The sequence below is a fragment of the Danio rerio genome, chromosome 16, assembly GCF_052040795.2.
Source record: "Danio rerio strain M-AB ecotype USA chromosome 16, GRCz13ab, whole genome shotgun sequence".
Lineage (NCBI taxonomy): Eukaryota > Metazoa > Chordata > Actinopteri > Cypriniformes > Danionidae > Danio > Danio rerio.
Window position 1 is genome coordinate 30,090,711 of NC_141036.1, and position 69,420 is coordinate 30,160,130.

Genomic DNA, 69,420 nt, shown 5'->3' on the forward strand with positions numbered 1-69,420 from the left:
TACCCAGGGGTCCACATCTCTCCTTGGACTTGCAGTGGAGGCCCCTGGGTGCCCCCTGGCCCTTTACCTAGGGGCCTCTGACCCCAGCAAGCTACCCGGGGGTCCAGCTCTCTCCCTGGACTTGCAATAGAGGCCCCAGGGTGCCCCCTTGCCCTCCACCCAGGGGCTACTGACCCCAGCAAGCTACCCAGGGCTCCACCTCCTTCCCTGGACTTGTAGTAGAGGCCCTAGGCTGCCCTCTGGCCCTCCACCTAGGGGCCTCTGACCCCAGCAAGCTATCCAGGGCTCCACCTCTCTCCCTGGACTTGCAGTATAGGCCCCAGGGTGCCCTCTGGCCCTCCACCTAGGGGCCTCTGACCCTAGCAAACAACCCAGGGGTCCACCTCTCTCCCTGGACTTGCTGTAGAGGCTCCTGGGTGCCCCGTGGCCCTCCAACTAGGGGCCTCTGAGTCCAGCAAGCTACCCAGGAGTCCACATCTCTCCCTGGAATTGCAGTAGAGGCCCCAGGGTACCCCGTGACCCTCCACCTAGGGGCCTCTGAACCCAACAAGCTACCCAGGGGTCCAGCTCTCTCCCTGGACTTGCAATAGAGGCCCCAGGGTGCCCCCTTGCTCTCCACCCAAGGGCTACTGACCCCAGCAAGCTACCCAGGGCTCCACCTCTCTCCCTGGACTTGCAGTATAGGCCCCAGGGTGCCCCCTGGCACTCCACCTAGGGGCATCTGACCCCAGCAAGCTACCCAGGGGTCCACCTCTCTCCCTGGACTTGCAGTATAGGACCCAGGGTGCCCCCTGGCCCTCCTCCTAGGGGCATCTGACACCAGCAAGCTACCCAGGGGTCCACCTCTCTCCCTGGACTTGCAGTATAGGCCCCAGGGTGCCCTCTGGCCCTCCACCTAGGGGCCTCTGACCCTAGCAAACTACCCAGGGCTCCACCTCACTCCCTGGACTTTCTGTAGAGGCCCCAGGGTGCCCCGTGGCCCTCCACCTAGGGGCCTCTGACCCTAGCAAACTACCCAGGGCTCCACCTCACTCCCTGGACTTTCTGTAGAGGCCGCAGGGTGCCCCGTGGCCCTCCTCCTAGGGGCCTCTGACCCAAGCAAGCTACCGAGGGGTCCACCTCTCTCCCTGGACTTGCAGTAGACGCCCCAGGGTGCCCCCTGGCCCTCCACCTAGGGGCATCTGACCCCAGCAAGCTACCCAGGGGTCCACCTCTCTCCCTGGACTTGCAGTATAGGCCCCAGGGTGCCCCCTGGCCCTCCAACTAGGGGCCTCTGACCCCAGCAAGCTACCCAGGGGTCCACCTCTCTACTTGGACTTGCAGTATAGGCCCCAGGGTGCCCCCTGGCCCTCCACCTAGGGGCATCTGACCCCAGCAATCTACCCAGGGGTCCACCTCTCTCCCTGGACTTGCAGTATAGGACCCAAGGTGCCCCCTTGCCCTCCACCTAGGGGCCTCTAACCCCAGCAAGCTACCCAGGGGTCCACAACTCTCCCTGGACTTGCAGTAGACGCCACTGGGTGCCCCCTGGCCCTCCACTTAGGGGCCTCTGACCCCAGCAAGCTACCCAGGGGTCCACCTCTCTCCCTGGACTTATAGTAGAGGCCCTACGGTGCCCCCTGGCCCTCCCCCTAGGGGCCTCTGACACAAGCAAGCTTCCCAGTGATTCACTTCTCTCCCTGGACTTGCAGTAGAGGCCCCAGGTTGACCCTTGGCCCTCCACCTAAGGGCCTCTGACCCCAGGAAGCTGCCTAGGGGCCTGCCTATCTCCCTGGACTTGCAGTAGAGTCCCCAGGGTGCCCCATGGCCCTCCACCTAGGGCCCTTTGACCCCAGCAAGCTACCCAGGGGTCCACCTCTCTCCCTGGACTTGCAGAATAGGCCACAGGGTACCTCCTTGCCCTCCACCTAGGGGCCTCTGACCCCAGCAAGCTACGCAGGGCTCCACCTCTCTCCCTGGACTTGCAGTAGAGGCCCCAGGGTGCCCCCTTGCCCTCCACCCAGGGGCTACTGACCCCAGCAAGCTACCCAGGGCTCCACCTCTCACCCTGGATTTGCAGTAGAGGCCCCAGGGTACCCCGTGGCCCTCCACCCAGGGGCCTCTGACCCCAGCAAGCTACCCAGGGGTCCACATCTCTCCCTGGACATGCAGTAGAGGCCCGAGGGTACCCCGTGGCCATAAACCTAGGGGCTTCTGAACCCAGCAAGCTACCCAGGGGTCCAGCTCTCTCCCTGGACTTGCAATAGAGGCCCCAGGGTGCCCCCTTGCCCTCCACCCAGGGGTTACTGACCCCAGCGAGCTACCCAAGGCTCCACTTCTCTCCCTAAACTTATAGTAGAGGACCTAGGCTGCCCTCTGGCTCTCCACCTAGGGGCCTCTGACCCCAGCAAGCTACCCAGGGCTCCACCTCTCTCCCTGGACTTGCAGTAGAGGCCCCAGGGTGCCCATTGGCCCTCCACCTAGCGGTCTCTGAACCCAGTAAGCTACCGAGGGGTCCACCTCTCTCCCTGGACTTGCAATAGAGGCCCCAGGGTGCCCCCTTGCCCTCCACCCAAGGGCTACTGACCCCAGCAAGCTACCCAGGGGTCCACCTCTCTCCCTGGACTTGCAGAATAGGCCACAGGGTGCCTCCTTGCCCTCCACCTAGGGGCCTCTGACCCCAGCAAGCTACCCAGGGCTCCACCTCTCTACCTGGACTTGCAGTAGAGGCCCCAGGGTGCCCCCTTGCCCTCCACCCAGGGGCTACTGACCCCAGCAAGCTACCCAGGGCTCCACCTCTCACCCTGGACTTGCAGTAGAGACCCCAGGGTACCCCGTGGCCCTCCACCTTGGGGCCTCTGACCCCAGCAAGCTACCCAGGGGTCCACATCTCTCCCTGCACTTGCAGTAGAGGCCCCAGGGTACCCCGTGGCCATCCACCTAGGGGCCTCTGAGTCCAGCAAGCTACCCAGGGGTCAACCTCTCTCCCTGGACTTGCAATAGAGGCCCCAGGGTGCCCCCTTGCCCTCCACCCAGGGGCTACTGACCCCAGCAAGCTACCCAGGGCTCCACTTCTCTCCCTGGACTTGTAGTAGAGGCCCTAGGCTGCCCTCTGGCCCTCCACCTAGGGGCCTCTGACCCCAGCAAGCTACCCAGGGCTCCACCTCTCTCCCTGGACTTGCAGTAGAGGCCCCAGGGTGCCCGTTGGCCCTCCTCCTAGGGGTCTCTGACCCCAGCAAGCTACCGAGGGGTCCACCTCTCTCCCTGGACTTGCAATAGAGGCCCCAGGGTGCCCTGTGACCCTCCACCTAGGGGCCTCTGACCACAGCAAGCTACCCAGGGGTCCACATCTCTCCCTGGACTTGCAGTTGACGCCGCTGGGTGCCCCCTGGCCCTCCACCTAGGGGCCTCTGACCCCAGCAAGCTACCCAGGGGTCTACCTCTCTCCCTGGACTTTTAGTAGAGGCCCCAGGGTGCCCCCTGGCCCTCCTTCTACGGGCCTCTGGCCCCAGCAAACTACCCAGGGGTCAACCTCACTCCCTGGACTTTCTGTAGAGGCCCCAGGGTGCCCCGTGGCCCTCCACCTAAGGGCCTCTGACCCCAGCAAGCTACCGAGGGGTCCAAATCTCTCCCGGGACTTGCAGTAGAGGCCCCCTTGCCCTGTGGCCCTCCACCTTGGGGCCTCTGACCCCAGCAAGCTACCCAGGGGTCCACATCTTTCCTTGGACTTACAGTGGAGGCCCCTAGGTGCCCCTCGGCCCTCCACCTAGGGGCCTCTAACCCCAGCAAGCTACCCAGGGGTAAACAACTCTCCCTGGGCTTGCAGTAGAGGCCCTACAGTGCCCCCTGGCCCTCCCCCTAGGGGCCTCTGACACCAGCAAGCTTCCCAGTGACTCACCTCTCTCCCTGGACTTGCAGTAGAGGCCCCAGGTTGACCCTTAGCCCTCCACCTAAGGGCCTCTGACCCCAGCAAGCTGCCTAGGGGCCTGCCTATCTCCCTGGACTTTTAGTAGAGGCCCCAGGGTGCCCCATGGCCCTCCACCTAGGGCCCTTTGACCCCAGCAAGCTACCCAGGGGTCCACCTCTCTCCCTGGACTTGCAGAATAGGCCACAGGGTGCCTCCTTGCCCTCCACCTAGGGGCCTCTGACCCCAGCAAGCTACGCAGGGCTCCACCTCTCTCCCTGGACTTGCAGTAGAGGCCCCAGGGTGCCCCCTTTCCCTCCACCCAGGGGCTACTGACCCCAGCAAGCTACCCAGGGCTCCACCTCTCACCCTGGATTTGCAGTAGAGGCCCCAGGGTACCCCGTGGCCCTCCACCCAGCGGCCTCTGACCCCAGCAAGCTACCCAGGGGTCCACATCTCTCCCTGGACATGCAGTAGAGGCCCGAGGGTACCCCGTGGCCATCCACCTAGGGGCTTCTGAACCCAGCAAGCTACCCAGGGGTCCAGCTCTCTCCCTGGACTTGCAATAGAGGCCCCTGGGTGCCCCCTTGCCCTCCACCCAGGGGCTACTGACCCCAGCAAGCTACCCAAGGCTCCAATTCTCTCCCTAAACTTGTAGTAGAGGCCCTAGGCTGCCCTCTGGCCCTCCACCTAGGGGCCTCTGACCCCAGCAAGCTACCCAGGGCTCCACCTCTCTCCCTGGACTTGCAGTAGAGGCCCCAGGGTGCCCATTGGCCCTCCTTCTACGGGCCTCTGACCCCAGCAAACTACCCAGGGGTCAACCTCACTCCCTGGACTTTCTGTAGAGGCCCCAGGGTGCCCCGTGGCCCTCCACCTAAGGGCCTCTGACCCCAGCAAGCTACCGAGGGGTCCAAATCTCTCCCGGGACTTGCAGTAGAGGCCCCCTTGCCCTGTGGCCCTCCACCTTGGGGCCTCTGACCCCAGCAAGCTACCCAGGGGTCCACATCTTTCCTTGGACTTACAGTGGAGGCCCCTAGGTGCCCCTCGGCCCTCCACCTAGGGGCCTCTAACCCCAGCAAGCTACCCAGGGGTAAACAACTCTCCCTGGGCTTGCAGTAGAGGCCCTACAGTGCCCCCTGGCCCTCCCCCTAGGGGCCTCTGACACCAGCAAGCTTCCCAGTGACTCACCTCTCTCCCTGGACTTGCAGTAGAGGCCCCAGGTTGACCCTTAGCCCTCCACCTAAGGGCCTCTGACCCCAGCAAGCTGCCTAGGGGCCTGCCTATCTCCCTGGACTTTTAGTAGAGGCCCCAGGGTGCCCCATGGCCCTCCACCTAGGGCCCTTTGACCCCAGCAAGCTACCCAGGGGTCCACCTCTCTCCCTGGACTTGCAGAATAGGCCACAGGGTGCCTCCTTGCCCTCCACCTAGGGGCCTCTGACCCCAGCAAGCTACGCAGGGCTCCACCTCTCTCCCTGGACTTGCAGTAGAGGCCCCAGGGTGCCCCCTTTCCCTCCACCCAGGGGCTACTGACCCCAGCAAGCTACCCAGGGCTCCACCTCTCACCCTGGATTTGCAGTAGAGGCCCCAGGGTACCCCGTGGCCCTCCACCCAGCGGCCTCTGACCCCAGCAAGCTACCCAGGGGTCCACATCTCTCCCTGGACATGCAGTAGAGGCCCGAGGGTACCCCGTGGCCATCCACCTAGGGGCTTCTGAACCCAGCAAGCTACCCAGGGGTCCAGCTCTCTCCCTGGACTTGCAATAGAGGCCCCTGGGTGCCCCCTTGCCCTCCACCCAGGGGCTACTGACCCCAGCAAGCTACCCAAGGCTCCAATTCTCTCCCTAAACTTGTAGTAGAGGCCCTAGGCTGCCCTCTGGCCCTCCACCTAGGGGCCTCTGACCCCAGCAAGCTACCCAGGGCTCCACCTCTCTCCCTGGACTTGCAGTAGAGGCCCCAGGGTGCCCATTGGCCCTCCTTCTACGGGCCTCTGACCCCAGCAAACTACCCAGGGGTCAACCTCACTCCCTGGACTTTCTGTAGAGGCCCCAGGGTGCCCCGTGGCCCTCCACCTAAGGGCCTCTGACCCCAGCAAGCTACCGAGGGGTCCAAATCTCTCCCGGGACTTGCAGTAGAGGCCCCCTTGCCCTGTGGCCCTCCACCTTGGGGCCTCTGACCCCAGCAAGCTACCCAGGGGTCCACATCTTTCCTTGGACTTACAGTGGAGGCCCCTAGGTGCCCCTCGGCCCTCCACCTAGGGGCCTCTAACCCCAGCAAGCTACCCAGGGGTAAACAACTCTCCCTGGGCTTGCAGTAGAGGCCCTACAGTGCCCCCTGGCCCTCCCCCTAGGGGCCTCTGACACCAGCAAGCTTCCCAGTGACTCACCTCTCTCCCTGGACTTGCAGTAGAGGCCCCAGGTTGACCCTTAGCCCTCCACCTAAGGGCCTCTGACCCCAGCAAGCTGCCTAGGGGCCTGCCTATCTCCCTGGACTTTTAGTAGAGGCCCCAGGGTGCCCCATGGCCCTCCACCTAGGGCCCTTTGACCCCAGCAAGCTACCCAGGGGTCCACCTCTCTCCCTGGACTTGCAGAATAGGCCACAGGGTGCCTCCTTGCCCTCCACCTAGGGGCCTCTGACCCCAGCAAGCTACGCAGGGCTCCACCTCTCTCCCTGGACTTGCAGTAGAGGCCCCAGGGTGCCCCCTTTCCCTCCACCCAGGGGCTACTGACCCCAGCAAGCTACCCAGGGCTCCACCTCTCACCCTGGATTTGCAGTAGAGGCCCCAGGGTACCCCGTGGCCCTCCACCCAGCGGCCTCTGACCCCAGCAAGCTACCCAGGGGTCCACATCTCTCCCTGGACATGCAGTAGAGGCCCGAGGGTACCCCGTGGCCATCCACCTAGGGGCTTCTGAACCCAGCAAGCTACCCAGGGGTCCAGCTCTCTCCCTGGACTTGCAATAGAGGCCCCTGGGTGCCCCCTTGCCCTCCACCCAGGGGCTACTGACCCCAGCAAGCTACCCAAGGCTCCAATTCTCTCCCTAAACTTGTAGTAGAGGCCCTAGGCTGCCCTCTGGCCCTCCACCTAGGGGCCTCTGACCCCAGCAAGCTACCCAGGGCTCCACCTCTCTCCCTGGACTTGCAGTAGAGGCCCCAGGGTGCCCATTGGCCCTCCACCTAGCGGTCGCTGACCCTAGCAAGCTACCGAGGGGTCCACCTCTCTCCCTGGACTTGCAATAGAGGCCCCAGGGTGCCCCGTGATCCTCCACCTAGGGGCCTCTGACCCCAGCAAGCTACCCAGGGGTCCACATCTCTCCCTGGACTTGCAGTAGATGCAGCTGGGTGCCCCCTGGCGCTCCACCTAGGGGCCTCTGACCCCAGAAAGCTACTCAGGGGTCCAGCTCTCTCCCTGGACTTTTAGTAGAGGCCCCAGGGTGCCCCCTGGCCCTCCACCTAGGGGCCTCTGACCCCAGCAAGCTACCCAGGGGTCCACCTCTCTCCCTGGACTTATAGTAGAGGCCCTACGGTGCCCCCTGGCCCTCCCCCTAGGGGCCTCTGACACAAGCAAGCTTCCCAGTGATTCACTTCTCTCCCTGGACTTGCAGTAGAGGCCCCAGGTTGACCCTTGGCCCTCCACCTAAGGGCCTCTGACCCCAGCAAGCTGCCTAGGGGCCTGCCTATCTCCCTGGACTTGCAGTAGAGTCCCCAGGGTGCCCCATGGCCCTCCACCTAGGGCCCTTTGACCCCAGCAAGCTACCCAGGGGTCCACCTCTCTCCCTGGACTTGCAGAATAGGCCACAGGGTACCTCCTTGCCCTCCACCTAGGGGCCTCTGACCCCAGCAAGCTACGCAGGGCTCCACCTCTCTCCCTGGACTTGCAGTAGAGGCCCCAGGGTGCCCCCTTGCCCTCCACCCAAGGGCTACTGACCCCAGCAAGCTACCCAGGGCTCCACCTCTCACCCTGGATTTGCAGTAGAGGCCCCAGGGTACCCCGTGGCCCTCCACCCAGGGGCCTCTGACCCCAGCAAGCTAACCAGGGGTCCACATCTCTCCCTGGACATGCAGTAGAGGCCCGAGGGTACCCCGTGGCCATAAACCTAGGGGCTTCTGAACCCAGCAAGCTACCCAGGGGTCCAGCTCTCTCCCTGGACTTGCAATAGAGGCCCCAGGGTGCCCCCTTGCCCTCCACCCAGGGGTTACTGACCCCAGCGAGCTACCCAAGGCTCCACTTCTCTCCCTAAACTTGTAGTAGAGGACCTAGGCTGCCCTCTGGCTCTCCACCTAGGGGCCTCTGACCCCAGCAAGCTACCCAGGGCTCCACCTCTCTCCCTGGACTTGCAGTAGAGGCCCCAGGGTGCCCATTGGCCCTCCACCTAGCGGTCTCTGAACCCAGTAAGCTACCGAGGGGTCCACCTCTCTCCCTGGACTTGCAATAGAGGCCCCAGGGTGCCCCCTTGCCCTCCACCCAAGGGCTACTGACCCCAGCAAGCTACCCAGGGGTCCACCTCTCTCCCTGGACTTGCAGAATAGGCCACAGGGTGCCTCCTTGCCCTCCACCTAGGGGCCTCTGACCCCAGCAAGCTACCCAGGGCTCCACCTCTCTCCCTGGACTTGCAGTAGAGGCCCCAGGGTGCCCCCTTGCCCTCCACCCAGGGGCCTCTGAGTCCAGCAAGCTACCCAGGGGTCAACCTCTCTCCCTGGACTTGCAATAGAGGCCCCAGGGTGCCCCCTTGCCCTCCACCCAGGGGCTACTGACCCCAGCAAGCTACCCAGGGCTCCACTTCTCTCCCTGGACTTGTAGTAGAGGCCCTAGGCTGCCCTCTGGCCCTCCACCTAGGGGCCTCTGACCCCAGCAAGCTACCCAGGGCTCCACCTCTCTCCCTGGACTTGCAGTAGAGGCCCCAGGGTGCCCGTTGGCCCTCCTCCTAGGGGTCTCTGACCCTAGCAAGCTACCGAGGGGTCCACCTCTCTCCCTGGACTTGCAATAGAGGCCCCAGGGTGCCCTGTGACCCTCCACCTAGGGGCCTCTGACCCCAGCAAGCTACCCAGGGGTCCACATCTCTCCCTGGACTTGCAGTTGACGCCGCTGGGTGCCCCCTGGCCCTCCACCTAGGGGCCTCTGACCCCAGCAAGCTACCCAGGGGTCTACCTCTCTCCCTGGACTTTTAGTAGAGGCCCCAGGGTGCCCCCTGGCCCTCCTTCTACGGGCCTCTGACCCCAGCAAACTACCCAGGGGTCAACCTCACTCCCTGGACTTTCTGTAGAGGCCCCAGGGTGCCCCGTGGCCCTCCACCTAAGGGCCTCTGACCCCAGCAAGCTACCGAGGGGTCCAAATCTCTCCCGGGACTTGCAGTAGAGGCCCCCTTGCCCTGTGGCCCTCCACCTTGGGGCCTCTGACCCCAGCAAGCTACCCAGGGGTCCACATCTTTCCTTGGACTTACAGTGGAGGCCCCTAGGTGCCCCTCGGCCCTCCACCTAGGGGCCTCTAACCCCAGCAAGCTACCCAGGGGTAAACAACTCTCCCTGGGCTTGCAGTAGAGGCCCTACAGTGCCCCCTGGCCCTCCCCCTAGGGGCCTCTGACACCAGCAAGCTTCCCAGTGACTCACCTCTCTCCCTGGACTTGCAGTAGAGGCCCCAGGTTGACCCTTAGCCCTCCACCTAAGGGCCTCTGACCCCAGCAAGCTGCCTAGGGGCCTGCCTATCTCCCTGGACTTTTAGTAGAGGCCCCAGGGTGCCCCATGGCCCTCCACCTAGGGCCCTTTGACCCCAGCAAGCTACCCAGGGGTCCACCTCTCTCCCTGGACTTGCAGAATAGGCCACAGGGTGCCTCCTTGCCCTCCACCTAGGGGCCTCTGACCCCAGCAAGCTACGCAGGGCTCCACCTCTCTCCCTGGACTTGCAGTAGAGGCCCCAGGGTGCCCCCTTTCCCTCCACCCAGGGGCTACTGACCCCAGCAAGCTACCCAGGGCTCCACCTCTCACCCTGGATTTGCAGTAGAGGCCCCAGGGTACCCCGTGGCCCTCCACCCAGCGGCCTCTGACCCCAGCAAGCTACCCAGGGGTCCACATCTCTCCCTGGACATGCAGTAGAGGCCCGAGGGTACCCCGTGGCCATCCACCTAGGGGCTTCTGAACCCAGCAAGCTACCCAGGGGTCCAGCTCTCTCCCTGGACTTGCAATAGAGGCCCCTGGGTGCCCCCTTGCCCTCCACCCAGGGGCTACTGACCCCAGCAAGCTACCCAAGGCTCCAATTCTCTCCCTAAACTTGTAGTAGAGGCCCTAGGCTGCCCTCTGGCCCTCCACCTAGGGGCCTCTGACCCCAGCAAGCTACCCAGGGCTCCACCTCTCTCCCTGGACTTGCAGTAGAGGCCCCAGGGTGCCCATTGGCCCTCCTTCTACGGGCCTCTGACCCCAGCAAACTACCCAGGGGTCAACCTCACTCCCTGGACTTTCTGTAGAGGCCCCAGGGTGCCCCGTGGCCCTCCACCTAAGGGCCTCTGACCCCAGCAAGCTACCGAGGGGTCCAAATCTCTCCCGGGACTTGCAGTAGAGGCCCCCTTGCCCTGTGGCCCTCCACCTTGGGGCCTCTGACCCCAGCAAGCTACCCAGGGGTCCACATCTTTCCTTGGACTTACAGTGGAGGCCCCTAGGTGCCCCTCGGCCCTCCACCTAGGGGCCTCTAACCCCAGCAAGCTACCCAGGGGTAAACAACTCTCCCTGGGCTTGCAGTAGAGGCCCTACAGTGCCCCCTGGCCCTCCCCCTAGGGGCCTCTGACACCAGCAAGCTTCCCAGTGACTCACCTCTCTCCCTGGACTTGCAGTAGAGGCCCCAGGTTGACCCTTAGCCCTCCACCTAAGGGCCTCTGACCCCAGCAAGCTGCCTAGGGGCCTGCCTATCTCCCTGGACTTTTAGTAGAGGCCCCAGGGTGCCCCATGGCCCTCCACCTAGGGCCCTTTGACCCCAGCAAGCTACCCAGGGGTCCACCTCTCTCCCTGGACTTGCAGAATAGGCCACAGGGTGCCTCCTTGCCCTCCACCTAGGGGCCTCTGACCCCAGCAAGCTACGCAGGGCTCCACCTCTCTCCCTGGACTTGCAGTAGAGGCCCCAGGGTGCCCCCTTTCCCTCCACCCAGGGGCTACTGACCCCAGCAAGCTACCCAGGGCTCCACCTCTCACCCTGGATTTGCAGTAGAGGCCCCAGGGTACCCCGTGGCCCTCCACCCAGCGGCCTCTGACCCCAGCAAGCTACCCAGGGGTCCACATCTCTCCCTGGACATGCAGTAGAGGCCCGAGGGTACCCCGTGGCCATCCACCTAGGGGCTTCTGAACCCAGCAAGCTACCCAGGGGTCCAGCTCTCTCCCTGGACTTGCAATAGAGGCCCCTGGGTGCCCCCTTGCCCTCCACCCAGGGGCTACTGACCCCAGCAAGCTACCCAAGGCTCCAATTCTCTCCCTAAACTTGTAGTAGAGGCCCTAGGCTGCCCTCTGGCCCTCCACCTAGGGGCCTCTGACCCCAGCAAGCTACCCAGGGCTCCACCTCTCTCCCTGGACTTGCAGTAGAGGCCCCAGGGTGCCCATTGGCCCTCCACCTAGCGGTCGCTGACCCTAGCAAGCTACCGAGGGGTCCACCTCTCTCCCTGGACTTGCAATAGAGGCCCCAGGGTGCCCCGTGATCCTCCACCTAGGGGCCTCTGACCCCAGCAAGCTACCCAGGGGTCCACATCTCTCCCTGGACTTGCAGTAGATGCAGCTGGGTGCCCCCTGGCGCTCCACCTAGGGGCCTCTGACCCCAGCAAGCTACTCAGGGGTCCAGCTCTCTCCCTGGACTTTTAGTAGAGGCCCCAGGGTGCCCCCTGGCCCTCCACCTAGGGGCCTCTGACCCCAGCAAGCTACCCAGGGGTCCACCTCTCTCCCTGGACTTATAGTAGAGGCCCTACGGTGCCCCCTGGCCCTCCCCCTAGGGGCCTCTGACACAAGCAAGCTTCCCAGTGATTCACTTCTCTCCCTGGACTTGCAGTAGAGGCCCCAGGTTGACCCTTGGCCCTCCACCTAAGGGCCTCTGACCCCAGCAAGCTGCCTAGGGGCCTGCCTATCTCCCTGGACTTGCAGTAGAGTCCCCAGGGTGCCCCATGGCCCTCCACCTAGGGCCCTTTGACCCCAGCAAGCTACCCAGGGGTCCACCTCTCTCCCTGGACTTGCAGAATAGGCCACAGGGTACCTCCTTGCCCTCCACCTAGGGGCCTCTGACCCCAGCAAGCTACGCAGGGCTCCACCTCTCTCCCTGGACTTGCAGTAGAGGCCCCAGGGTGCCCCCTTGCCCTCCACCCAAGGGCTACTGACCCCAGCAAGCTACCCAGGGCTCCACCTCTCACCCTGGATTTGCAGTAGAGGCCCCAGGGTACCCCGTGGCCCTCCACCCAGGGGCCTCTGACCCCAGCAAGCTACCCAGGGGTCCACATCTCTCCCTGGACATGCAGTAGAGGCCCGAGGGTACCCCGTGGCCATAAACCTAGGGGCTTCTGAACCCAGCAAGCTACCCAGGGGTCCAGCTCTCTCCCTGGACTTGCAATAGAGGCCCCAGGGTGCCCCCTTGCCCTCCACCCAGGGGTTACTGACCCCAGCGAGCTACCCAAGGCTCCACTTCTCTCCCTAAACTTGTAGTAGAGGACCTAGGCTGCCCTCTGGCTCTCCACCTAGGGGCCTCTGACCCCAGCAAGCTACCCAGGGCTCCACCTCTCTCCCTGGACTTGCAGTAGAGGCCCCAGGGTGCCCATTGGCCCTCCACCTAGCGGTCTCTGAACCCAGTAAGCTACCGAGGGGTCCACCTCTCTCCCTGGACTTGCAATAGAGGCCCCAGGGTGCCCCCTTGCCCTCCACCCAAGGGCTACTGACCCCAGCAAGCTACCCAGGGGTCCACCTCTCTCCCTGGACTTGCAGAATAGGCCACAGGGTGCCTCCTTGCCCTCCACCTAGGGGCCTCTGACCCCAGCAAGCTACCCAGGGCTCCACCTCTCTCCCTGGACTTGCAGTAGAGGCCCCAGGGTGACCCCTTGCCCTCCACCCAGGGGCTACTGACCCCAGCAAGCTACCCAGGGCTCCACCTCTCACCCTGGACTTGCAGTAGAGACCCCAGGGTACCCCGTGGCCCTCCACCTTGGGGCCTCTGACCCCAGCAAGCTACCCAGGGGTCCACATCTCTCCCTGCACTTGCAGTAGAGGCCCCAGGGTACCCCGTGGCCATCCACCTAGGGGCCTCTGAGTCCAGCAAGCTACCCAGGGGTCAACCTCTCTCCCTGGACTTGCAATAGAGGCCCCAGGGTGCCCCCTTGCCCTCCACCCAGGGGCTACTGACCCCAGCAAGCTACCCAGGGCTCCACTTCTCTCCCTGGACTTGTAGTAGAGGCCCTAGGCTGCCCTCTGGCCCTCCACCTAGGGGCCTCTGACCCCAGCAAGCTACCCAGGGCTCCACCTCTCTCCCTGGACTTGCAGTAGAGGCCCCAGGGTGCCCATTGGCCCTCCACCTAGGGGTCTCTGACCCCAGCAAGCTACCGAGGGGTCCACCTCTCTCCCTGGACTTGCAATAGAGGCCCCAGGGTGCCCTGTGACCCTCCACCTAGGGGCCTCTGACCCCAGCAAGCTACCCAGGGGTCCACATCTCTCCCTGGACTTGCAGTAGACGCCGCTGGGTGCCCCCTGGCCCTCCACCTAGGGGCCTCTGACCCCAGCAAGCTACCCAGGGGTCTACCTCTCTCCCTGGACTTTTAGTAGAGGCCCCAGGGTGCCCCCTGGCCCTCCTTCTACGGGCCTCTGACCCCAGCAAACTACCCAGGGGTCAACCTCACTCCCTGGACTTTCTGTAGAGGCCCCAGGGTGCCACGTGGCCCTCCACCTAAGGGCCTCTGACCCCAGCAAGCTACCGAGGGGTCCAAATCTCTCCCGGGACTTGCAGTAGAGGCCCCCTTGCCCTGTGGCCCTCCACCTTGGGGCCTCTGACCCCAGCAAGCTACCCAGGGGTCCACATCTTTCCTTGGACTTGCAGTGGAGGCCCCTGGGTGCCCCCTGGCCCTTTACCTAGGGGCCTCTGACCCCAGCAAGCTACCCGGGGGTCCAGCTCTCTCCCTGGACTTGCAATAGAGGCCCCAGGGTGCCCCCTTGCCCTCCACCCAGGGGCTACTGACCCCAGCAAGCTACCCAGGGCTCCACCTCTTTCCCTGGACTTGTAGTAGAGGCCCTAGGCTGCCCTCTGGCCCTCCACCTAGGGGCCTCTGACCCCAGCAAGCTATCCAGGGCTCCACCTCTCTCCCTGGACTTGCAGTATAGGCCCCAGGGTGCCCTCTGGCCCTCCACCTAGGGGCCTCTGACCCTAGCAAACAACCCAGGGGTCCACCTCTCTCCCTGGACTTGCTGTAGAGGCTCCTGGGTACCCCGTGGCCCTCCAACTAGGGGCCTCTTACCCCAGCAAGCTACCGAGGGGTCCACCTCTCTCCCCGGACTTGCAGTGGAGGCACAGGGGTGCCCCCTGGCCCTCCCCCTAGGGGCCTCTGACCCCAGCAAGCTACCCGGGGGTCCAGCTCTCTCCCTGGACTTGCAATAGAGGCCCCAGGGTGCCCATTGGCCTTCCACCTAGGGGCCTCTGACCCCAGCAAGCTACCGAGGGGTCCACCTCTCTCCCTGAACTTGCAGTAGAGGCCCCAAGGTGCCCCGTGGCCCTCCACCTAGGGGCCTCTAACCGCAGCAAGCTACCCAGGGGCCTGCCTATCTCCCTGGACTTGCAGTAGAGTAACCAGGGTGCCCCATGGCCCTCCACCTAGGGCCCTCTGACCCCAGCAAGCCACCCAGGGGTCCACCTCCCTCCCTGGACTTGCAGTAGAGTCCCCAGGGTGCCCCATGGCCCTCCACCTAGAGCCCTTTGACCCCAGCGAGCTACCCAGGGGTCCACCTCTCTCCCTGGACTTGCAGAATAGGCCACAGGGTGCCCCCTTGCCCTCCACCTTGGGGCCTCTGACCCCAGCAAGCTACCCAGGGGTCCACATCTCTCCCTGGACTTGCAGTAGACGCCCCTGGGTGCCCCCTGGCCCTCCACCTAGGGGCCTCTGACCCCAGCAAGCTACCCAGGGGTCCACCTCTCTCCCTGGAATTATAGTAGTTGCCCTGCGGTGCCCCCTGGGCCTCCCCCTAGAGGCCTCTGACACCAGCAAGCTACCCAGGGCTCCACCTCTCTCCCTGGACTTGCAGTAGAATCCCCAGGGTGCCCTATGGCCCTCCACCTAGGGGCCTCTGGCCCCAGCAAGCTACCCTGGGGTCCACCTCTCTCCCTGGACTTGCAGTATAGGACCCAGGGTGCCCCTTTGCCCTCCACCTAGGGGCCTCTGAACCCAGCAAGCTACCCAGGGCTCCACCTCTCTCCCTGGACTTGTAGTAGAGACCCTAGGCTGCCCTTTGACTCTCCACCTAGGTGCCTCTGACCCCAGCAAGCTACCCAGAGGTCCACCTCTCTCCCTGGACTTATAGTAGAGGCCCTACGGTGCCCCCTTGCCCTCCACCCAGGGGCTACTGACGCCAGCAAGCTACCCAGGGCTCCAACTCTCTCCCTGGACTTGCAGTAGAGGCCCCAGGGTACCCCGTGGCCCTCCACCTAGGGGCCTCTGACCCCAGCAAGCTACCCAGGGGTCCACATCTCTCCCTGGACTTGCAGTTGAGGCCCCAGGGTGCCCCCTTGCCCTCCACCCAGGGGCTACTGACCCCACCAAGCAACCCAGGGCTCCACCTCTCTCCCTGGGCTTGTAGTAGAGGCCCTAGGCTGCCCTCTGGCCCTCCACCTAGGGGCCTCTGACCCCAGCAAGCTACCCAGGGCTCCACCTCTCTCCCTGGATTGCAGTAGAGGCCCCAGGGTGCCCATTGGCCCTCCACCTAGGGGCCTCTGACCCCAGCAAGCTACTGATGGGTCCACCTCTCTCCCTGGACATGTAGTAAAGGCCCCAGGGTGGCCCGTGGCCCTCCACCTAGGGGCTTCTGACCCCAGCAAGCTACCCAGGGGTCCACCTCCCTCCCTGGACTTGCAGTAGAGTCCCCAGGGTGCCCCATGGCCTTCCACCTAGAGCCCTTTGACCCCAGCAAGCTACCCAGGGGTCCACCTCTCTCCCTGGACTTGCAGTATAGGCCACAGGGTGCCCCCTTGCCCTCCACCTTGGGGCCTCTGACCCCAGCAAGCTACCCAGGGGTACACATCTCTCCCTGGACTTGCAGTAGACGCCCCTGGGGGCCCCCTGGCCCTCCACCTAGGGGCCTCTGACCCCAGCAAGCTACCCAGGGGTCCACCTCTCTCCCTGGAATTATAGTAGAGGCCTTACTGTGCCCCCTGGGCCTCCCCCTAGAGGCCTCTGACACCAGCAAGCTACCCAGGGCTCCACCTCTCTCCCTGGACTTGCAGTAGAGTCCCCAGGGTGCCCTATGGCCCTCCACCTAGGGGCCTCTGACCCCAGCAAGCTACCCTGGGGTCCACCTCTCTCCCTGGACTTGCAGTATAGGACCCAGGGTGCCCCCTTGCCCTCCACCTAGGGGCCTCTGAAGCCAGCAAGCTACCCAGGGCTCCACCTCTCTCCCTGGACTTGTAGTAGAGACCCTAGGCTGCCCTTTGACTCTCCACCTAGGGGCCTCTGACCCCAGCAAGCTACCCAGAGGTCCACCTCTCTCCCTGGACTTATAGTAGAGGCCCTACGGTGCCCCCTTGCCCTCCACCTAGGGGCTACTGACCCCAGCAAGCTACCCAGGGCTCCACCTCTCTCCCTGGACTTGCAGTAGAGGCCCCAGGGTACCCCGTGGCCCTCCACCTAGGGGCCTCTGACCCCAGCAAGCTACCCAGGGGTCCACATCTCTCCCTGGACTTGCAGTTGAGGCCCCAGGGTGCCCATTGGCTTGCCACCTATGGGTCTCTGACCCCAGCAAGCTACTGAGGGGTCCACCTCTCTCCCTGGACTTGCAATAGAGGCCCCAGGGTGCCCTGTGACCCTCCACCTAGGGGCCTCTGACCCCAGCAAGCTACCCAGGGGTCCACCTCTCTCCCTGGACTTGCAGTATAGGCCCCTGGGTGCCCCCTGTCCCTCCACCTACGGGCCTCTGACCCCAGCAAGCTACCCGGGGGTCCAGCTCTCTCCCTGGACTTGCAATAGAGGCCCCAGGGTGCCACCTTGCCCTCCACCCAGGGGCTACTGACCCCACCAAGCAACCCAGGGCTCCACCTCTCTCCCTGGGCTTGTAGTAGAGGCCCTATGCTGCCCTCTGGCCCTCCACCTAGGGGCCTCTGACCCCAGCAAGCTACTGATGGGTCCACCTCTCTCCCTGGACCTGTAGTAGAGGCCCCAGGGTGGCCCGTGGCCCTCCACCTAGGGGCTTCTGACCCCAGCAAGCTACCCAGGGGTCCACATCTCTCCCTTGACTTATAGTAGAGGCCCTACGTTGCCCCCTGGCCCTCCCCCTAGGGGCTTCTGACACCAGCAAGCTGCTCAGTGATTCACCTCTCTCCCTGGACTTGCAGTAGAGGCCCCAGGTTGACCCTTGGCCCTCCACCTAGGGGCCTCTGACCCCAGCAAGCTGCCCAGGGGCCTGCCTATCTCCCTGGACTTGCAGTAGAGTCCCCAGGGTGCCCCATGGCCCTCCACCTAGGGCCCTTTGACCCCAGCAAGCTACCCAGGGGTCCACTTCTCTCCCTGAACTTGCAGTATAGGCCACAGGATGCCCCCTTGCCCTCCACCTAGGGGCCTCTGACCCCAGCAAGCTACCGAGGGGTCCACCTCTCTCCCTGGACTTGCAGTAGAGGCCCCAGAGTGCCCCGTGGCCCTCCACCTTGGGGCCTCTGACCCCAGCAAGCTACCCAGGGGTCCACATCTCTCCTTGGACTTGCAGTGGAGGCCCCTGGGTGCCCCCTGGCCCTCCACCTAGGGGCCTCTGACCCCAGCAAGCTACCCTGGGGTCCACCTCTCTCCCTGGACTTTCAGTAGAGGCCCCAGTGTGCCCCTTGGCCCTCCACCTAGGGGCCTCTGACCCCAGCAAGCTACCGAGGCTTCCACCTCTCTCCCTGGACTTGCAGTAGAGGCCCCAGGGTGCCCCGTGGCCCTCCACCTTGGGGCCTCTGACCCCAGCAAGCTACCCAGGGGTCCACATCTCTCCTTGGACTTGCAGTGGAGGCCCCTGGGTGCCCCCTGGCCCTCCACCTAGGGGCCTCTGACCCCAGCAAGCTACCGAGGGGTCCACCTCTCTCCCTGGACTTGCAGTAGAGGCCCCAAGGTGCCCCTTGGCCCTCCACCTAGGGGCCTCTAACCCCAGCAAGCTACCCAGGGGCCTGCCTATCTCCCTGGACTTGCAGTAGAGTCCCCAGGGTGCCCCATGGCCCTCCACCTAGGGCCCTTTGACCCCAGCAAGCTACCCAGGGGTCCACCTCTCTCCCTGGACTTGCAGAATAGGCCACAGGGTGCCTCCTTGCCCTCCACCTAGGGGCCTCTGACCCCAGCAAGCTACCCAGGGCTCCACCTCTCTCCCTGGACTTGCAGTAAAGGCCCCAGGGTGCCCCCTTGCCCTCCACCCAGGGGCTACTGACCCCAGCAAGCTACCCAGGGCTCCACCTCTCACCCTGGACTTGCAGTAGAGACCCCAGGGTACCCCGTGGCCCTCCACCCAGGGGCCTCTGACCCCAGCAAGCTACCCTGGGGTCCACCTCTCTCCCTGGACTTGCAGTATAGGCCCCAGGGTGCCCCGTGGCCCTCCACCTAGGGGCCTCTGACCCCAGCAAGCTACCCAGGGGTCCACATCTCTCCCTTTACTTGCAGTAGATGCCCCTGGGTGCCCCCTGGCCCTCCACCTCGGGGCCTCTGACACCAGCAAGCTACCCAGGGGTCCACCTCTATCCCTGGACTTGCAGTATAGGCCCCAGGGTGCCCACTGGTCCTCCACCTAGGGGCCTCTGACCCTAGCAAACTACCCTGGGGTCCACCTCTCTCCATGGACTTGCAGTAAAGGACACAGGGTGCCCCCTGGCCCTCCACCTAGGGGCATCTGACACCAGCAAGCTACCCAGGGGTCCACCTCTCTCCCTGGACTTGCAGTATAAGCCCCAGGGTGCCCTCTGGCCCTCCACCTAGGGGCCTCTGACCCTAGCAAACTACCCAGGGGTCCACCTCTCTCCCTGGACTTGCTGTAGAGGCCCAAGGGTGCCCCCTGGCCCTCCACCTAGGGGCTACTGACCCCAGCAAGCTACCCAGGGCTCCACCTCTCTCCCTGGACTTGTAGTAGAGGCCCTAGGCTGCCCTCTGGCCCTCCACCTAGGGGCCTCTGACACCAGCAAGCTACCCAGGGCTCCACCTCTCTCCCTGGACTTGCAGTAGAGGCCCCAGGGTGCCCAGTGGCCCTTCCCCTAGGGGCCTCTGACCCCAGCAAGCTACCCAGGTGTCCACATCTCTCCCTGGACTAGCAGTAGACGCCCCTGGGTGCCCCCTGGCCCTCCACCTAGGGGCCTCTGACCCCAGCAAGCTACCCAGGGTTCCACCTCTCTCCCTGGACTTATAGTAGAGGCCCTACGGTGCCCCCTGGCCCTCCCCCTAGGGGCCTCTGACACCAGCAAGCTTCCCAGTGATTCACCTCTCTCCCTGGACTTGCAGTAGAGGCCCCAGGTTGACCCTTGGCCCTCCACCTAGGGGCCTCTGACCCCAGCAAGCTGCCCAGGGGCCTGCCTATCTCCCTGGACTTGCAGTAGAGTCCCCAGGGTGCCACATGGCCCTCCACCTAGGGCCCTTTGACCCCAGCAAGCTTCCCAGGGGTCCACCTCTCTCCCTGGACTTGCAGTATAGGCCACAGGGTGCCCCCTTGCCCTCCACCTAGGGGCCTCTGACCCCAGCAAGCTAACCAGGGCTCCACCTCTCTCCCTGGACTTGCAGTAGAGGCCCCAGGGTGGCCCTTGGCCCTCCACCTAGGGGCCTCTGACCCCAGCAAGCTACCCAGGGGTCCACATCTCTCCCTGGACTTGCAGTAGAGGCCCCAGGGTACCCCGTGGCCCTCCACCTAGGGGCCTCTGAACCCAGCAAGCTACCCAGGGGTCCAGCTCTCTCCCTGGACTTGCAATAGAGGCCCCAGGGTGCCCCCTTGCCCTCCACCTAGGGGCTACTGACCCCAGCAAGCTACCCAGGGCTCCACCTCTCTCCCTGGACTTGTAGTAGAGGCCCTAGGCTGCCCTCTGGCCCTGCACCTAGGGGCCTCTGACCCCAGCAAGCTACTCAGGAATCCACCTCTCTCCCTGGACTTGTAGTAGAGGCCCCAGGGTGCCCATTGGCCCTAGACCTAGGGGTCTCTGACCCCAGCAAGCTACCGAGGGGTCCACCTCTCTCCCTGGACTTGCAGTTTAGGCCACAGGGTGCCCCCTTGCTCTCCACCTAGGGGCCTCTGACCCCAGCAAGCTGCCCAGGGCTCTACTTCTCTCCCTGGACTTGCAGTAGAGGCCCCAAGGTGCCCCCTTGCCCTCCACCCAGGTGGTACTGACCCCAGCAAGCTACCCAGGGCTCCACCTCTTTCCCTGGACTTGCAGTAGAGGCCCCAGGGTGCCCCGTGGCCCTCCACCTAGGGGCCTCTGAGTCCAGCAAGTTACCCAGGGGTCCACATCTCTCCCTGGACTTGCAGTAGACGCCCCTGGGTGCCCCCTGGCCCTCCACCTAGGGGCCTCTGACACCAGCAAGCTACCCAGGGGTCCACCTCTCTCCCTGGACTTATAGTAGAGGCCCTACGGTGCCCCATGGCCCTCCCCTTAGGGGCCTCTGACATCAGCAAGCTGCTCAGTGATTCACCTCTCTCCTTGGACTTGCATTAGAAGCCCCAGGTTGACCCTTGGCCCTCCACCTAGGGGCCTCTGACCCCGGCAAGCTGCCCAGGGGCCTGCCTATCTCCCTGGACTTGCAGTAGAGTCCCCAGGGTGCCCCATGGCCCTCCACCTAGGGCCCTTTGACCCCAGCAAGCTACCCAGGGCTCCACCTCTCTCCCTGGACTTGCAGTAGAGGCCCCAGGGTGCCCCCTTGCCCTCCACCCAGGGGCTACTGACCCCAGCAAGCTACCCAGGGCTCCACCTCTCTCCCTGGACTAGCAGTAGAGGCCCCAGGGTGCCCCGTGGCCCTCCACCTAGGGGCCTCTGATCCCAGCAAGCTATCCAGGGGTTCCACATCTCTCCCTGGACTTGCAGTAGAGGCCCCAGTGTACCCCGTGGCCCTCCACCTAGGGGCCTCTGAACCCAGCAAGCTACCCAGGGCTCCACCTCTCTCCCTGGACTTATAGTAGAGGCCCTACGGTGCCCCCTGGGTCTCCCCCTAGGGGCTTCTGACACCAGCAAGCTACCCAGGGCTCCACCTCTCTCCCTGGATTTGCAGTAGAGTCCCCAGGGTGCCTTATGGCCCTCCACCTAGGGCCCTTTGACCCCAGCAAGCTACCCAGGGGTCCACCTCTCTCCCTGAACTTGCAGTATAGGCCACAGGGTGTCCCCATGCCCTCCACCTTGGGGCCTTTGACCCCAGCAAGCTACCCAGGGGTCCACATCTCTCCCTGGACTTGCAGTAGATGCCCCTGGGTGCCCCCTGGCCCTCCACCTAGGGGCCTCTGACCCCAGCAAGCTTCCCAGGGGTCCACCTCTCTCCCTGGACTTATAGTAGAGGCCCTACGGTGCCCCCTGGGTCTCCACCTTGGGGCCTCTGACCCCAGCAAGCTACCCAGGGGTCCACATCTCTCCCTGGACTTGCAGTAGACTCCCCTGGGTGCCCCCTGGCCCTCCACCTAGGGGCCTCTGACACCAGCAAGCTACCAAGGGGTCCACCTCTATCCCTGGACTTGCAGTAGAGGCCCCAGGGTGCCCCTTGCCCTCCACCTAGGGGCCTCTGACCCAAGCAAGCTACCCAGGGCTCCACTTCTCTCCCTGGACTTGCAGTAGAGGCCCCAGGGTGCCCCCTTGCCCTCCACCTAGGGGCAACTGACCCGAGCAAGCTACCCAGGGGTCCTCCTTTCTCCCTGGACTTGCAGTAGAGGCCCCAGGGTACCCCGTGGCACTCCACCTAGGGGCCTCTGACCCCAGCAAGCTACCCAGGGGTCCACATCTCTCCCTGGACTTGCAGTAGAGGCCCCAGGGTACCCCGTGGCCCTCCACCTAGGGGCCTCTGAACCCAGCAAGCTACCCAGGGCTCCACCTCTCTCCCTGGACTTGTAGTAGAGACCCTATGCTGCCCTTTGACTCTCCACCTAGGTGCCTCTGACCCCAGCAAGCTACCCAGGGGTCCACCTCTCTCCCTGGACTTATAGTAGAGGCCCTACGGTGCCCCCTGGGTCTCCCCCTAGGGGCCTCTGACACCAGCAAGCTACCCAGGGCTCCACCTCTCTCCCTGGACTTGCAGTAGAGTCCCCAGGGTGCCCCATGGCCCTCCACCTAGGGCCCTTTGACCCCAGCAAGCTACCCAGGGGTCCACCTCCCTCCCTGGACTTGCAGTAGAGTCCCCAGGGTGCCCCATGGCCCTCCACCTAGGGCCCTTTGACCCCAGCAAGCTACCCAGGGGTCCACCTTTCTCCCTGAACTTGCAGTATAGGCCACAGGGTGTCCCCATGCCCTCCACCTTGGGGCCTTTGACCCCAGCAAGCTACCCTGGGGTCCACATCTCTCCCTGGACTTGCAGTAGACGCCCCTGGGTGCCCCCTGGCCCTCCACCTAGGGGCCTCTGACCCCAGCAAGCTACCCAGGGGTCCACCTCTCTCCCTGGACTTATAGTAGAGGCCCTACGGTGCCCCCTGGGTCTCCACCTTGGGGCCTCTGACCCCAGCAAGCTACCCAGGGGTCCACATCTCTCCCTGGACTTGCAGTAGACTCCCCTGGGTGCCCCCTGGCCCTCCACCTAGGGGCCTCTGACACCAGCAAGCTACCCAGGGGTCCACCTCTATCCCTGGACTTGCAGTATAGGCCCCAGGGTGCCCTCTGGCCCTCCACCTAGGGGCCTCTGACCCTAGCAAACTACCCTGGGGTCCACCTCTCTCCATGGACTTGCAGTAGAGGCCCCAGGTTGACCCTTGGCCCTCCACCTAGGGGCCTCTGACCCCAGCAAGCTGCCCAGGGGCCTGCCTATCTCCCTGGACTTGCAGTAGAGTCCCCAGGGTGCCCCATGGCTCTCCACCTAGGGCCCTTTGACCCCAGCAAGCTACCCAGGGGTCCACCTCTCTCCCTTGACTTGCAGTATAGGCCACAGGGTGCCCCCTTGCCCTCCACCTAGGGGCCTCTGACCCCAGCAAGTTACCCAGGGCTCCACCTCTCTCCCTGGACTTGCAGTAGAGGCCCCATGATGCCCCCTTGCCCTCCACCCAGGGGCTACTGACCCCAGCAAGCTACCCAGGGCTCCACCTCTCTCCCTGGACTAGCAGTAGAGGCCCCAGGGTGTCCCGTGGCCCTCCACCTAGGGGCCTCTGACCCCAGCAAGCTACCCAGGGGTCCACATCTCTCCCTGGACTTGCAGTAGAGGCCCCAGGGTACCCCGTGGCCCTCCACCTAGTGGCCTCTGAACCCAGCAAGCTACCCAGGGCTCCACCTCTCTCCCTGGACTTGTAGTAGAGACCCTGGGCTGCCCTTTGACTCTCCCCCTAGGGGCCTCTGACACCAGCAAGCTACCCAGGGCTCCACCTCTCTCCCTGGACTTGCAGTAGAGTCCCCAGGGTGCCCCATGGCCCTCCACCTAGGGCCCTTTGACCCCAGCAAGCTACCCAGGGGTCCACCTCCCTCCCTGGACTTGCAGTAGAGTCCCCAGGGTGCCTTATGGCCCTCCACCTAGGGCCCTTTGACCCCAGCAAGCTACCCAGGGGTCCACCTCTCTCCCTGAACTTGCAGTATAGGCCACAGGGTGTCCCCATGCCCTCCACCTTGGGGCCTTTGACCCCAGCAAGCTACCCAGGGGTCCACATCTCTCCCTGGACTTGCAGTAGATGCCCCTGGGTGCCCCCTGGCCCTCCACCTAGGGGCCTCTGACCCCAGCAAGCTACCCAGGGGTCAACCTCTCTCCCTGGACTTATAGTAGAGGCCCTACGGTGCCCCCTGGGTCTCCACCTTGGGGCCTCTGACCCCAGCAAGCTACCCAGGGGTCCACATCTCTCCCTGGACTTGCAGTAGACTCCCCTGGGTGCCCCCTGGCCCTCCACCTAGGGGCCTCTGACACCAGCAAGCTACCCAGGGGTCCACCTCTATCCCTGGACTTGCAGTAGAGGCCCCAGGGTGCCCCTTGCCCTCCACCTAGGGGCCTCTGACCCCAGCAAGCTACCCAGGGCTCCAATTCTCTCCCTGGACTTGCAGTAGAGGCCCCAGGGTGCCCCCTTGCCCTCCACCTAGGGGCAACTGACCCGAGCAAGCTACCCAGGGGTCCTCCTTTCTCCCTGGACTTGCAGTAGAGGCCCCAGGGTACCCCGTGGCACTCCACCTAGGGGCCTCTGAGTCCAGCAAGCTACCCAGGGGTCCACATCTCTCCCTGGACTTGCAGTAGAGGCCCCAGGGTTCCCCGTGGCCCTCCACCTAGGGGCCTCTGAACCCAGCAAGCTACTCAGGGGTCCAGCTCTCCCCCTGGACTTGCAGTATAAGACACAGGGTGCCCCCTGGCCCTCCATCTAGGGGCATCTGACACCAGCAAGCTACCCAGGGGTCCACCTCTCTCCCTGGACTTGCAGTATAGGCCCCAGGGTGCCCTCTGGCCCTCCACCTTGGGGCCTTTGACCCCAGCAAGCTACCCTGGGGTCCACATCTCTCCCTGGACTTGCAGTAGACGCCCCTGGGTGCCCCCTGGCCCTCCACCTAGGGGCCTCTGACCCCAGCAAGCTACCCAGGGGTCCACCTCTCTCCCTGGACTTATAGTAGAGGCCCTACGGTGCCCCCTGGGTCTCCACCTTGGGGCCTCTGACCCCAGCAAGCTACCCAGGGGTCCACATCTCTCCCTGGACTTGCAGTAGACTCCCCTGGGTGCCCCCTGGCCCTCCATCTAGGGGCATCTGACACCAGCAAGCTACCCAGGGGTCCACCTCTCTCCCTGGACTTGCAGTATAGGCCCCAGGGTGCCCTCTGGCCCTCCACCTTGGGGCCTTTGACCCCAGCAAGCTACCCTGGGGTCCACATCTCTCCCTGGACTTGCAGTAGACGCCCCTGGGTGCCCCCTGGCCCTCCACCTAGGGGCCTCTGACCCCAGCAAGCTACCCAGGGGTCCACCTCTCTCCCTGGACTTATAGTAGAGGCCCTACGGTGCCCCCTGGGTCTCCACCTTGGGGCCTCTGACCCCAGCAAGCTACCCAGGGGTCCACATCTCTCCCTGGACTTGCAGTAGACTCCCCTGGGTGCCCCCTGGCCCTCCACCTAGGGGCCTCTGACACCAGCAAGCTACCCAGGGGTCCACCTCTATCCCTGGACTTGCAGTATAGGCCCCAGGGTGCCCTCTGGCCCTCCACCTAGGGGCCTCTGACCCTAGCAAACTACCCTGGGGTCCACCTCTCTCCATGGACTTGCAGTAGAGGCCCCAGGTTGACCCTTGGCCCTCCACCTAGGGGCCTCTGACCCCAGCAAGCTGCCCAGGGGCCTGCCTATCTCCCTGGACTTGCAGTAGAGTCCCCAGGGTGCCCCATGGCCCTCCACCTAGGGCCCTTTGACCCCAGCAAGCTACCCAGGGGTCCACCTCTCTCCCTTGACTTGCAGTATAGGCCACAGGGTGCCCCCTTGCCCTCCACCTAGGGGCCTCTGACCCCAGCAAGTTACCCAGGGCTCCACCTCTCTCCCTGGACTTGCAGTAGAGGCCCCATGATGCCCCCTTGCCCTCCACCCAGGGGCTACTGACCCCAGCAAGCTACCCAGGGCTCCACCTCTCTCCCTGGACTAGCAGTAGAGGCCCCAGGGTGCCCCGTGGCCTTCCACCTAGAGCCCTTTGACCCCAGCAAGCTACCCAGGGGTCCACCTCTCTCCCTGGACTTGCAGTATAGGCCACAGGGTGCCCCCTTGCCCTCCACCTTGGGGCCTCTGACCCCAGCAAGCTACTGATGGGTCCACCTCTCTCCCTGGACATGTAGTAAAGGCCCCAGGGTGGCCCGTGGCCCTCCACCTAGGGGCTTCTGACCCCAGCAAGCTACCCAGGGGTCCACCTCCCTCCCTGGACTTGCAGTAGAGTCCCCAGGGTGCCCCATGGCCTTCCACCTAGAGCCCTTTGACCCCAGCAAGCTACCCAGGGGTCCACCTCTCTCCCTGGACTTGCAGTATAGGCCACAGGGTGCCCCCTTGCCCTCCACCTTGGGGCCTCTGACCCCAGCAAGCTACCCAGGGGTACACATCTCTCCCTGGACTTGCAGTAGACGCCCCTGGGGGCCCCCTGGCCCTCCACCTAGGGGCCTCTGACCCCAGCAAGCTACCCAGGGGTCCACCTCTCTCCCTGGAATTATAGTAGAGGCCTTACTGTGCCCCCTGGGCCTCCCCCTAGAGGCCTCTGACACCAGCAAGCTACCCAGGGCTCCACCTCTCTCCCTGGACTTGCAGTAGAGTCCCCAGGGTGCCCTATGGCCCTCCACCTAGGGGCCTCTGACCCCAGCAAGCTACCCTGGGGTCCACCTCTCTCCCTGGACTTGCAGTATAGGACCCAGGGTGCCCCCTTGCCCTCCACCTAGGGGCCTCTGAAGCCAGCAAGCTACCCAGGGCTCCACCTCTCTCCCTGGACTTGTAGTAGAGACCCTAGGCTGCCCTTTGACTCTCCACCTAGGGGCCTCTGACCCCAGCAAGCTACCCAGAGGTCCACCTCTCTCCCTGGACTTATAGTAGAGGCCCTACGGTGCCCCCTTGCCCTCCACCCAGGGGCTACTGACCCCAGCAAGCTACCCAGGGCTCCACCTCTCTCCCTGGACTTGCAGTAGAGGCCCCAGGGTACCCCGTGGCCCTCCACCTAGGGGCCTCTGACCCCAGCAAGCTACCCAGGGGTCCACATCTCTCCCTGGACTTGCAGTTGAGGCCCCAGGGTGCCCATTGGCTTGCCACCTATGGGTCTCTGACCCCAGCAAGCTACTGAGGGGTCCACCTCTCTCCCTGGACTTGCAATAGAGGCCCCAGGGTGCCCTGTGAGCCTCCACCTAGGGGCCTCTGACCCCAGCAAGCTACCCAGGGGTCCACCTCTCTCCCTGGACTTGCATTATAGGCCCCTGGGTGCCCCCTGTCCCTCCACCTACGGGCCTCTGACCCCAGCAAGCTACCCGGGGGTCCAGCTCTCTCCCTGGACTTGCAATAGAGGCCCCAGGGTGCCCCCTTGCCCTCCACCCAGGGGCTACTGACCCCACCAAGCAACCCAGGGCTCCACCTCTCTCCCTGGGCTTGTAGTAGAGGCCCTATGCTGCCCTCTGGCCCTCCACCTAGGGGCCTCTGACCCCAGCAAGCTACTGATGGGTCCACCTCTCTCCCTGGACCTGTAGTAGAGGCCCCAGGGTGGCCCGTGGCCCTCCACCTAGGGGCTTCTGACCCCAGCAAGCTACCCAGGGGTCCACATCTCTCCCTTGACTTATAGTAGAGGCCCTACGTTGCCCCCTGGCCCTCCCCCTAGGGGCTTCTGACACCAGCAAGCTGCTCAGTGATTCACCTCTCTCCCTGGACTTGCAGTAGAGGCCCCAGGTTGACCCTTGGCCCTCCACCTAGGGGCCTCTGACCCCAGCAAGCTGCCCAGGGGCCTGCCTATCTCCCTGGACTTGCAGTAGAGTCCCCATGGTGCCCCATGGCCCTCCACCTAGGGCCCTTTGACCCCAGCAAGCTACCCAGGGGTCCACCTCTCTCCCTGAACTTGCAGTATAGGCCACAGGATGCCCCCTTGCCCTCCACCTAGGGGCCTCTGACCCCAGCAAGCTACCGAGGGGTCCACCTCTCTCCCTGGACTTGCAGTAGAGGCCCCAGAGTGCCCCGTGGCCCTCCACCTTGGGGCCTCTGACCCCAGCAAGCTACCCAGGGGTCCACATCTCTCCTTGGACTTGCAGTGGAGGCCCCTGGGTGCCCCCTGGCCCTCCACCTAGGGGCCTCTGACCCCAGCAAGCTACCCTGGGGTCCACCTCTCTCCCTGGACTTTCAGTAGAGGCCCCAGTGTGCCCCTTGGCCCTCCACCTAGGGGCCTCTGACCCCAGCAAGCTACCGAGGCTTCCACCTCTCTCCCTGGACTTGCAGTAGAGGCCCCAGGGTGCCCCGTGGCCCTCCACCTTGGGGCCTCTGACCCCAGCAAGCTACCCAGGGGTCCACATCTCTCCTTGGACTTGCAGTGGAGGCCCCTGGGTGCCCCCTGGCCCTCCACCTAGGGGCCTCTGACCCCAGCAAGCTACCGAGGGGTCCACCTCTCTCCCTGGACTTGCAGTAGAGGCCCCAAGGTGCCCCTTGGCCCTCCACCTAGGGGCCTCTAACCCCAGCAAGCTACCCAGGGGCCTGCCTATCTCCCTGGACTTGCAGTAGAGTCCCCAGGGTGCCCCATGGCCCTCCACCTAGGGCCCTTTGACCCCAGCAAGCTACCCAGGGGTCCACCTCTCTCCCTGGACTTGCAGAATAGGCCACAGGGTGCCTCCTTGCCCTCCACCTAGGGGCCTCTGACCCCAGCAAGCTACCCAGGGCTCCACCTCTCTCCCTGGACTTGCAGTAAAGGCCCCAGGGTGCCCCCTTGCCCTCCACCCAGGGGCTACTGACCCCAGCAAGCTACCCAGGGCTCCACCTCTCACCCTGGACTTGCAGTAGAGACCCCAGGGTACCCCGTGGCCCTCCACCCAGGGGCCTCTGACCCCAGCAAGCTACCCTGGGGTCCACCTCTCTCCCTGGACTTGCAGTATAGGCCCCAGGGTGCCCCGTGGCCCTCCACCTAGGGGCCTCTGACCCCAGCAAGCTACCCAGGGGTCCACATCTCTCCCTTTACTTGCAGTAGATGCCCCTGGGTGCCCCCTGGCCCTCCACCTCGGGGCCTCTGACACCAGCAAGCTACCCAGGGGTCCACCTCTATCCCTGGACTTGCAGTATAGGCCCCAGGGTGCCCACTGGTCCTCCACCTAGGGGCCTCTGACCCTAGCAAACTACCCTGGGGTCCACCTCTCTCCATGGACTTGCAGTAAAGGACACAGGGTGCCCCCTGGCCCTCCACCTAGGGGCATCTGACACCAGCAAGCTACCCAGGGGTCCACCTCTCTCCCTGGACTTGCAGTATAAGCCCCAGGGTGCCCTCTGGCCCTCCACCTAGGGGCCTCTGACCCTAGCAAACTACCCAGGGGTCCACCTCTCTCCCTGGACTTGCTGTAGAGGCCCAAGGGTGCCCCCTGGCCCTCCACCTAGGGGCTACTGACCCCAGCAAGCTACCCAGGGCTCCACCTCTCTCCCTGGACTTGTAGTAGAGGCCCTAGGCTGCCCTCTGGCCCTCCACCTAGGGGCCTCTGACACCAGCAAGCTACCCAGGGCTCCACCTCTCTCCCTGGACTTGCAATAGAGGCCCCAGGGTGCCCAGTGGCCCTTCCCCTAGGGGCCTCTGACCCCAGCAAGCTACCCAGGTGTTTACATCTCTCCCTGGACTAGCAGTAGACGCCCCTGGGTGCCCCCTGGCCCTCCACCTAGGGGCCTCTGACCCCAGCAAGCTACCCAGGGTTCCACCTCTCTCCCTGGACTTATAGTAGAGGCCCTACGGTGCCCCCTGGCCCTCCCCCTAGGGGCCTCTGACACCAGCAAGCTTCCCAGTGATTCACCTCTCTCCCTGGACTTGCAGTAGAGGCCCCAGGTTGACCCTTGGCCCTCCACCTAGGGGCCTCTGACCCCAGCAAGCTGCCCAGGGGCCTGCCTATCTCCCTGGACTTGCAGTAGAGTCCCCAGGGTGCCACATGGCCCTCCACCTAGGGCCCTTTGACCCCAGCAAGCTTCCCAGGGGTCCACCTCTCTCCCTGGACTTGCAGTATAGGCCACAGGGTGCCCCCTTGCCCTCCACCTAGGGGCCTCTGACCCCAGCAAGCTAACCAGGGCTCCACCTCTCTCCCTGGACTTGCAGTAGAGGCCCCAGGGTGGCCCTTGGCCCTCCACCTAGGGGCCTCTGACCCCAGCAAGCTACCCAGGGGTCCACATCTCTCCCTGGACTTGCAGTAGAGGCCCCAGGGTACCCTGTGGCCCTCCACCTAGGGGCCTCTGAACCCAGCAAGCTACCCAGGGGTCCAGCTCTCTCCCTGGACTTGCAATAGAGGCCCCAGGGTGCCCCCTTGCCCTCCACCTAGGGGCTACTGACCCCAGCAAGCTACCCAGGGCTCCACCTCTCTCCCTGGACTTGTAGTAGAGGCCCTAGGCTGCCCTCTGGCCCTGCACCTAGGGGCCTCTGACCCCAGCAAGCTACTCAGGAATCCACCTCTCTCCCTGGACTTGTAGTAGAGGCCCCAGGGTGCCCATTGGCCCTAGACCTAGGGGTCTCTGACCCCAGCAAGCTACCGAGGGGTCCACCTCTCTCCCTGGACTTGCAGTTTAGGCCACAGGGTGCCCCCTTGCTCTCCACCTAGGGGCCTCTGACCCCAGCAAGCTGCCCAGGGCTCTACTTCTCTCCCTGGACTTGCAGTAGAGGCCCCAAGGTGCCCCCTTGCCCTCCACCCAGGTGGTACTGACCCCAGCAAGCTACCCAGGGCTCCACCTCTTTCCCTGGACTTGCAGTAGAGGCCCCAGGGTGCCCCGTGGCCCTCCACCTAGGGGCCTCTGAGTCCAGCAAGTTACCCAGGGGTCCACATCTCTCCCTGGACTTGCAGTAGACGCCCCTGGGTGCCCCCTGGCCCTCCACCTAGGGGCCTCTGACACCAGCAAGCTACCCAGGGGTCCACCTCTCTCCCTGGACTTATAGTAGAGGCCCTACGGTGCCCCATGGCCCTCCCCTTAGGGGCCTCTGACATCAGCAAGCTGCTCAGTGATTCACCTCTCTCCTTGGACTTGCATTAGAAGCCCCAGGTTGACCCTTGGCCCTCCACCTAGGGGCCTCTGACCCCGGCAAGCTGCCCAGGGGCCTGCCTATCTCCCTGGACTTGCAGTAGAGTCCCCAGGGTGCCCCATGGCCCTCCACCTAGGGCCCTTTGACCCCAGCAAGCTACCCAGGGCTCCACCTCTCTCCCTGGACTTGCAGTAGAGGCCCCAGGGTGCCCCCTTGCCCTCCACCCAGGGGCTACTGACCCCAGCAAGCTACCCAGGGCTCCACCTCTCTCCCTGGACTAGCAGTAGAGGCCCCAGGGTGCCCCGTGGCCCTCCACCTAGGGGCCTCTGATCCCAGCAAGCTATCCAGGGGTTCCACATCTCTCCCTGGACTTGCAGTAGAGGCCCCAGTGTACCCCGTGGCCCTCCACCTAGGGGCCTCTGAACCCAGCAAGCTACCCAGGGCTCCACCTCTCTCCCTGGACTTATAGTAGAGGCCCTACGGTGCCCCCTGGGTCTCCCCCTAGGGGCTTCTGACACCAGCAAGCTACCCAGGGCTCCACCTCTCTCCCTGGATTTGCAGTAGAGTCCCCAGGGTGCCTTATGGCCCTCCACCTAGGGCCCTTTGACCCCAGCAAGCTACCCAGGGGTCCACCTCTCTCCCTGAACTTGCAGTATAGGCCACAGGGTGTCCCCATGCCCTCCACCTTGGGGCCTTTGACCCCAGCAAGCTACCCAGGGGTCCACATCTCTCCCTGGACTTGCAGTAGATGCCCCTGGGTGCCCCCTGGCCCTCCACCTAGGGGCCTCTGACCCCAGCAAGCTTCCCAGGGGTCCACCTCTCTCCCTGGACTTATAGTAGAGGCCCTACGGTGCCCCCTGGGTCTCCACCTTGGGGCCTCTGACCCCAGCAAGCTACCCAGGGGTCCACATCTCTCCCTGGACTTGCAGTAGACTCCCCTGGGTGCCCCCTGGCCCTCCACCTAGGGGCCTCTGACACCAGCAAGCTACCAAGGGGTCCACCTCTATCCCTGGACTTGCAGTAGAGGCCCCAGGGTGCCCCTTGCCCTCCACCTAGGGGCCTCTGACCCAAGCAAGCTACCCAGGGCTCCACTTCTCTCCCTGGACTTGCAGTAGAGGCCCCAGGGTGCCCCCTTGCCCTCCACCTAGGGGCAACTGACCCGAGCAAGCTACCCAGGGGTCCTCCTTTCTCCCTGGACTTGCAGTAGAGGCCCCAGGGTACCCCGTGGCACTCCACCTAGGGGCCTCTGACCCCAGCAAGCTACCCAGGGGTCCACATCTCTCCCTGGACTTGCAGTAGAGGCCCCAGGGTACCCCGTGGCCCTCCACCTAGGGGCCTCTGAACCCAGCAAGCTACCCAGGGCTCCACCTCTCTCCCTGGACTTGTAGTAGAGACCCTATGCTGCCCTTTGACTCTCCACCTAGGTGCCTCTGACCCCAGCAAGCTACCCAGGGGTCCACCTCTCTCCCTGGACTTATAGTAGAGGCCCTACGGTGCCCCCTGGGTCTCCCCCTAGGGGCCTCTGACACCAGCAAGCTACCCAGGGCTCCACCTCTCTCCCTGGACTTGCAGTAGAGTCCCCAGGGTGCCCCATGGCCCTCCACCTAGGGCCCTTTGACCCCAGCAAGCTACCCAGGGGTCCACCTCCCTCCCTGGACTTGCAGTAGAGTCCCCAGGGTGCCCCATGGCCCTCCACCTAGGGCCCTTTGACCCCAGCAAGCTACCCAGGGGTCCACCTTTCTCCCTGAACTTGCAGTATAGGCCACAGGGTGTCCCCATGCCCTCCACCTTGGGGCCTTTGACCCCAGCAAGCTACCCTGGGGTCCACATCTCTCCCTGGACTTGCAGTAGACGCCCCTGGGTGCCCCCTGGCCCTCCACCTAGGGGCCTCTGACCCCAGCAAGCTACCCAGGGGTCCACCTCTCTCCCTGGACTTATAGTAGAGGCCCTACGGTGCCCCCTGGGTCTCCACCTTGGGGCCTCTGACCCCAGCAAGCTACCCAGGGGTCCACATCTCTCCCTGGACTTGCAGTAGACTCCCCTGGGTGCCCCCTGGCCCTCCACCTAGGGGCCTCTGACACCAGCAAGCTACCCAGGGGTCCACCTCTATCCCTGGACTTGCAGTATAGGCCCCAGGGTGCCCTCTGGCCCTCCACCTAGGGGCCTCTGACCCTAGCAAACTACCCTGGGGTCCACCTCTCTCCATGGACTTGCAGTAGAGGCCCCAGGTTGACCCTTGGCCCTCCACCTAGGGGCCTCTGACCCCAGCAAGCTGCCCAGGGGCCTGCCTATCTCCCTGGACTTGCAGTAGAGTCCCCAGGGTGCCCCATGGCCCTCCACCTAGGGCCCTTTGACCCCAGCAAGCTACCCAGGGGTCCACCTCTCTCCCTTGACTTGCAGTATAGGCCACAGGGTGCCCCCTTGCCCTCCACCTAGGGGCCTCTGACCCCAGCAAGTTACCCAGGGCTCCACCTCTCTCCCTGGACTTGCAGTAGAGGCCCCATGATGCCCCCTTGCCCTCCACCCAGGGGCTACTGACCCCAGCAAGCTACCCAGGGCTCCACCTCTCTCCCTGGACTAGCAGTAGAGGCCCCAGGGTGCCCCGTGGCCCTCCACCTAGGGGCCTCTGACCCCAGCAAGCTACCCAGGGGTCCACATCTCTCCCTGGACTAGCAGTAGAGGCCCCAGGGTACCCCGTGGCCCTCCACCTAGTGGCCTCTGAACCCAGCAAGCTACCCAGGGCTCCACCTCTCTCCTTGGACTTGTAGTAGAGACCCTGGGCTGCCCTTTGACTCTCCCCCTAGGGGCCTCTGACACCAGCAAGCTACCCAGGGCTCCACCTCTCTCCCTGGACTTGCAGTAGAGTCCCCAGGGTGCCCCATGGCCCTCCACCTAGGGCCCTTTGACCCCAGCAAGCTACCCAGGGGTCCACCTCCCTCCCTGGACTTGCAGTAGAGTCCCCAGGGTGCCTTATGGCCCTCCACCTAGGGCCCTTTGACCCCAGCAAGCTACCCAGGGGTCCACCTCTCTCCATGAACTTGCAGTATAGGCCACAGGGTGTCCCCATGCCCTCCACCTTGGGGCCTTTGACCCCAGCAAGCTACCCAGGGGTCCACATCTCTCCCTGGACTTGCAGTAGATGCCCCTGGGTGCCCCCTGGCCCTCCACCTAGGGGCCTCTGACCCCAGCAAGCTACCCAGGGGTCCACCTCTCTCCCTGGACTTATAGTAGAGGCCCTACGGTGCCCCCTGGGTCTCCACCTTGGGGCCTCTGACCCCAGCAAGCTACCCAGGGGTCCACATCTCTCCCTGGACTTGCAGTAGACTCCCCTGGGTGCCCCCTGGCCCTCCACCTAGGGGCCTCTGACACCAGCAAGCTACTCAGGGGTCCACCTCTATCCCTGGACTTGCAGTAGAGGCCCCAGGGTGCCCCTTGCCCTCCACCTAGGGGCCTCTGACCCCAGCAAGCTACCCAGGGCTCCACTTCTCTCCCTGGACATGCAGTAGAGGCCCCAGGGTGCCCCCTTGCCCTCCACCTAGGGGCAACTGACCCGAGCAAGCTACCCAGGGGTCCTCCTTTCTCCCTGGACTTGCAGTAGAGGCCCCAGGGTACCCCGTGGCACTCCACCTAGGGGCCTCTGAGTCCAGCAAGCTACCCAGGGGTCCACATCTCTCCCTGGACTTGCAGTAGAGGCCCCAGGGTTCCCCGTGGCCCTCCACCTAGGGGCCTCTGAACCCAGCAAGCTACTCAGGGGTCCAGCTCTCCCCCTGGACTTGCAGTATAGGACACAGGGTGCCCCCTGGCCCTCCATCTAGGGGCATCTGACACCAGCAAGCTACCCAGGGGTCCACCTCTCTCCCTGGACTTGCAGTATAGGCCCCAGGGTGCCCTCTGGCCCTCCACCTAGGGGCCTCTGACCCTAGCAAACTACCCAGGGGTCCACCTCTCTCCCTGGACTTGCTGTAGAGGCCCAAGGTTGCCCTCTGGCCCTCCACCTAGGGCCCTCTGACCCCAGCAAGCTAACCAGGTCTTCACCTCTCTCCCTGGACTTGCAGTAGAGGCCCCAGGGTGCCCATTGGCCCTCCACCTAGGGGCCTCTGATCCCAGCAAGCTACCGAGGGGTCCACCTCTCTCCCTGGACTTGCAGTAGAGGCCCCAGGGTGCCCAGTGGCCCTCCACCTAGGGGCCTCTGACCCCAGCAGGCTACCCAGGTGTCCACTTCTCTCCCTGGACTTGCAGTAGACGCCCCAGGGTGCCCCCTGGCCCTCCACCTAGGGGCCTCTGACCCCAGCAAGCTGCCCAGGGGCCTGCCTATCTCCCTGGACTTGCAGTAGAGTCCCCAGGGTGCCCCATGGCCCTCCACCTAGGGCCCTTTGACCCCAGCAAGCTACCCAGGGGTCCACCTCTCTCCCTTGACTTGCAGTATAGGCCACAGGGTGCCCCCTTGCCCTCCACCTAGGGGCCTCTGACCCCAGCAAGTTACCCAGGGCTCCACCTCTCTCCCTGGACTTGCAGTAGAGGCCCCATGATGCCCCCTTGCCCTCCACCCAGGGGCTACTGACCCCAGCAAGCTACCCAGGGCTCCACCTCTCTCCCTGGACTAGCAGTAGAGGCCCCAGGGTGCCCCGTGGCCCTCCACCTAGGGGCCTCTGACCCCAGCAAGCTACCCAGGGGTCCACATCTCTCCCTGGACTAGCAGTAGAGGCCCCAGGGTACCCCGTGGCCCTCCACCTAGTGGCCTCTGAACCCAGCAAGCTACCCAGGGCTCCACCTCTCTCCTTGGACTTGTAGTAGAGACCCTGGGCTGCCCTTTGACTCTCCCCCTAGGGGCCTCTGACACCAGCAAGCTACCCAGGGCTCCACCTCTCTCCCTGGACTTGCAGTAGAGTCCCCAGGGTGCCCCATGGCCCTCCACCTAGGGCCCTTTGACCCCAGCAAGCTACCCAGGGGTCCACCTCCCTCCCTGGACTTGCAGTAGAGTCCCCAGGGTGCCTTATGGCCCTCCACCTAGGGCCCTTTGACCCCAGCAAGCTACCCAGGGGTCCACCTCTCTCCATGAACTTGCAGTATAGGCCACAGGGTGTCCCCATGCCCTCCACCTTGGGGCCTTTGACCCCAGCAAGCTACCCAGGGGTCCACATCTCTCCCTGGACTTGCAGTAGATGCCCCTGGGTGCCCCCTGGCCCTCCACCTAGGGGCCTCTGACCCCAGCAAGCTACCCAGGGGTCCACCTCTCTCCCTGGACTTATAGTAGAGGCCCTACGGTGCCCCCTGGGTCTCCACCTTGGGGCCTCTGACCCCAGCAAGCTACCCAGGGGTCCACATCTCTCCCTGGACTTGCAGTAGACTCCCCTGGGTGCCCCCTGGCCCTCCACCTAGGGGCCTCTGACACCAGCAAGCTACTCAGGGGTCCACCTCTATCCCTGGACTTGCAGTAGAGGCCCCAGGGTGCCCCTTGCCCTCCACCTAGGGGCCTCTGACCCCAGCAAGCTACCCAGGGCTCCACTTCTCTCCCTGGACATGCAGTAGAGGCCCCAGGGTGCCCCCTTGCCCTCCACCTAGGGGCAACTGACCCGAGCAAGCTACCCAGGGGTCCTCCTTTCTCCCTGGACTTGCAGTAGAGGCCCCAGGGTACCCCGTGGCACTCCACCTAGGGGCCTCTGAGTCCAGCAAGCTACCCAGGGGTCCACATCTCTCCCTGGACTTGCAGTAGAGGCCCCAGGGTTCCCCGTGGCCCTCCACCTAGGGGCCTCTGAACCCAGCAAGCTACTCAGGGGTCCAGCTCTCCCCCTGGACTTGCAGTATAGGACACAGGGTGCCCCCTGGCCCTCCATCTAGGGGCATCTGACACCAGCAAGCTACCCAGGGGTCCACCTCTCTCCCTGGACTTGCAGTATAGGCCCCAGGGTGCCCTCTGGCCCTCCACCTAGGGGCCTCTGACCCTAGCAAACTACCCAGGGGTCCACCTCTCTCCCTGGACTTGCTGTAGAGGCCCAAGGTTGCCCTCTGGCCCTCCATCTAGGGCCCTCTGACCCCAGCAAGCTAACCAGGTCTTCACCTCTCTCCCTGGACTTGCAGTAGAGGCCCCAGGGTGCCCATTGGCCCTCCACCTAGGGGCCTCTGATCCCAGCAAGCTACCGAGGGGTCCACCTCTCTCCCTGGACTTGCAGTAGAGGCCCCAGGGTGCCCAGTGGCCCTCCACCTAGGGGCCTCTGACCCCAGCAGGCTACCCAGGTGTCCACTTCTCTCCCTGGACTTGCAGTAGACGCCCCAGGGTGCCCCCTGGCCCTCCACCTAGGGTTCTCTGACACCAGCATGCTTTCCAGTGATTCACCTCTCTCCCTGGACTTGCAGTAGAGGCCCCAGGTTGACCCTTGGCCCTCCACCTAGGGGCCTCTGACCCCAGCAAGCTGCCCAGGGGCCTCCTTATCTCCCTGGACTTGCAGTAGAGTCCCCAGGGTGCCCCATGGCCCTCCACCTAGGGCCCTTTGACACCAGCAAGCTACCCAGGGGTCCACCTCTCTCCCTGGACTTGCAGTATAGGCCACAGGGTGCCCCCTTGCCCTCCACCTAGGGGCCTCTGACCCCAGCAAGCTGCCCAGGGCTCCAGCTCTCTCCAGTGACTTGAGGTAGAGGCCCCAGGGTGCCCCCTTGCCCTCCACCCTGGGGCCTCTGACCCCAGCAAGCTGCCCAGGGGCCTGCCTATCTCCCTGGACTTGCAGTAGAGTCCCCAGGGTGCCCCATGGCCCTCCACCTAGGGCCCTTTGACCCCAGCAAGCTACCCAGGGGTCCACCTCTCTCCCTTGACTTGCAGTATAGGCCACAGGGTGCCCCCTTGCCCTCCACCTAGGGGCCTCTGACCCCAGCCAGTTACCCAGGGCTCCACCTCTCTCCCTGGACTTGCAGTAGAGGCCCCATGATGCCCCCTTGCCCTCCAACCAGGGGCTACTGACCCCAGCAAGCTACCCAGGGCTCCACCTCTCTCCCTGGACTAGCAGTAGAGGCCCCAGGGTGCCCCGTGGCCCTCCACCTAGGGGCCTCTGACCCCAGCAAGCTACCCAGGGGTCCACATCTCTCCCTAGACTTGCAATAGAGGCCCCAGGGTGCTCCTTGCCCTCCACCCAGGGGCTACTGACCCCAGCAAGCTACCCAGGGCTCCACCTCTCTCCCTGGACTTGTAGAAGAGGCCCTAGGCTGCCCTCTGGCCCTCCACCTAGGGGCCTCTGACCCCAGCAAGCTATCCAGGGCTCCACCTCTCTCCCTGGACTTGCAGTAGAGGCCCCAGGGTGCCCATTGGCCCTCCACCTAGGGGCCTCTGACCCCAGCAAGCTACCGAGGGGTCCACCTCTCTCCCTGAACTTGCAGTAGAGGCCCCAAGGTGCCCCGTGGCCCTCCACCTAGGGGCCTCTAACCCCAGCAAGCTACCCAGGGGCCTGCCTATCTCCCTGGACTTGCAGTAGAGTAACCAGGGTGCCCCATGGCCCTCCACCTAGGGCCCTTTGACCCCAGCAAGCTACCCAGGGGTCCACCTCCCTCCCTGGACTTGCAGTAGAGTCCCCAGGGTGCCCCATGGCCCTCCACCTAGAGCCCTTTGACCCCAGCAAGCTACCCAGGGGTCCACCTCTCTCCCTGGACTTGCAGTATAGGCCACAGGGTGCCCCCTTGCCCTCCACCTTGGGGCCTCTGAGTCCAGCAAGCTACCCAGGGGTCCACCTCTCTCCCTGGACTTGCAATAGAGGCCCCAGGGTGCCCCCTTGCCCTCCACCCAGGGGCTACTGACCCCAGCAAGCTACCCAGGGGTCCACATCTCTCCTTGGACTTGCAGTGGAGGCCCTTGGGTGCCCCCTGGCCCTCCACCTAGGGGCTTCTGACCCCAGCAAGCTACCCTGGGGTCCACCTCTCTCCCTGGACTTTCAGTAGAGGCCCCAGGTTGCCCCTTGGCCCTCCACCTAGGGGCCTCTGACCCCAGCAAGCTACCGAGGGGTCCACCTCTCTCCCCGGACTTGCAGTAGAGGCCCCAGGGTGCCCCGTGGCCCTCCACCTTGGGGCTTCTGACCCCAGCAAGCTACCCAGGGGTCCACATCTCTCCTTGGACTTGCAGTGGAGGCCCCAGGGTGCCCCCTGGCCCTCCACCTAGGGGCCTCTGACCCCAGCAAGCTACCCAGGGCTCCACCTCTCTCCCTGGACTTGTAGTAGAGGCCCTAGGCTGCCCTCTGGCCCTCCACCTAGGGGCCTCTGACCCCAGCAAGCTACCCAGGGCTCCACCTCTCTCCCTGGACTTGCAGTAGAGGCCCCAGGGTGCCCATTGGCCCTCCACCTAGGGGCCTCTGACCCCAGCAAGCTACCGAGGGGTCCACCTCTCTCCCTGGACTTGCAGTAGAGGCCCCTAGGTGCCCCTGGGCCCTCCACCTAGGGGCCTCCAACCCCAGCAAGCTACCCAGGGGTAAACAACTCTCCCTGGACTTGCAGTAGAGGCCCTACGGTGCCCCCTGGCCCTCCCCCTAGGGGCCTCTGACACCAGCAAGCTTCCCAGTGATTCACCTCTCTCCCTGGACTTGCAGTAGAGGCCCCAGGTTGACCCTTGGCCCTCCACCTAAGGGCCTCTGACCCCAGCAAGCTGCCTAGGGGCCTGCCTATCTCCCTGGACTTGCAGTAGAGTCCCCAGGGTGCCCCATGGCCCTCCACCTAGGGCCCTTTGACCCCAGCAAGCTACCCAGGGGTCCACCTCTCTCCCTGGACTTGCAGAATAGGCCACAGGGTGCCTCCTTGCCCTCCACCTAGGGGCCTCTGAGCCCAGCAAGCTTTGCAGGGCTCCACCTCTCTCCCTGGACTTGCAGTAGAGGCCCCAGGGTGCCCCCTTGCCCTCCACCCAGGGGCTACTGACCCCAGCAAGCTACCCAGGGCTCCACCTCTCACCCTGGATTTGCAGTAGAGGCCCCAGGGTACCCCGTGGCCCTCCACCCAGCGGCCTCTGACCCCAGCAAGCTACCCAGGGGTCCACATCTCTCCCTAGACATGCAGTAGAGGCCCGAGGGTACCCCGTGGCCATCCACCTAGGGGCTTCTGAACCCAGCAAGCTACCCAGGGGTCCAGCTCTCTCCCTGGACTTGCAATAGAGGCCCCTGGGTGCCCCCTTGCCCTCCACCCAGGGGCTACTGACCCCAGCAAGCTACCCAAGGCTCCACTTCTCTCCCTAAACTTGTAGTAGAGGCCCTAGGCTGCCCTCTGGCCCTCCACCTAGGGGCCTCTGACCCCAGCAAGCTACCCAGGGCTCCACCTCTCTCCCTGGACTTGCAGTAGAGGCCCCAGGGTGCCCATTGGCACTCCACCTAGCGGTCTCTGACCCTAGCAAGCTACCGAGGGGTCCACCTCTCTCCCTGGACTTGCAATAGAGGCCCCAGGGTGCCCCGTGACCCTCCACCTAGGGGCCTGTGACCCCAGCAAGCTACCCAGGGGTCCACATCTCTCCCTGGACTTGCAGTAGACGCAGCTGGGTGCCCCCTGGCGCTCCACCTAGGGGCCTCTGACCCCAGCAAGCTACTCAGGGGTCCAGCTCTCTCCCTGGACTTTTAGTAGAGGCCCCAGGGTGCCCCCTGGCCCTCCACCTAGGGGCCTCTGACCCCAGCAAACTACCCAGGGGTCAACCTCTCTTCCTGGACTTGCAGTAGAGGCCCTACGGTGCCCCCTGGCCCTCCCCCTAGGGGCCTCTTACACCAGCAAGCTTTCCAGTGGTCCACCTCTCTCCCTAGACTTGCATTAGAGGCCCCAGGGTGACCCTTGGCCCTCCACCTAGGGGCCTCTGACCCCTGCAAGCTACCCAGGGGCCTACCTATCTCCCTGGACTTCCAGTAGAGTCCCCAGGGTGCCCCCTTGCCCTCCACCCAAGGGCTACTGACCCCAGCAAGCTACCCAGGGCTCCACCTCTCTCCGTGGACTTGCAGTAGAGGCCCCATGGTGCCCATTGGCCCTCCACCTAGGGGTCTCTGACCCCAGCAAGCTACTGAGGGGTCCACTTCTCTCCCTGGACTTGCAATAGAGGCCCCAGGGTGCCCCCTGGCCCTACACCTAGGGGCCTCTGAGTCCAGCAAGCTACCCAGAGGTCCATATCTCTCCCTGGACTTGAAGTAGACGCCCCTGGGTGCCCCCTGGCCCTCCACCTAGGGGCCTCTGACACCAGCAAGCTACTCAGGGGTCCACCTCTCTCCCTGGACTTGCAGTAGAGGCCCCAGGGTACCCCGTGACCCTCCACCTAGGGGCCTCTGAACCCAACAAGCTACCCAGGGGTCCAGCTCTCTCCCTGGACTTGCAATAGAGGCCCCAGGGTGCCCCCTTGCCCTCCACCCAAGGGCTACTGACCCCAGCAAGCTACCCAGGGCTCCACCTCTCTCCCTGGACTTGCAGTATAGGCCCCAGGGTGCCCCCTGGCACTCCACCTAGGGGCATCTGACCCCAGCAAGCTACCCAGGGGTCCACCTCTCTCCCTGGACTTGCAGTATAGGACCCAGGGTGCCCCCTGGCCCTCCTCCTAGGGGCATCTGACACCAGCAAGCTACCCAGGGGTCCACATCTCTCCCTGGACTTGCAGTATAGGCCCCAGGGTGCCCTCTGGCCCTCCACCTAGGGGCCTCTGACCCTAGCAAACTACCCAGGGCTCCACCTCACTCCCTGGACTTTCTGTAGAGGCCCCAGGGTGCCCCGTGGCCCTCCACCTAGAGGCCTCTGACCCTAGCAAACTAACCAGGGCTCCACCTCACTCCCTGGACTTTCTGTAGAGGCCCCAGGGTGCCCCGTGGCCCTCCACCTAGGGGCCTCTGACCCCAGCAAGCTACCGAGGGGTCCACATCTCTCCCTGGACTTGCAGTAGAGGCCCCAGGGTGCCCCCTGGCCCTCCAACTAGGGGCATCTGACCCCAGCAAGCTACCCAGGGGTCCACCTCTCTCCCTGGACTTGCAGTATAGGCCCCAGGGTGCCCCCTGGCCCTCCAACTAGGGGCTTCTGACCCCAGCAAGCTACCCAGGGGTCCACCTCTCTCCTTGGACTTGCAGTATAGGCCCCAGGGTGCCCCCTGGCCCTCCACCTAGGGGCATCTCACCCCAGCAAGCTACCCAGGGGTCCACCTCTCTCCCTGGACTTGCAGTATAGGACCCAGGGTGCCCCCTTGCCCTCCATCTAGGGGCCTCTAACCCCAGCAAGCTACCCAGGGGTCCACAACTCTCCCTGGACTTGCAGTAGACGCCCCTGGGTTTCCCCTGGCCCTCCACTTAGGGGCCACTGACCCCAGCAAGCTACCCAGGGGTCCACCTCTCTCCCTGGACTTATAGTAGAGAACCTAAGGTGCCCCCTGGCTCTCCCCCTAGGGGCCTCTGACACAAGCAAGCTTCCCAGTGATTCACCTCTCTCCCTGGACTTGCAGTAGAGGCCCCAGGTTGACCCTTGGCCCTCCACCTAAGGGCCTCTGACCCGAGCAAGCTGCCTAGGGGCCTGCCTATCTTCCTGGACTTGCAGTAGAGTCCCGAGGGTGCCCCATGGCCCTCCACCTAGGGGCCTCTGACCCCAGCAAGCTATGCAGGGCTCCACCTCTCACCCTGGACTTGCAGTAGAGGCCCCAGGGTGCCCCCTTGCCCTCCACCCAGGGGCTACTGACCCCAGCAAGCTACCCAGGGCTCCACCTCTCACCCTGTATTTGCAGTAGAGGCCCCAGGGTACCCCGTGGCCCTAAACCCAGGGGCCTCTGACCCCAGCAAGCTACCCATTGGTCCACATCTCTCCCTGGACATGCAGTAGAGGCCCGAGGGTACCCCGTGGCCATCCACCTAGGGGCTTCTGAACCCAGCAAGCTACCCAGGGGTCCAGCTCTCTCCCTGGACTTGCAATAGAGGCCCCAGGGTGCCCCCTTGCCCTCCACCCAGGGGTTACTGACCCCAGCAAGCTACCCATGGCTCCACTTCTCTCCCTAAACTTGTAGTAGAGGCCCTAGGCTGCCCTCTGGCCCTCCACCTAGGGGCCTCTGACCCCAGCAAGCTACCCAGGGCTCCACCTCTCTCCCTGGACTTGCAGTAGAGGCCCCAGGGTGCCCATTGGCCCTCCACCTAGCGGTCTCTGACCCCAGCAAGCCACTGAGGGGTCCACCTCTCTCCCTGGACTTGCAATAGAGGCCCCAGGGTGCCCCGTGACCCTCCACCTAAGAGCCTCTGACCCCAGCAAGCTACCCAGGGGTCCACATCTCTCCCTGGACTTGCAGTAGACACAGCTGGGTGCCCCCTGGCCCTCCACCTAGGGGCCTCTGACCCCAGCAAGCTACTCAGGGGTCCAGCTCTCTCCCTGGACTTTTAGTAGAGGCCCCAGGGTGCCCCCTGGCCCTCCACCTAGGGGCCTCTGACCCCAGCAAACTACCCAGGGGTCAACCTCTCTTCCTGGACTCTCAGTAGAGGCCCTACGGTGCCCCCTGGCCCTCCCCCTAGGGGCCTCTTACACCAGCAAGCTTTCCAGTGGTCCACCTTTCTCCCTAGACTTGCAGTAGAGGCCCCAGGGTGACCCTTGGCCCTCCACCTAGGGGCTTCTGACCCCTGCAAGCTACCCAGGGGTCCACCTCTCTCCCTGGACTTTCAGTAGAGGCCCCAGGGTGCCCCTTGGCCCTCCACCCAAGGGCTATTGACACCAGCAACCTACCCAGGGGTCCACCTCTCTCCCCGGACTTGCAGTAGAGGCCCCAGGGTGCCCCGTGGCCCTCCACCTTGGGGCTTCTGACCCCAGCAAGCTACCCAGGGGTCCACATCTCTCCTTGGACTTGCAGTGGAGGCCCCTGGGTGCCCCCTGGCCCTCCACCTAGGGGCCTCTGACCCCAGCAAGCTACCCAGGGCTCCACCTCTCTCCCTGGACTTGTAGTAGAGGCCCTAGGCTGCCCTCTGGCCCTCCACCTAGGGGCCTCTGACCCCAGCAAGCTACCCAGGGCTCCACCTCTCTCCCTGGACTTGCAGTAGAGGCCCCAGGGTGCCCATTGGCCCTCCACCTAGGGGCCTCTGACCCCAGCAAGCTACCGAGGGGTCCACCTCTCTCCCTGGACTTGCAGTAGAGGCCCCTAGGTGCCCCTGGGCCCTCCACCTAGGGGCCTCCAACCCCAGCAAGCTACCCAGGGGTAAACAACTCTCCCTGGACTTGCAGTAGAGGCCCTACGGTGCCCCCTGGCCCTCCCCCTAGGGGCCTCTGACACCAGCAAGCTTCCCAGTGATTCACCTCTCTCCCTGGACTTGCAGTAGAGGCCCCAGGTTGACCCTTGGCCCTCCACCTAAGGGCCTCTGACCCCAGCAAGCTGCCTAGGGGCCTGCCTATCTCCCTGGACTTGCAGTAGAGTCCCCAGGGTGCCCCATGGCCCTCCACCTAGGGCCCTTTGACCCCAGCAAGCTACCCAGGGGTCCACCTCTCTCCCTGGACTTGCAGAATAGGCCACAGGGTGCCTCCTTGCCCTCCACCTAGGGGCCTCTGACCCCAGCAAGCTATGCAGGGCTCCACCTCTCTCCCTGGACTTGCAGTAGAGGCCCCAGGGTGCCCCCTTGCCCTCCACCCAGGGGCTACTGACCCCAGCAAGCTACCCAGGGCTCCACCTCTCTCCCTGGACTTGCAGTAGAGGCCCCAGGGTGCCCAATGGCACTCCACCTAGCGGTCTCTGACCCTAGCAAGCTACCGAGGGGTCCACCTCTCTCCCTGGACTTGCAATAGAGGCCCCAGGGTGCCCCGTGACCTTCCACCTAGGGGCCTCTGACCCCAGCAAGCTACCCAGGGGTCCACATCTCTCCCTGGACTTGCAGTAGACGCAGCTGGGTGCCCCCTGGCGCTCCACCTAGGGGCCTCTGACCCCAGCAAGCTGCCTAGGGGCCTGCCTATCTCCCTGGACTTGCAGTAGAGTTCCCAGGGTGCCCCATGGCCCTCCACCTAGGGCCCTTTGACCCCAGCAAGCTACCCAGGGGTCCACCTCTCTCCCTGGACTTGCAGAATAGGCCACAGGGTGCCTCCTTGCCCTCCACCTAGGGGCCTCTGAGCCCAGCAAGCTTTGCAGGGCTCCACCTCTCTCCCTGGACTTGCAGTAGAGGCCCCAGGGTGCCCCCTTGCCCTCCACCCAGGGGCTACTGACCCCAGCAAGCTACCCAGGGCTCCACCTCTCACCCTGGATTTGCAGTAGAGGCCCCAGGGTACCCCGTGGCCCTCCACCCAGCGGCCTCTGACCCCAGCAAGCTACCCAGGGGTCCACATCTCTCCCTAGACATGCAGTAGAGGCCCGAGGGTACCCCGTGGCCATCCACCTAGGGGCTTCTGAACCCAGCAAGCTACCCAGGGGTCCAGCTCTCTCCCTGGACTTGCAATAGAGGCCCCTGGGTGCCCCCTTGCCCTCCACCCAGGGGCTACTGACCCCAGCAAGCTACCCAAGGCTCCACTTCTCTCCCTAAACTTGTAGTAGAGGCCCTAGGCTGCCCTCTGGCCCTCCACCTAGGGGCCTCTGACCCCAGCAAGCTACCCAGGGCTCCACCTCTCTCCCTGGACTTGCAGTAGAGGCCCCAGGGTGCCCATTGGCACTCCACCTAGCGGTCTCTGACCCTAGCAAGCTACCGAGGGGTCCACCTCTCTCCCTGGACTTGCAATAGAGGCCCCAGGGTGCCCCGTGACCCTCCACCTAGGGGCCTGTGACCCCAGCAAGCTACCCAGGGGTCCACATCTCTCCCTGGACTTGCAGTAGACGCAGCTGGGTGCCCCCTGGCGCTCCACCTAGGGGCCTCTGACCCCAGCAAGCTACTCAGGGGTCCAGCTCTCTCCCTGGACTTTTAGTAGAGGCCCCAGGGTGCCCCCTGGCCCTCCACCTAGGGGCCTCTGACCCCAGCAAACTACCCAGGGGTCAACCTCTCTTCCTGGACTTGCAGTAGAGGCCCTACGGTGCCCCCTGGCCCTCCCCCTAGGGGCCTCTTACACCAGCAAGCTTTCCAGTGGTCCACCTCTCTCCCTAGACTTGCATTAGAGGCCCCAGGGTGACCCTTGGCCCTCCACCTAGGGGCCTCTGACCCCTGCAAGCTACCCAGGGGCCTACCTATCTCCCTGGACTTCCAGTAGAGTCCCCAGGGTGCCCCCTTGCCCTCCACCCAAGGGCTACTGACCCCAGCAAGCTACCCAGGGCTCCACCTCTCTCCGTGGACTTGCAGTAGAGGCCCCATGGTGCCCATTGGCCCTCCACCTAGGGGTCTCTGACCCCAGCAAGCTACTGAGGGGTCCACTTCTCTCCCTGGACTTGCAATAGAGGCCCCAGGGTGCCCCCTGGCCCTACACCTAGGGGCCTCTGAGTCCAGCAAGCTACCCAGAGGTCCATATCTCTCCCTGGACTTGAAGTAGACGCCCCTGGGTGCCCCCTGGCCCTCCACCTAGGGGCCTCTGACACCAGCAAGCTACTCAGGGGTCCACCTCTCTCCCTGGACTTGCAGTAGAGGCCCCAGGGTACCCCGTGACCCTCCACCTAGGGGCCTCTGAACCCAACAAGCTACCCAGGGGTCCAGCTCTCTCCCTGGACTTGCAATAGAGGCCCCAGGGTGCCCCCTTGCCCTCCACCCAAGGGCTACTGACCCCAGCAAGCTACCCAGGGCTCCACCTCTCTCCCTGGACTTGCAGTATAGGCCCCAGGGTGCCCCCTGGCACTCCACCTAGGGGCATCTGACCCCAGCAAGCTACCCAGGGGTCCACCTCTCTCCCTGGACTTGCAGTATAGGACCCAGGGTGCCCCCTGGCCCTCCTCCTAGGGGCATCTGACACCAGCAAGCTACCCAGGGGTCCACATCTCTCCCTGGACTTGCAGTATAGGCCCCAGGGTGCCCTCTGGCCCTCCACCTAGGGGCCTCTGACCCTAGCAAACTACCCAGGGCTCCACCTCACTCCCTGGACTTTCTGTAGAGGCCCCAGGGTGCCCCGTGGCCCTCCACCTAGAGGCCTCTGACCCTAGCAAACTAACCAGGGCTCCACCTCACTCCCTGGACTTTCTGTAGAGGCCCCAGGGTGCCCCGTGGCCCTCCACCTAGGGGCCTCTGACCCCAGCAAGCTACCGAGGGGTCCACATCTCTCCCTGGACTTGCAGTAGAGGCCCCAGGGTGCCCCCTGGCCCTCCAACTAGGGGCATCTGACCCCAGCAAGCTACCCAGGGGTCCACCTCTCTCCCTGGACTTGCAGTATAGGCCCCAGGGTGCCCCCTGGCCCTCCAACTAGGGGCTTCTGACCCCAGCAAGCTACCCAGGGGTCCACCTCTCTCCTTGGACTTGCAGTATAGGCCCCAGGGTGCCCCCTGGCCCTCCACCTAGGGGCATCTCACCCCAGCAAGCTACCCAGGGGTCCACCTCTCTCCCTGGACTTGCAGTATAGGACCCAGGGTGCCCCCTTGCCCTCCATCTAGGGGCCTCTAACCCCAGCAAGCTACCCAGGGGTCCACAACTCTCCCTGGACTTGCAGTAGACGCCCCTGGGTTTCCCCTGGCCCTCCACTTAGGGGCCACTGACCCCAGCAAGCTACCCAGGGGTCCACCTCTCTCCCTGGACTTATAGTAGAGAACCTAAGGTGCCCCCTGGCTCTCCCCCTAGGGGCCTCTGACACAAGCAAGCTTCCCAGTGATTCACCTCTCTCCCTGGACTTGCAGTAGAGGCCCCAGGTTGACCCTTGGCCCTCCACCTAAGGGCCTCTGACCCGAGCAAGCTGCCTAGGGGCCTGCCTATCTTCCTGGACTTGCAGTAGAGTCCCGAGGGTGCCCCATGGCCCTCCACCTAGGGCCCTTTGACCCCAGCAAGCTACCCAGGGGTCCACCTCTCTCCCTGGTCTTGCAGAATAGGCCACAGGGTGCCTCCTTGCCCTCCACCTAGGGGCCTCTGACCCCAGCAAGCTATGCAGGGCTCCACCTCTCTCCCTGGACTTGCAGTAGAGGCCCCAGGGTGCCCCCTTGCCCTCCACCCAGGGGCTACTGACCCCAGCAAGCTACCCAGGGCTCCACCTCTCACCCTGTATTTGCAGTAGAGGCCCCAGGGTACCCCGTGGCCCTCCACCCAGGGGCCTCTGACCCCAGCAAGCTACCCATGGGTCCACATCTCTCCCTGGACATGCAGTAGAGGCCCGAGGGTACCCCGTGGCCATCCACCTAGGGGCTTCTGAACCCAGCAAGCTACCCAGGGGTCCAGCTCTCTCCCTGGACTTGCAATAGAGGCCCCAGGGTGCCCCCTTGCCCTCCACCCAGGGGTTACTGACCCCAGCAAGCTACCCAAGGCTCCACTTCTCTCCCTAAACTTGTAGTAGAGGCCCTAGGCTGCCCTCTGGCCCTCCACCTAGGGGCCTCTGACCCCAGCAAGCTACCCAGGGCTCCACCTCTCTCCCTGGACTTGCAGTAGAGGCCCCAGGGTGCCCATTGGCCCTCCACCTAGCGGTCTCTGACCCCAGCAAGCCACTGAGGGGTCCACCTCTCTCCCTGGACTTGCAATAGAGGCCCCAGGGTGCCCCGTGACCCTCCACCTAAGAGCCTCTGACCCCAGCAAGCTACCCAGGGGTCCACATCTCTCCCTGGACTTGCAGTAGACACAGATGGGTGCCCCCTGGCCCTCCACCTAGGGGCCTCTGACCCCAGCAAGCTACTCAGGGGTCCAGCTCTCTCCCTGGACTTTTAGTAGAGGCCCCAGGGTGCCCCCTGGCCCTCCACCTAGGGGCCTCTGACCCCAGCAAACTACCCAGGGGTCAACCTCTCTTCCTGGACTCTCAGTAGAGGCCCTACGGTGCCCCCTGGCCCTCCCCCTAGGGGCCTCTTACACCAGCAAGCTTTCCAGTGGTCCACCTTTCTCCCTAGACTTGCAGTAGAGGCCCCAGGGTGACCCTTGGCCCTCCACCTAGGGGCTTCTGACCCCTGCAAGCTACCCAGGGGTCCACCTCTCTCCCTGGACTTTCAGTAGAGGCCCCAGGGTGCCCCTTGGCCCTCCACCCAAGGGCTATTGACACCAGCAACCTACCCAGGGGTCCACCTCTCTCCCCGGACTTGCAGTAGAGGCCCCAGGGTGCCCCGTGGCCCTCCACCTTGGGGCTTCTGACCCCAGCAAGCTACCCAGGGGTCCACATCTCTCCCTGGACTTGCAGTGGAGGCCCCTGGGTGCCCCCTGGCCCTCCACCTAGGGGCCTCTGACCCCAGCAAGCTACCCAGGGCTCCACCTCTCTCCCTGGACTTGTAGTAGAGGCCCTAGGCTGCCCTCTGGCCCTCCACCTAGGGGCCTCTGACCCCAGCAAGCTACCCAGGGCTCCACCTCTCTCCCTGGACTTGCAGTAGAGGCCCCAGGGTGCCCATTGGCCCTCCACCTAGGGGCCTCTGACCCCAGCAAGCTACCGAGGGGTCCACCTCTCTCCCTGGACTTGCAGTAGAGGCCCCTAGGTGCCCCTGGGCCCTCCACCTAGGGGCCTCCAACCCCAGCAAGCTACCCAGGGGTAAACAACTCTCCCTGGACTTGCAGTAGAGGCCCTACGGTGCCCCCTGGCCCTCCCCCTAGGGGCCTCTGACACCAGCAAGCTTCCCAGTGATTCACCTCTCTCCCTGGACTTGCAGTAGAGGCCCCAGGTTGACCCTTGGCCCTCCACCTAAGGGCCTCTGACCCCAGCAAGCTGCCTAGGGGCCTGCCTATCTCCCTGGACTTGCAGTAGAGTCCCCAGGGTGCCCCATGGCCCTCCACCTAGGGCCCTTTGACCCCAGCAAGCTACCCAGGGGTCCACCTCTCTCCCTGGACTTGCAGAATAGGCCACAGGGTGCCTCCTTGCCCTCCACCTAGGGGCCTCTGACCCCAGCAAGCTATGCAGGGCTCCACCTCTCTCCCTGGACTTGCAGTAGAGGCCCCAGGGTGCCCCCTTGCCCTCCACCCAGGGGCTACTGACCCCAGCAAGCTACCCAGGGCTCCACCTCTCTCCCTGGACTTGCAGTAGAGGCCCCAGGGTGCCCAATGGCACTCCACCTAGCGGTCTCTGACCCTAGCAAGCTACCGAGGGGTCCACCTCTCTCCCTGGACTTGCAATAGAGGCCCCAGGGTGCCCCGTGACCTTCCACCTAGGGGCCTCTGACCCCAGCAAGCTACCCAGGGGTCCACATCTCTCCCTGGACTTGCAGTAGACGCAGCTGGGTGCCCCCTGGCGCTCCACCTAGGGGCCTCTGACCCCAGCAAGCTACTCAGGGGTCCAGCTCTCTCCCTGGACTTTTAGTAGAGGCCCCAGGGTGCCCCCTGGCCCTCCACCTAGGGGCCTCTGACCCCAGCAAACTACCCAGGGGTCAACCTCTCTTCCTGGACTTGCAGTAGAGGCCCTACGGTGCCCCCTGGCCCTCCCCCTAGGGGCCTCTTACACCAGCAAGCTTTCCAGTGGTCCACCTCTCTCCCTAGACTTGCATTAGAGGCCCCTGGGTGCCCCCTTGCCCTCCACCCAGGGGCGACTGACCCCAGCAAGCTACCCAAGGCTCCACTTCTCTCCCTAAACTTGTAGTAGAGGCCCTAGGCTGCCCTCTGGCCCTCCACCTAGGGGCCTCTGACCCCAGCAAGCTACCCAGGGCTCCACCTCTCTCCCTGGACTTGCAGTAGAGGCCCCAGGGTGCCCATTGGCACTCCACCTAGCGGTCTCTGACCCTAGCAAGCTACCCAGGGGCCTACCTATCTCCCTGGACTTGCAGTAGAGTCCCCAGGGTGCCCCCTTGCCCTCCACCCAAGGGCTACTGACCCCAGCAAGCTACACAGGGCTCCACCTCTCTCCGTGGACATGCAGTAGAGGCCCCATGGTGCCCATTGGCCCTCCACCTAGGGGTCTCTGACCCCAGCAAGCTACTGAGGGGTCCACCTCTCTCCCTGGACTTGCAATAGAGGCCCCAGGGTGCCCCCTGGCCCTACACCTAGGGGCCTCTGAGTCCAGCAAGCTACCCAGAGGTCCATATCTCTCCCTGGACTTGAAGTAGACGCCCCTGGGTGCCCCCTGGCCCTCCACCTAGGGGCCTCTGACACCAGCAAGCTACCCAGGGGTCCACCTCTCTCCCTGGACTTGCAGTAGAGGCCCCAGGGTACCCCGTGACCCTCCACCTAGGGGCCTCTGAACCCAACAAAATACCCAGGGGTCCAGCTCTCTCCCTGGACTTGCAATAGAGGCCCCAGGGTGCCCCCTTGCCCTCCACCCAAGGGCTACTGACCCCAGCAAGCTACCCAGGGCTCCACCTCTCTCCCTGGACTTGCAGTATAGGCCCCAGGGTGCCCCCTGGCACTCCACCTAGGGGCATCTGACCCCAGCAAGCTACCCAGGGGTCCACCTCTCTCCCTGGACTTGCAGTATAGGACCCAGGGTGCCCCCTGGCCCTCCTCCTAGGGGCATCTGACACCAGCAAGCTACCCAGGGGTCCACCTCTCTCCCTGGACTTGCAGTATAGGCCCCAGGGTGCCCTCTGGCCCTCCACCTAGGGGCCTCTGACCCTAGCAAACTACCCAGGGCTCCACCTCACTCCCTGGACTTTCTGTAGAGGCCCCAGGGTGCCCCGTGGCCCTCCACCTAGGGGCCTCTGACCCTAGCAAACTAACCAGGGCTCCACCTCACTCCCTGGACTTTCTGTAGAGGCCCCAGGGTGCCCCGTGGCCCTCCACCTAGGGGCCTCTGACCCCAGCAAGCTACCGAGGGGTCCACCTCTCTCCCTGGACTAGCAGTAGAGGCCCCAGGGTGCCCCCTGGCCCTCCACCTAGGGGCATCTGACCCCAGCAAGCTACCCAGGGGTCCACCTCTCTCCCTGGACATGCAGTATAGGCCCCAGGGTGCCCCCTGGCCCTCCAACTAGGGGCCTCTGACCCCAGCAAGCTACCCAGGGGTCCACCTCTCTCCTTGGACTTGCAGTATAGGCCCCAGGGTGCCCCCTGGCACTCCACCTAGGGGCATCTGACCCCAGCAAGCTACCCAGGGGTCCACCTCTCTCCCTGGACTTGCAGTATAGGACCCAGGGTGCCCCCTGGCCCTCCTCCTAGGGGCATCTGACACCAGCAAGCTACCCAGGGGTCCACCTCTCTCCCTGGACTTGCAGTATAGGCCCCAGGGTGCCCTCTGGCCCTCCACCTAGGGGCCTCTGACCCTAGCAAACTACCCAGGGCTCCACCTCACTCCCTGGACTTTCTGTAGAGGCCCCAGGGTGCCCCGTGGCCCTCCACCTAGGGGCCTCTGACCCTAGCAAACTAACCAGGGCTCCACCTCACTCCCTGAACTTTCTGTAGAAGCCCCAGGGTGCCCCCGTGGCCCTCCACCTAGGGGCCTCTGACCCCAGCAAGCTACCGAGGGGTCCGCCTCTCTCCCTGGACTTGCAGTAGAGGCCCCAGGGTGCCCCCTGGCCCTCCACCTAGGGGCATCTGACCCCAGCAAGCTACCCAGGGGTCCACCTCTCTCCCTGGACATGCAGTATAGGCCCCAGGGTGCCCCCTGGCCCTCCAACTAGGGGCCTCTGACCCCAGCAAGCTACCCAGGGGTCCACCTCTCTCCTTGGACTTGCAGTATAGGCCCCAGGGTGCCCCCTGGCCCTCCACCTAGGGGCATCTCACCCCAGCAAGCTACCCAGGGGTCCACCTCTCTCCCTGGACTTGCAGTATAGGACCCAGGGTGCCCCCTTGCCCTCCGCCTAGGGGCCTCTAACCCCAGCAAGCTACCCAGGGGTCCACAACTCTCCCTGGACTTGCAGTAGACGCCCCTGGGTGCCCCCTGGCCCTCCACTTAGGGGCCTCTGACCCCAGCAAGCTACCCAGGGGTCCACCTCTCTCCCTGGACTTATAGTAGAGAACCTACGGTGCCCCCTGGCCCTCCCCCTAGGGGCCTCTGACACAAGCAAGCTTCCCAGTGATTCACCTCTCTCCCTGGACTTGCAGTAGAGGCCCCAGGTTGACCCTTGGCCCTCCACCTAAGGGCCTCTGACCCCAGCAAGCTGCCTAGGGGCCTGCCTATCTCCCTGGACTTGCAGTAGAGTCCCCAGGGTGCCCCATGGCCCTCCACCTAAGGCCCTTTGACCCCAGCAAGCTACCCAGGGGTCCACCTCTCTCCCTGGACTTGCAGAATAGGCCACATGGTGCCTCCTTGCCCTCCACCTAGGGGCCTCTGACCCCAGCAAGCTACGCAGGGCTCCACCTCTCTCCCTGGACTTGCAGTAGAGGCCCCAGGGTGCCCCCTTGCCCTCCACCCAGGGGCTACTGACCCCAGCAAGCTACCCAGGGCTCCACCTCTCACCCTGGATTTGCAGTAGAGGCCCCAGGGTACCCCGTGGCCCTCCACCCAGGGGCCTCTGACCCCAGCAAGCTACCCATGGGTCCACATCTCTCCCTGGACATGCAGTAGAGGCCCGAGGGTAACCCGTGGCCATCCACCTAGGGGCTTCTGAACCCAGCAAGCTACCCAGGGGTCCAGCTCTCTCCCTGGACATGCAATAGAGGCCCCAGGGTGCCCCCTTGCCCTCCACCCAGGGGTTACTGACCCCAGCAAGCTACCCAAGGCTCCACTTCTCTCCCTAAACTTGTAGTAGAGGCCCTAGGCTGCCCTCTGGCCCTCCACCTAGGGGCCTCTGACCCCAGCAAGCTACCCAGGGCTCCACCTCTCTCCCTGGACTTGCAGTAGAGGCCCCAGGGTGCCCATTGGCCCTCCACCTAGCGGTCTCTGACCCCAGCAAGCCACCGAGGGGTCCACCTCTCTCCCTGGACTTGCAATAGAGGCCCCAGGGTGCCCCGTGACCCTCCACCTAAGAGCCTCTGACCCCAGCAAGCTACCCAGGGGTCCACATCTCTCCCTGGACTTGCAGTAGACACAGCTGGGTGCCCCCTGGCCCTCCACCTAGGGGCCTCTGACCCCAGCAAGCTACTCAGGGGTCCAGCTCTCTCCTTGGACTTTTAGTAGAGGCCCCAGGGTGCCCCCTGGCCCTCCACCTAGGGGCCTCTGACCCCAGCAAACTACCCAGGGGTCAACCTCTCTTCCTGGACTCTCAGTAGAGGCCCTACGGTGCCCCCTGGCCCTCCACCTAGGGGCCTCTTACACCAGCAAGCTTTCCAGTGGTCCACCTCTCTCCCTAGACTTGCAGTAGAGGCCCCAGGGTGACCCTTGGCCCTCCACCTAGGGGCTTCTGACCCCTGCAAGCTACCCAGGGGCCTACCTATCTCCCTGGACTTGCAGTAGAGTCCCCAGGGTGCCCCCTTGCCCTCCACCCAAGGGCTACTGACACCAGCAACCTACCCAGGGCTCCACCTCTCTCCGTGGACTTGCAGTAGAGGCCCCATGGTGCCCATTGGCCCTCCACCTAAGGGTCTCTGACCCCAGCAAAATACTGAGGGGTCCACCTCTCTCCCTGGACTTGCAATAGAGGCCCCAGGGTGCCCCCTGGCCATCCACCTAGGGGCCTCTGAGTCCACCAAGCTACCCAGAGGTCCATATCTCTCCCTGGACTTGCAGTAGACGCCCCTGGGTGCCCCCTGGCCCTCCACCTAGGGGCCTCTGACACCAGCAAGCTACCCAGGGGTCCACCTCTCTCCCTGGACTTATAGTAGAGGCCCCAGTGTGCCCTCTGGCCCTCCACCTAGGGGCATCTGAGTCCAGCAAGCTACCCAGGGGTCCACATCTCTCCCTGGACTTGCAGTATAGGACCCAGGGTGCCCCCTTGCCCTCCACCCGGGGCATCTGACACCAGCAAGCTACCCAGGGGTCCACCTCTCTCCCTGGACTTGCAGTATAGGCCCCAGGGTGCCCTCTGGCCCTCCACCTAGGGGCCTCTGACCCTAGCAAACTACCCAGGGGTCCACCTCTCTCCCTGGACTTGCTGTAGAGGCTCCAGGGTGTCCCGTGGCCATCCACCTAGGGGGTACTGACCCCAGCAAGCTACAGAGGGGTCCACCTCCCTCCCTGGACTTGCAGTAGAGGCTCCAGGGTGCCCCGTGGCCCTCCACCTAGGGGCCTCTGACCCCAGCAAGCTACCCAGGGGTCCACATCTCTCCTTGGACTTGCAGTGAAGGCCCTACGCTGCCCTATGGCCCTCCACCTAGGGGCTTCTGACCCCAGCAAGCTACCCAGGGCTTCACCTCTCTCCCTTGACTTGCAGTAGAGGCCCCAGGGTGCCCATTGGCCCTCCACCTAGGGGCCTCTGACCCCAGCAAGCTACCGAGGGGTCCAAATCTCTCCCTGGACATGCAATAGAGGCCTCAGGGTGCCCCCTTGCCATCCACCCAGGGGCTACTGACCCCAGCAAGCTACCCAGGGCTCCACCTCTCTCCCTGGACTTGTAGTAGAGGCCCTAGGCTGCCCTCTGGCCCTCCACCTAGGGGCCTCTGACCCCAGCAAGCTACCCAGGGCTCCACCTCTCTCCCTGGACTTAAAGTAGAGGCCCCAGGGTGCCCATTGGCCCTCCACCTAGGGGTCTCTGACCCCAGCAAGCTACCGAGGGGTCAACCTCTCTCCCTGGACTTGCAATAGAGGCCCCAGGGTGCACTCCACGTAGGGCCCTCTGACCCCAACAAGCTACCCAGGGGTCCAGCTCTCTCCCTGGACTTGCAGTTTAGGCCACAGGGTGCCCCCTTGCTCTCCACCTAGGGGCCTCTGACCCCAGCAAGCTGCCCAGGGCTCTACTTCTCTCCCTGGACTTGCAGAAGAGGCCCCAGGGTGCCCCCTTGCCCTCCACCCAGGGGCTACTGACCCCAGTAAGTTACCCAGGGCTCCACCTCTCTCCCTGGACTTGCAGTAGAGGCCCCAGGGTGCCCCGTGGCCCTCCACCTAGGGGCTTCTGAGTCCAGCAAGTTACCCAGGGGTCCACATCTCTCCCTGGACTTGCAGTAGACTTCCCTGGGTGCCCCCTGGCCCTCCACCTAGGGGCCTCTGACCCCAGAAAGCTACCCAGGGGTCCATCTCTCTCCCTGGACTTGCAGTATAGGACCCAGGGTGCCCCCTTGCCCTCCCCCTAGGGGCCTCTGACACCAGCAAGCTTCCCAATGATTCACCTCTCTCCCTGGACTTGCAGTAGAGGCCCCAGGTTGACCCTTGGCCCTCCACCTAGGGGCCTCTGACCCCAGCAAGGTGCCCAGGGGCCTGCCTATCTCCCTGGTCTTACAGTAGAGTCCCCAGGGTGCCCCATGGCCCTCCACCTAGGGCCCTTTGACCCCAGCAAGCTACCCAGGGGTCCACCTCTCTCCCTGGACTAGCAGTAGAGTCCCCAGGGTGCACCATGGCCCACCACCTAGGGCCCTTTGACCCCAGCAAGCTACCCAGGGGTCCACCTCTCTCCCTGGACTTGCAGTATAGGCCACAGGGTGCCCCCTTGCCCTCCACCTTGGGGCCTCTGACCCCAGCAAGCTACCCAGGGGTCCACATCTCTCCCTGGACTTGTAGTAGAGACCCTAGGCTGCCCTTTGACTCTCCACTTAGGTGCCTCTGACCCCAGCAAGCTACCCAGGGGTCCACCTCTCTCCCTGGACTTATTGTAGAGGCCCTACGGTGCCCCCTTGCCCTCCACCCAGGGGCTACTGACCCTAGCAAGCTACCCAGGGCTCCACCTCTCTCCCTGGACTTGCAGTAGAGGCCCCAGGGTACCCCGTGGCCCTCCACCTAGGGGCCTCTGACCCCAGCAAGCTACCCAGGGGTCCACATCTCTCCCTGGACTTGCAGTTGAGGCCCCAGGGTGCCCATTGGCTTTCCACCTAGGGGTGTCTGACCCCAGCAAGCTACCGAGGGGTCCACCTCTCTCAATGGACTTGCAATAGAGGCCCCTGGGTGCCCCCTGGCCCCCCACCTAGGGGCCTCTGACCCCAGCAAGCTACCCTGGGGTCCAGCTCTCTCCCTGGACTTGCAATAGAGGCCCCAAGGTGCCCCCTTGCCCTCCACCCAGGGGCTACTGACCTCAGCAAGCTACCAAGGGCTCCACCTCTCTCCCTGGACTTGTAGTAGAGGCCCTAGGCTGCCCTCTGGCCCTCCACCTAGGGGCCTCTGACCCCAGCAAGCTATCCAGGGCTCCACCTCTCTCCCTGGACTTGCAGTAGAGGCCCCAGGGTGCCCATTGGCCCTCCACCTAGCGGCCTCTAACCCCAGCAAGCTACCGAGGGGTCCACCTCTCTCCCTGGACTTGCAGTAGAGGCCCCAAGGTGCCCCGTGGCCCTCCACCTAGGGGCCTCTAACCCCAGCAAGCTACCCAGGGGCCTGCCTATCTCCCTTGACTTGCAGTAGAGTCCCCAGGGTGCCCCATGGCCCTCCACCTAGGGCCCTTTGACCCCAGCAAGCTACCCAGGGGTCCACCTCCCTCCCTGGACTTGCAGTAGAGTCCCCAGGGTGCCCCATGGCCCCTCCACCTAGAGCCTTTTGACCCCAGCAAGCTACCCAGGGGTCCACCTCTCTCCCTGGACTCTCAGTATAGGCCACAGGGTGCCCCCTTGCCCTCCACCTTGGGGCCTCTGACCCCAGCAAGCTACCCAGGGGTCCATATCTCTCCCTGGACTTGCAGTAGACGCCCCTGGGTGCCCCCTGGCCCTCCACCTAGGGGCCTCTGACCCCAGCAAGCTACCCAGGGGTCCACCTCTCTCCCTGGACTTATAGTAGAGGCCCTACGGTGCCCCCTGGGCCTCCCCCTAGGGGCCTCTGACACCAGCAAGCTACCCAAGGGTCCACCTCTCTCCCTGGACTTATAGTAGAGGCCCTACGGTGCCCCCTTGCCCTCCACCCAGGGGCTACTGACCCCAGCAAGCTACCCAGGGCTCCACCTCTCTCCCTGGACTTGCAGTAGAGGCCCCAGGGTACCCTGTGGCCCTCCAACTAGGGGCCTCTGACCCCAGCAAGCTACCCAGGGGTCCACATCTCTCCCTGGACTTGCAGTAGAGTCCCCAGGGTGCCCCCTTGCCCTCCACCCAAGGGCTACTGACACCAGCAACCTACCCAGGGCTCCACCTCTCTCCGTGGACTTGCAGTAGAGGCCCCATGGTGCCCATTGGCCCTCCACCTAGGGGTCTCTGACCCCAGCAAAATACTGAGGGGTCCACCTCTCTCCCTGGACTTGCAATAGAGAACCCAGGGTGCCCCCTGGCCATCCACCTAGGGGCCTCTGAGTCCACCAAGCTACCCAGAGGTCCATATCTCTCCCTGGACTTGCAGTAGACGCCCCTGGGTGCCCCCTGGCCCTCCACCTAGGGGCCTCTGACACCAGCAAGCTACCCAGGGGTCCACCTCTCTCCCTGGACTTATAGTAGAGGCCCCAGTGTGCCCTCTGGCCCTCCACCTAGGGGCATCTGAGTCCAGCAAGCTACCCAGGGGTCCACATCTCTCCCTGGACTTGCAGTAGAGGCCCCAGGGTACCCCGTGACCCTCCACCTAGGGGCCTCTCAACCCAACAAGCTACCCAGGGGTCCAGCTCTCTCCCTGGACTTGCAATAGAGGCCCCAGGGTGCCCCCTTGCCCTCCACCCAAGGGCTACTGACCCCAGCAAGCTACCTAGGGCTCCACCTCTCTCCCTGGACTTGCAGTATAGGCCCCAGGGTGCCCCCTGGCACTCCACCTAGGGGCATCTAACCCCAGCAAGCTACCCAGGGGTCCACCTCTCTCCCTGGACTTGCAGTATAGGACCCAGGGTGCCCCCTGGCCCTCCTCCTAGGGGCATCTGACACCAGCAAGCTACCCAGGGGTCCACCTCTCTCCCTGGACATGCAGTATAGGCCCCAGGGTGCCCTCTGGCCCTCCACCTAGGGGCCTCTGACCCTAGCAAACTACCCAGGGCTCCACCTCACTCCCTGGACTTTCTGTAGAGGCCCCAGGGTGCCCCGTGGCCCTCCACCTAGGGGCATCTGACCCCAGCAAGCTACCCAAGGGTCCACCTCTCTCCCTGGACTAGCAGTACAGGCCCCAGGGTGCCCCCTGGCCCTCCAACTAGGGGCCTCTGACCCCAGCAAGCTACCCAGGGGTCCACCTCTCTCCTTGGACTTGCAGTATAGGCCCCAGGGTGCCCCCTGGCCCTCCACCTAGGGGCATCTGACCCCAGCAAGCTACCCAGGGGTCCACCTCTCTCCCTGGACTTGCAGTATAGGACCCAGGGTGCCCCCTTGCCCTCCACCCGGGGCATCTGACACCAGCAAGCTACCCAGGGGTCCACCTCTCTCCCTGGACTTGCAGTATAGGCCCCAGGGTGCCCTCTGGCCCTCCACCTAGGGGCCTCTGACCCTAGCAAACTACCCAGGGGTCCACCTCTCTCCCTGGATTTGCTGTAGAGGCTCCAGGGTGTCCCGTGGCCCTCCACCTAGGGGGTACTGACCCCAGCAAGCTACCGAGGGGTCCACCTCCCTCCCTGGACTTGCAGTAGAGGCTCCAGGGTGCCCCGTGGCCCTCCACCTAGGGGCCTCTGACCCCAGCAAGCTACCCAGGGGTCCACATCTCTCCTTGGACTTGCAGTGAAGGCCCCTGGGTGCCCTCTGGCGCTCCACCTAGGGGCCTCTGACCCAAGCAAGCTACCCGGGGGTCCAGCTCTCTCCCTGGACTTGCAATAGAGGCCCCAGGGTGACCCCTTGCCCTCCACCCAGGGGCTACTGACCCCAGCAAGCTACCCAGGGCTCCACCTCTCTCCCTCTCTCCCTGGACTTGAAGTAGAGGCCCTACGCTGCCCTATGGCCCTCCACCTAGGGGCTTCTGACCCCAGCAAGCTACCCAGGGCTTCACCTCTCTCCCTGGACTTGCAGTAGAGGCCCCAGGGTGCCCATTGGCCCTCCACCTAGGGGCCTCTGACCCCAGCAAGCTACCGAGGGGTCCATCTCTCTCCCTGGACATGCAATAGAGGCCTCAGGGTGCCCCCTTGCCATCCACCCAGGGGCTACTGACCCCAGCAAGCTACCCAGGGCTCCACCTCTCTCCCTGGACTTGTAGTAGAGGCCCTAGGCTGCCCTCTGGCCCTCCACCTAGGGGCCTCTGACCACAGCAAGCTACCCAGGGCTCCACCTCTCTCCCTGGACTTGCAGTAGAGGCCCCAGGGTGCCCATTGGCCCTCCACCTAGGGGTCTCTGACCCCAGCAAGCTACCGAGGGGTCAACCTCTCTCCCTGGACTTGCAATAGAGGCCCCAGGGTGCACTCCACGTAGGGCCCTCTGACCCCAGCAAGCTACCCAGGGGTCCAGCTCTCTCCCTGGACTTGCAGTTTAGGCCACAGGGTGCCCCCTTGCTCTCCACCTAGGGGCCTCTGACCCCAGCAAGCTGCCCAGGGCTCTACTTCTCTCCCTGGACTTGCAGTAGAGGCCCCAGGGTGCCCCCTTGCCCTCCACCCAGGGGCTACTGACCCCAGTAAGTTACCCAGCGCTCCACCTCTCTCCCTGGACTTGCAGTAGAGGCCCCAGGGTGCCCCGTCGCCCTCCACCTAGGGGCTTCTGAGTCCAGCAAGTTACCCAGGTGTCCACATCTCTCCCTGGACTTGCAGTAGACGCCCCTGGGTGCCCCCTGGCCCTCCACCTAGGGGCCTCTGACCCCAGCAAGCTACCCAGGGGTCCATCTCTCTCCCTAGACTTATAGTAGAGGCCCTACGGTGACCCCTGGCCCTCCCCCTAGGGGCCTCTGACACCAGCAAGCTTCCCAATGATTCATCTCTCTCCCTGGACTTGCAGTAGAGGCCCCAGGTTGACCCTTGACCCTCCACCAAGGGGCCTCTGACCCCAGCAAGGTGCCCAGGGGCCTGCCTATCTCCCTGGTGTTACAGTAGAGTCCCCAGGGTTTCCCATGGCCCTCCACCTAGGGCCCTTTGACCCCAGCAAGCCACCCAGGGGTCCACCTCTCTAACTGGACTAGCAGTAGAGTCCCCAGGGTGCCCCATGGCCCTCCACCTAGGGCCCTTTGACCCCAGCAAGCTACCCAGGGGTCCACCTCCATCCCTGGACTTGCAGTAGAGTCCCCAAGGTGCCCCATGGCCCTCCACCTAGGGCCCTTTGACCCCAGCAAGCTACCCAGGGGTCCACCTCTCTCCCTGGACTTGCAGTATAGGCCACAGGGTGCCCCCTTGCCCTCCACCTTGGGGCCTCTGACCCCAGCAAGCTACCCAGGGGTCCACATCTCTTCCTGGACTTGCAGTAGACGCCCCTGGGTGCCCCCTGGCCCTCCACCTAGGGGCCTCTGACCCCAGCAAGCTTCCCAGGGGTCCACCTCTCTCCCTGGAATTATAGTAGAGGCCCTACGGTGCCCCCTGGGCCTCCCCCTAGGGGCTTCTGACACCAGCAAGCTACCCAGGGCTCCACCTCTCTCCCTGGACTTGCAGTAGAGTCCCCAGGGTGCCCTATGGCCCTCCACCTAGGGGCCTCTGACCCCAGCAAGCTACCCTGGGGTCCACCTCTCTCCCTGGACTTGCAGTATAGGACCCAGGGTGCCCCCTTGCCCTCCACCTAGGGGCCTCTGACCCCAGCAAGCTACCCAGGGCTCCACCTCTCTCCCTGGACTTGTAGTAGAGACCCTAGGCTGCCCTTTGACTCTCCACCTAGGTGCCTCTGACCCCAGCAAGCTACCCAGGGGTCCACCTCTCTCCCTGGACTTATTGTAGAGGCCCTACGGTGCCCCCTTGCCCTCCACCCAGGGGCTACTGACCCTAGCAAGCTACCCAGGGCTCCACCTCTCTCCCTGGACTTGCAGTAGAGGCCCCAGGGTACCCCGTGGCCCTCCACCTAGGGGCCTCTGACCCCAGCAAGCTACCCAGGGGTCCACATCTCTCCCTGGACTTGCAGTTGAGGCCCCAGGGTGCCCATTGGCTTTCCACCTAGGGGTGTCTGACCCCAGCAAGCTACCGAGGGGTCCACCTCTCTCCCTGGACTTGCAATAGAGGCACCTGGGTGCCCCCTGGCCCTCCACCTAGGGGCCTCTGACCCCAGCAAGCTACCCTGGGGTCCAGCTCTCTCCCTGGACTTGCAATAGAGGCCCCAAGGTGCCCCCTTGCCCTCCACCCAGGGGCTACTGACCTCAGCAAGCTACCCAGGGCTCCACCTCTCTCCCTGGACTTGTAGTAGAGGCCCTAGGCTGCCCTCTGGCCCTCCACCTAGGGGCCTCTGACCCCAGCAAGCTATCCAGGGCTCCACCTCTCTCCCTGGACTTGCAGTAGAGGCCCCAGGGTGCCCATTGGCCCTCCACCTAGCGGCCTCTAACCCCAGCAAGCTACCGAGGGGTCCACCTCTCTCCCTGGACTTGCAGTAGAGGCCCCAAGGTGCCCCGTGGCCCTCCACCTAGGGGCCTCTAACCCCAGCAAGCTACCCAGGGGCCTGCCTATCTCCCTTGACTTGCAGTAGAGTCCCCAGGGTGCCCCATGGCCCTCCACCTAGGGCCCTTTGACCCCAGCAAGCTACCCAGGGGTCCACCTCCCTCCCTGGACTTGCAGTAGAGTCCCCAGGGTGCCCCATGGCCCCTCCACCTAGAGCCCTTTGACCCCAGCAAGCTACCCAGGGGTCCACCTCTCTCCCTGGACTCTCAGTATAGGCCACAGGGTGCCCCCTTGCCCTCCACCTTGGGGCCTCTGACCCCAGCAAGCTACCCAGGGGTCCATATCTCTCCCTGGACTTGCAGTAGACGCCCCTGGGTGCCCCCTGGCCCTCCACCTAGGGGCCTCTGACCCCAGCAAGCTACCCAGGGGTCCACCTCTCTCCCTGGACTTATAGTAGAGGCCCTACGGTGCCCCCTGGGCCTCCCCCTAGGGGCCTCTGACACCAGCAAGCTACCCAGGGGTCCACCTCTCTCCCTGGACTTATAGTAGAGGCCCTACGGTGCCCCCTTGCCCTCCACCCAGGGGCTACTGACCCCAGCAAGCTACCCAGGGCTCCACCTCTCTCCCTGGACTTGCAGTAGAGGCCCCAGGGTACCCTGTGGCCCTCCACCTAGGGGCCTCTGACCCCAGCAAGCTACCCAGGGGTCCACATCTCTCCCTGGACTTGCAGTTTAGGCTCCAGGGTGCCCATTGGCTTTCCACCTATGGGTCTCTGACCCCAGCAAGCTACTGAGGGGTCCACCTCTCTCCCTGGACTTGCAATAGAGGCCCCAGGGTGCCCTGTGACCCTCCACCTAGGGGCCTCTGACCCCAGCAAGCTACCCAGGGTTCCACCTCTCTCCCTGGACTTGCAGTATAGGCCCCTGGGTGCCCCCTGTCCCTCCACCTAGGGGCCTCTGACCCCAGCAAGCTACCCGGGGGTCCAGCTCTCTCTCTGGACTTGCAATAGAGGCCCCAGTGTGCCCCCTTGCCCTCCACCCAGGGGCTACTGACCCCACCAAGCAACCCAGGGCTCCACCTCTCTCCCTGGGCTTGTAGTAGAGGCCCTAGGCTGCCCTCTGGCCCTCCAACTAGGGGCCTCTGACCCCAGCAAGCTACCCAGGGCTCCACCTCTCTCCCTGGACTTGCAGTAGAGGCCCCAGGGTGCCCATTGGCCCTCCACCTAGGGGCCTCTGACCCCAGCAAGCTACCGATGGGTCCACCTCTCTCCCTGGACTTGCAGTAGAGGCCCCAAGGTGCCCCTTGGCCCTCCACCTAGGGGCCTCTAACCCCAGCAAGCTACCCAGGGGCCTGCCTATCTCCCTGGACTTGCAGTAGAGTCCCCAGGGTGCCCCATGGCCCTCCACCTAGGGCCCTTTGACCCCAGCAAGCTACCCAGGGGTCCACCTCTCTCCCTGGACTTGCAGAATAGGCCACAGGGTGCCTCCTTGCCCTCCACCTGGGGGCCTCTGACCCCAGCAAGCTACCCAGGGCTCCACCTCTCTCCCTGGACTTGCAGTAGAGGCCCCAGGGTGCCCCCTTGCCCTCCACCCAGGGGCTACTGACCCCAGCAAGCTACCCAGGGCTCCACCTCTCACCCTGGACTTGCAGTAGAGACCCCAGGGTACCCCGTGGCCCTCCACCCAGGGGCCTCTGACCCCAGCAAGCTACCCAGGGGTCCACATCTCTCCCTGCACTTGCAGTAGAGGCCCCAGGGTTCCCCGTGGCCATCCACCTAGGGGCCTCTGAGTCCAGCAAGCTACCCAGGGGTCAACCTCTCTCCCTGGACTTGCAATAGAGGCCCCAGGGTGCCCCCTTGCCCTCCACCCAGGGGCTACTGACCCCAGCAAGCTACCCAGGGCTCCACTTCTCTCCCTGGACTTGTAGTAGAGGCCCTAGGCTGCCCTCTGGCCCTCCACCTAGGGGCCTCTGACCCCAGCAAGCTACCGAGGGGTCCACCTCTCTCCCTGGACTTGCAATAGAGGCCCCAGGGTGCCCTGTGACCCTCCACCTAGGGGCCTCTGACCCCAGCAAGCTACCCAGGGGTCCACATCTCTCCCTGGACTTGCAGTAGACGCCGCTGGGTGCCCCCTGGCCCTCCACCTAAGGCTCTCTGACCCCAGCAAGCTACCCAGGGGTCTACCTCTCTCCCTGGCCTTTTAGTAGAGGCCCCAGGGTGCCCCCTGGCCCTCCTTCTACGGGCCTCTGACCCCAGCAAACTACCCAGGGGTCAACCTCTCTTCCTGGACTTGCAGTAGAGGCCCTACGGTGCCCCCTGCCCTCCCCCTAGGGGCCTCTGACACCAGCAAGCTTTCCAGTGGTCCACCTCTCTCCCTAGACTTGCAGTAGAGGCCCCAGGGTGACCCTTGGCCCTCCACCTAGGGGCCTCTGACCCCAGCAAGCTACCCAGGGGCCTACCTATCTCCCTGGACTTGCAGTAGAGTCCCCAGGGTGCCCCCTTGCCCTCCACCCAAGGGCTACTGACCCCAGCAAGCTACCGAGGGGTCCACCTCTCTCCCTGGATTTGCAGTAGAGGCCCCAGGGTGCCCCCTGGCCCTCCACCTAGGGGCCTCTGAGTCCAGCAAGCTAGCCAGGGGTCCATATCTCTCCCTGGACTTGCAGTAGACGCCCCTGGGTGCCCCCTGGCCCTCCACCTAAGGGCCTCTGACCCCAGCAAGCTACCCAGAGGTCCACCTCTCTCCTTGGACTTATAGTAGAGGCCCCAGGGTGCCCCCTGGCCCTCCACCTAGGGGCCTCTGAGTCCAGCAAGCTACCCAGGGGTCCACATCTCTCCCTGGACTTGCAGTAGAGGCCCCAGGGTACCCCGTGACCCTCCACCTAGGGGCCTCTGAACCCAGCAAGCTACCCAGGGGTCCAGCTCTCTCCCTGGACTTGCAATAGAGGCCCCAGGTGCCCCCTTGCCCTCCACCCAAGGGCTACTGACCCCAGCAAGCTACCCAGGGCTCCACCTCTCTCCCTGGACTTGCAGTATAGGCCCCAGGGTGCCCCCTGGCACTCCACCTAGGGGCATCTGACCCCAGCAAGCTACCCAGGGGTCCACCTCTCTCCCTGGACTAGCAGTATAGGACCCAGGGTGCCCCCTGGCCCTCCTCCTAGGGGCATCTGATACCAGCAAGCTACCCAGGGGTCCACCTCTCTCCCTGGACTTGCAGTATAGGCCCCAGGGTGCCCTCTGGCCCTCCACCTAGGGGCCTCTGACCCTAGCAAACTACCCAGGGGTCCACCTCACTCCCTGGACTTTCTGTAGAGGCCCCAGGGTGCCCCGTGGCCCTCCACCTAAGGGCCTCTGACCCCAGCAAGCTACCGAGGGGTCCAAATCTCTCCCGGGACTTGCAGTAGAGGCCCCAGGGTGCCCTGTGGCCCTCCACCTTGGGGCCTCTGACCCCAGCAAGCTACCCAGGGGTCCACATCTCTCCTTGGACTTGCAGTGGAGGCCCCTGGGTGCCCCCTGGCCCTTTACCTAGGGGCCTCTGACCCCAGCAAGCTACCCGGGGGTCCAGCTCTCTCCCTGGACTTGCAATAGAGGCCCCAGGGTGCCCCCTTGCCCTCCACCCAGGGGCTACTGACCCCAGCAAGCTACCCAGGGCTCCACCTCCTTCCCTGGACTTGTAGTAGAGGCCCTAGGCTGCCCTCTGGCCCTCCACCTAGGGGCCTCTGACCCCAGCAAGCTATCCAGGGCTCAACCTCTCTCCCTGGACTTGCAGTATAGGCCCCAGGGTGCCCTCTGGCCCTCCACCTAGGGGCCTCTGACCCTAGCAAACAACCCAGGGGTCCACCTCTCTCCCTGGACTTGCTGTAGAGGCTCCTGGGTGCCCCGTGGCCCTCCAACTAGGGGCCTCTGAGTCCAGCAAGCTACCCAGGAGTCCACATCTCTCCCTGGAATTGCAGTAGAGGCCCCAGGGTACCCCGTGACCCTCCACCTAGGGGCCTCTGAACCCAACAAGCTACCCAGGGGTCCAGCTCTCTCCCTGGACTTGCAATAGAGGCCCCAGGGTGCCCCCTTGCTCTCCACCCAAGGGCTACTGACCCCAGCAAGCTACCCAGGGCTCCACCTCTCTCCCTGGACTTGCAGTATAGGCCCCAGGGTGCCCCCTGGCACTCCACCTAGGGGCATCTGACCCCAGCAAGCTACCCAGGGGTCCACCTCTCTCCCTGGACTTGCAGTATAGGACCCAGGGTGCCCCCTGGCCCTCCTCCTAGGGGCATCTGACACCAGCAAGCTACCCAGGGGTCCACCTCTCTCCCTGGACTTGCAGTATAGGCCCCAGGGTGCCCTCTGGCCCTCCACCTAGGGGCCTCTGACCCTAGCAAACTACCCAGGGCTCCACCTCACTCCCTGGACTTTCTGTAGAGGCCCCAGGGTGCCCCGTGGCCCTCCACCTAGGGGCCTCTGACCCTAGCAAACTACCCAGGGCTCCACCTCACTACCTGGACTTTCTGTAGAGGCCGCAGGGTGCCCCGTGGCCCTCCTCCTAGGGGCCTCTGACCCAAGCAAGCTACCGAGGGGTCCACCTCTCTCCCTGGACTTGCAGTAGACGCCCCAGGGTGCCCCCTGGCCCTCCACCTAGGGGCATCTGACCCCAGCAAGCTACCCAGGGGTCCACCTCTCTCCCTGGACTTGCAGTATAGGCCCCAGGGTGCCCCCTGGCCCTCCAACTAGGGGCCTCTGACCCCAGCAAGCTACCCAGGGGTCCACCTCTCTACTTGGACTTGCAGTATAGGCCCCAGGGTGCCCCCTGGCCCTCCACCTAGGGGCATCTGACCCCAGCAATCTACCCAGGGGTCCACCTCTCTCCCTGGACTTGCAGTATAGGACCCAAGGTGCCCCCTTGCCCTCCACCTAGGGGCCTCTAACCCCAGTAGGCTACCCAGGGGTCCACAACTCTCCCTGGACTTGCAGTAGACGCCCCTGGGTGCCCCCTGGCCCTCCACCTAGGGGACTCTGACCCCAGCAAGCTACCCAGGGGTCCACCTCTCTCCCTGGACTTATAGTAGAGGCCCTACGGTGCCCCCTGGCCCTCCCCCTAGGGGCCTCTGACACAAGCAAGCTTCCCAGTGATTCACTTCTCTCCCTGGACTTGCAGTAGAGGCCCCAGGTTGACCCTTGGCCCTCCACCTAAGGGCCTCTGACCCCAGGAAGCTGCCTAGGGGCCAGCCTATCTCCCTGGACTTGCAGTAGAGTCCCCAGGGTGCCCCATGGCCCTCCACCTAGGGCCCTTTGACCCCAGCAAGCTACCCAGGGGTCCACCTCTCTCCCTGGACTTGCAGAATAGGCCACAGGGTACCTCCTTGCCCTCCACCTAGGGGCCTCTGACCCCAGCAAGCTACGCAGGGCTCCACCTCTCTCCCTGGACTTGCAGTAGAGGCCCCAGGGTGCCCCCTTGCCCTCCACCCAGGGGCTACTGACCCCAGCAAGCTACCCAGGGCTCCACCTCTCACCCTGGATTTGCAGTAGAGGCCCCAGGGTACCCCGTGGCCCTCCACCCAGGGGCCTCTGACCCCAGCAAGCTACCCAGGGGTCCACATCTCTCCCTGGACATGCAGTAGAGGCCCGAGGGTACCCCGTGGCCATAAACCTAGGGGCTTCTGAACCCAGCAAGCTACCCAGGGGTCCAGCTCTCTCCCTGGACTTGCAATAGAGGCCCCAGGGTGCCCCCTTGCCCTCCACCCAGGGGTTACTGACCCCAGCGAGCTACCCAAGGCTCCACTTCTCTCCCTAAACTTATAGTAGAGGACCTAGGCTGCCCTCTGGCTCTCCACCTAGGGGCCTCTGACCCCAGCAAGCTACCCAGGGCTCCACCTCTCTCCCTGGACTTGCAGTAGAGGCCCCAGGGTGCCCATTGGCCCTCCACCTAGCGGTCTCTGAACCCAGTAAGCTACCGAGGGGTCCACCTCTCTCCCTGGACTTGCAGAATAGGCCACAGGGTGCCTCCTTGCCCTCCACCTAGGGGCCTCTGACCCCAGCAAGCTACCCAGGGCTCCACCTCTCTCCCTGGACTTGCAGTAGAGGCCCCAGGGTGCCCCCTTGCCCTCCACCCAAGGGCTACTGACCCCAGCAAGCTACCCAGGGGTCCACCTCTCTCCCTGGACTTGCAGAATAGGCCACAGGGTGCCTCCTTGCCCTCCACCTAGGGGCCTCTGACCCCAGCAAGCTACCCAGGGCTCCACCTCTCTCCCTGGACTTGCAGTAGAGGCCCCAGGGTGCCCCCTTGCCCTCCACCCAGGGGCTACTGACCCCAGCAAGCTACCCAGGGCTCCACCTCTCACCCTGGACTTGCAGTAGAGACCCCAGGGTACCCCGTGGCCCTCCACCTTGGGGCCTCTGACCCCAGCAAGCTACCCAGGGGTCCACATCTCTCCCTGCACTTGCAGTAGAGGCCCCAGGGTACCCCGTGGCCATCCACCTAGGGGCCTCTGAGTCCAGCAAGCTACCCAGGGGTCAACCTCTCTCCCTGGACTTGCAATAGAGGCCCCAGGGTGCCCCCTTGCCCTCCACCCAGGGGCTACTGACCCCAGCAAGCTACCCAGGGCTCCACTTCTCTCCCTGGACTTGTAGTAGAGGCCCTAGGCTGCCCTCTGGCCCTCCACCTAGGGGCCTCTGACCCCAGCAAGCTACCCAGGGCTCCACCTCTCTCCCTGGACTTGCAGTAGAGGCCCCAGGGTGCCCATTGGCCCTCCACCTAGGGGTCTCTGACCCCAGCAAGCTACCGAGGGGTCCACCTCTCTCCCTGGACTTGCAATAGAGGCCCCAGGGTGCCCTGTGACCCTCCACCTAGGGGCCTCTGACCCCAGCAAGCTACCCAGGGGTCCACATCTCTCCCTGGACTTGCAGTTGACGCCGCTGGGTGCCCCCTGGCCCTCCACCTAGGGGCCTCTGACCCCAGCAAGCTACCCAGGGGTCTACCTCTCTCCCTGGACTTTTAGTAGAGGCCCCAGGGTGCCCCCTGGCCCTCCTTCTACGGGCCTCTGACCCCAGCAAACTACCCAGGGGTCAACCTCACTCCCTGGACTTTCTGTAGAGGCCCCAGGGTGCCCCGTGGCCCTCCACCTAAGGGCCTCTGACCCCAGCAAGCTACCGAGGGGTCCAAATCTCTCCCGGGACTTGCAGTAGAGGCCCCCTTGCCCTGTGGCCCTCCACCTTGGGGCCTCTGACCCCAGCAAGCTACCCAGGGGTCCACATCTTTCCTTGGACTTACAGTGAAGGGCCCTAGGTGCCCCTCGGCCCTCCACCTAGGGGCCTCTAACCCCAGCAAGCTACCCAGGGGTAAACAACTCTCCCTGGGCTTGCAGTAGAGGCCCTACAGTGCCCCCTGGCCCTCCCCCTAGTGGCCTCTG